This window comes from Callionymus lyra, chromosome 14 (assembly GCF_982586985.1).
Source record: "Callionymus lyra chromosome 14, fCalLyr1.hap1.1, whole genome shotgun sequence".
NCBI classification, from domain to species: domain Eukaryota; kingdom Metazoa; phylum Chordata; class Actinopteri; order Syngnathiformes; family Callionymidae; genus Callionymus; species Callionymus lyra.
Window position 1 is genome coordinate 3,189,718 of NC_141831.1, and position 60,000 is coordinate 3,249,717.

Sequence of the window (60,000 nt, forward strand, 5' to 3'; positions counted from 1 at the left end):
TCTCCCTCTGAGAATTACTTCATCGTTTCTTCTTTCAACCATTAGTTTGTGTTAAACGTTTAAATGGTGAGACTTGTGTCTGCAGCTCATGATGCAGCGTCTCTGTCATGCTTGTATCATGATATTATGGGATGGAGTTTATTTAAATGAATCAATAACTTAAGTAGATTCATGGTGACTGATGATCAATAGTTTGTGTCTCCAGCTTCTTATGAGACCAGGAAGTGAAGTTTAGTGACGTTTATTCAGAACAAATGTGAAGCTAGATTTCTTATCATCAGTTTCTGTTCAATACAATTCAGTTTTTAATCAGTAAAAGTTGATTAAACTTAAAAAATAAATGTCTTTATTTGATTCAGCACATAATGTAAAGATGGAACCTATTGACGGTGGAATAAGAGAAGCAGATTAAATCGTGTTATCATCCCATTAGTCGAGTAATAGAAATGATTCTTGCTTCTAAGGCTCGACTTAAAGGAATGTCAAGCTTCCAAAACATGTTAGTTTTCCTTTGTGCAGCTAAAAATACAGACTCTAAATACCACAGAGATAAAAAAAAAAGCACTAAAACTACTGTCGTTTCTTCCTTCATTTATTTATTATCAACTCATATTTGACCAGAAACCAGGTTTTTCTTTGCTCTCTGGACTTTATTTTGTCCAATTTAAGTTAGTTAGAACTTTATTGATCCCTCAGTTTTTATTCTTAAGCTATAATTTGTTATTCACGTCCTGTTTATTTACACGTGTCTCGTTCTGTCAGAAACATAAACCCCTGCAAACCAAATCAATCAAGAGAAAGTTACCAGGGTTGTCCTTGTCGACATCCGAGTCCAGCTCCTGACACGAGACACAATAGTTTTTCTGCTGGCGGTCCTGGAGGAGGATGGTCTGAGGACACAAAACAAAAATATATCATCAAGATGAGACGATTAGAAACATAACGATTCACTGACAGGATTGAAATGATTCTCACAAAAGTAACTTCATAGTAAAACATCTTTGTTTTGTCACAATCGACCTGAGAAAGGACTTTTAGAATCACAAATAAAGTGGATTTACGGTCGATGACAACACAAAGCTACACACGCCTGTCGTCACTTTTGTCAAGAGTTTGATTCGAATCACATCTGGAGTGTTTTGACGGGAGTAAAATGACGTCACCAACCCCGCACACGTCACAACAGTCGCCCAGCATCTTGTATCCTTTCAGCAGGTAGCCTCCCATCAGTTTACTGATCTTGTCCTGCCTCTCCCTGCGAGCCTGGATCACCTTCATCTCGGACTCCGTGGGGGGTTCCCACTCGAAGTCTTCATCATCTGAGAGGGTCAAAGTTCAAGGGTCACAGTTTAGTCAAAGGTAAACACATGGACTGGTCCGGTGACACCTTCACGATTAAAACAGCTTAAATCGCCACCAGCGCGAGAACAACAGCTTCGTGCAGCGAAAACATGACATTATGAGGTTAATGTGCAGAAGATAGTCGCTCAAAAATCTTTCTATTTCCCCGTTTGGCATGTTTTGAAAGTAGCTAGCCAGGAAATGATGACAAGCTAACGCGAGCATGCTAACGTCACCTCGCACTAGACGCTCAAATACAACATATTCACGTCACTCTGACGCCAAACAAGATGACGCCAAACTTGAACACGTCAGATGAGTTTCCTTCCGTGACGTGAACGTGTCGCAACGTGACGCGAGAAAGTTGGAAACATGGATAATAAGTCCACAAACCTCCATTCATAGCCATGTTGCTTCAGCGCGACTACACGTTGTACGCGATGACGTCGTGCTCGGCGTCTTCTTCGTAAGGCAGAGAATAAGCCTGTAGGAAATCTTACCGCCCCCTGCTGGTGATGTTAGTTATGTCAATAATACGCGCTGTCACTATTTTTGATTGATTGATTGATTGATTGATTGATTGATGTACGTTATTAACGCGTTTATTCTTCCCACACTGGGGTCATTTGAGTTCACAACAGTTCACAAAAACGATTAAAACAATAATAAAATAATAATTACGTACTGAATATACAAAAGAATAATATTAAGTTATTTTTTAAAACAATAATAAATACAATAATAAAATGTATAACAACACAGACTACAGGAGTACACAAGTGTGTGTGTGTATTCGTGAGGTGTAGGGGGTCCAAATTAAACATTCAATTTAAATATAAATCTTTCTACTAAGCGCTTCGTGACCCTGGTCTGGAAAAGCCCTCTTAAAATACAAATCACCTACTTACTTACTAAATAATCTGACAGCAGATACTTAAGTGTTTATTAAATCTGCAACTTATGATTTATTTTTTCTTCTCAGTGGTTGTCAAAGCCTTGATCGTCCTCTTTAGTCGCACCTTCATGTAGTCATTAACCAAACGTCCAAGAAGGTCATTGGTTCTCTTCCTTTGAAAAATAAATAAAAGGTTTCAATGAATTTTCCTACATAATCATATGTATATCCAATGGTTTTCAACATAAAATAAATACTTCACCACTAAACAACAACAAGTAATATGATATTAATAATAAAACATTAAGTCAATTATTAAAGAATTGAGGAAATACCAGGTTTACAGCAGCCACAAAGAATACAAAAGAAGATGAAAACAGTTAAACATAGTTGATACATTTTTATTAAAGTAGTCAATTTACTCCCCTTTAAATTCCTCCATAATTGTGACAAAACACGTTATTTTTACTGGTATCTTTATTTATTCGTCATTTTAAAATACACTGAACTGAATATTCATGTATCACATGTTGAACTATGTATTCTCTTAATGTAGACTGTGCTTACATGTATATTACTATATAAATATAATAAATACACTATTTATTTGCCAAGTTACACACTGATGCAATCGATATTTTTGATGTTCAAGGCTGTATGTTTGACTCAAAACGTGCCACAAACACATGTTTAAACCCGAGGCCTTCAGTCGCTTCAGAGCTGGCCTTGCCCATTGAAGTCAACGGCAGCCGAAGGATTGTGTGAACCAATCAGATTCCAGTTAACGACACAACGTCAACGCTTAGGAAGCTACACGCGTCACTGCTTCCACGACGCTGGACGCGTTGAACAGGTGACACGTTCATGTCCTCTGATTGGATAGCACTGAGACTCGTCTTTTCAAGAAAAGCTGGAAGTTGTTAAGAAAGTTATGCTAACTCCGAGACGAGTCTTTCACAAGTTTAAAAGGATTTATTTATTTCCTCCATGAACTACGTGAGTAAATGCATTTTTTTTCTTAATAATGTTGCGCTGTATGAGATCAATAGTGGTGCTTGTGTGTGTGTGTGTGTGTGTGTCGCTTTAGCGTATGTGTGTTTGTGTGTATGTTGTGTATAAAGAACCTTAAAGTAGTTATTGAGAGGTGGATTCATTCAAATGTGCGCCACTGAAGGCCTATGTGTGAAATGCACGGCCCGTCACTGTTTAAAACTGACCAGATAAAATACTCCGAACCATTGAAATGTTTTTTATTTGTTGTGCAGTATGTCGGGCAGAAACATATTTCACGATCAACGACACGATCAGGACACACTCGTCAAGAGTCAACACATTAAAATACATTAAAGCAGTGACGGATGAGTCCAGATCAGTGCAGCTACTTCAGTGCCGACTGTCGCACACTGAGCTCAACACTTCCTACGACTGACACTAGTTTGATACGCCTGCACACAAACATGGACGACAACCGCGTGAGGTCACAGGTGTCTTTTCCCTCCATCGCCGCCTCCGACCACCACGACTCCGCCGCCATCTTTGTTCCTTCACTTCCCCACAACGTCTTCCACTCTTCCTCTCTTCTCTACTTCCAGAGTGACGTCCTCGCTGGACAGAGAGCAGAATCTTCAGAACAAAACTCTTGTCGAGGATGAAATGACTTCACACTCACATCGATGCACTTCCTTTATTCTAGGAAGCAACGGATGACGGAGGACGAGGGAGAAGAAAAGATCAGTTATTTCTACAGAACGTCGGGATTTGTCGGCAGATGTCGAACGTCAGGGATTAAAACTCACCTTCTGGTTTTGGGTGCATGAGCATCAGCGGGAGTTCCACGGTGACATCACTGCAAGAACACACAAGTGTCAAACACCAAATCAGCTGTTTTGATTGACAGCTGACTCATCCAATGGAATATTTCATACTCAATGGGGCGGAGCTTATGACGAGGAAAGCGACCCATTGGTCGACTTTCTCATGGTTTTCTGTGAGTGTGTAGTGTCGATAAAGTTGTAAATGTACTTGTATTAATAGAATAAAATAATGTTATACTCATGGAAGTATTATAGTACACTGGGAGTATATCAGTACCATTGAAGTATAATAGTACACTGGGAGTATATCAGTACCATGGAAGTATAATAGTACACTGGGAGTATATCAGTACCATGGAAGTATTATAGTACACTTGGAGTATAACAGTACCATTGAAGTATTATAGTATACTGGGAGGGTATCAGTACTATGGAAGTATTATAGTACAATGGGAGTATATCAGTACCGTTGAAGTATTATAGTATACTGAGAGTATATCAGTATCATGGAAGTATAATAGTATACTGGGAGTATATCAGTACCATGGAAGTATAATAGTACACTGGGAGTATATCAGTACTATGGAATTATTATAGTACACTGGGAGTATATCAGTACCATGGAAGTATTAAAGTACACTGGGAGTATATCAGTACCATAGAAGTATTATAGTACACTGGGAGTATATCAGTACCATGGAAGTATTATAGTACACTGGGAGTATATCAGTATCATGGAAGTATTATAGTACACTGGGAGTATATCAGTAATGTTGTATTAGACAAGAGTCATGTGACCTGTGACATATTTGAGTCTGAGGCGAGTGTTTGATAAAGTCAGATGTCACGTGATTGGCTGCCCTGCGTGTCAATCAAGCGCCAGGATAGACGATTGGTCGATCATCTACACTCGATGATGGTCACGACACTCACCTGGCAGTGAGTCCTCCCAGCAGCCTGAGGGATGGAAACACATGTGGAGTGACGTTTGTAAACAATGTTGACATGTAATCCTGCGAGCGCTCACCCTCCTCCTGCCACGATCAGGTTGATTTTAATCTTGTACGACACTAAGATTCCCAGCACCTCTTTATCCACATTTTGCCGCAGACTGCAGAGGAATCAGGTAGATTAAAGGATTAGTGGATTTGATTTTGTTGTGGAACTTTATTTTTAAAGCCACTGATGACATAAGTTGGACACGCGACTGAAAGAGTGGATACATGTTGTATCCGTGTACGACTAGATTTTGTTTTTGTGAATTAGTCTTTTCAATATAACCTGTAATATAATCTTATAATAATCTTGATTATGTTTCTTTTAAATGCCATTTCAACTTCAAGTTATTCAACCAACTAACTAGCTGTCATGATATGAGAGGTTCTTCTAGCTGGCTAACTTTCAAACGAGTTAGCATAGTTAGTAGAATTGCAAGATTTTGATCTAGCTTCTCATAATTCTAACCTGCTACTGTTGCTAATCTAACTTAGAAATTCTTATTAAGATGCTAATGTGTGAACTAGTTGTTATAGAGCTGAACCAGTTAGTTGTTGACATGATGCTTGTTAGCTGGCTAACTTTCAAACTAGTTAGCAAGGTGATTTATTTTACCTGTTGACATTATAAGTGGTTATGAAGCTTTCAAACTAGCTTCTCATAACGCTAACTAGTTGTCGTGAAGCTGGCACCATGCTAGCTTTAAAACCTGATGCTAACTTCACTAGCTTACTTACAATGCCAGCTTTAAACCTGATGCTAACTTCTCTAGCTAACTTACAATGCTAGCTTTAAAACCTGATGGTAACCTCTCTAGCTAACTTATAATGCTAGTTATAAAATCTGATGGTAACTTTACTTACTTACTTACAATGCTAGCTTTAAACCTGATGCTAACTTCACTAGCTAACTCACAATGCTATCTTTAAAACCCTTATGCTAACCTCACAAGCTAACTTACAATGCTAGCTTTACACCTGATGCTAAGTTCACTAGCTAAGTAACAATGCTAGCTTTAAAACCTGATGCTAACTTACAATGCTAGCTTTAAAACCTGATGCTAACTTCACTAGCTAACTTACAATGCTAGCTTTAAAACCTGATGGTAACTCCACTAACTAACTTACAATGCTAGCTTTACACCTGATGCTAACTTAAAATGCTAGCTTTAAAAGCTGATGCTAACTTCACTAGCTAACTTACAATGCTAGCTTGCCAACTAGCTTACATGCGCTTCAGGCATTTTTTTTTCTCTAATGTCCGTCTTTTGTGCTCAAGGTCAAGTCAAGGACGTACAGGGTGGACGAGGCCAGGTTGGTGTCCTCGTCCTTCAGTCGTCCGTCCAGCGCCAGTCCTCTCTTCTCCTTGTTGTCAGCTAGCAGTGGAGTGATGTTGAGGGTCTTCTCGAAAGTGCTGCTGGCCTCCACGGTCTCTCTGGAGACCACAGACATCTTGATATTTATGTCTTTCTAGATGATTTTGTCTCTGACTTACGAGAACTCCTTAATGAGGACGCTCTTGGTGTATTTGTCAGCCGAGTAGAGCACGATGTCGGTGGTTTGATCCACTGATGGAGACACGTTTGAATGAGTTCAGGTGGTTGAAGAGGCTTGTGGAAAACTCACCGGTGATCTTGATATTCTTGATGGTCTTGTTGCTCTCGTTGTTGACTTTGAGCTTGATGGGGATCTGCTCTCCGTGGAAGTAGAGCTGTGGAAACACAAGGATTACGTATCCGCGGCGAAGAGAAGTGGAATCCTTTCGAAGCCTTACGTCTTTTTCCATCGATGCCTCGATGTGAACCGGCTTGTCCGACATCATGAAGCTTTTGCAGAGCTCGGCTTTGGGCCCGGCCCCGATCTGGGACGGCGCGTACTGGATCTTACGGATGATGAGGCGAGCGGTGTCCCTGCACCAGAGACCAGGATGAGTTCAGGAATAAAAATACTTTTACGTTAAAGTCCATTTACTTCTTACTGATCTTCTCATCTGGGTCGCACTTTTCCATGGCCAGAAACGCCTTCACCTCGTAGTCCACGCCGCAAGACTGAGGGTTGAAGAAGAGGATGAGGGTTTGAAGGTGTGATGTGGACTTTGAGAGGTACCTTCCCCTTGTCGTCGGGCCCAGGCTGCAGGGAGACCGAGCACGGTAGGTTGTTCGGAATCTACGGCGAGGAAGAGAGAACGTGAACCCATGATAACGTGGAAACATCACAACATTCTTCCCGAGAAGACGAACGAGACATACCATGAAACTGAAAGGGAGGGCGTCGTCCCCGGCCTTCTTCAGCAGCGTGTCGTGGATGGGCGTGAGTGTCGGCTTGTGGTCCTCGGGATAGATCTGGACGTGTGTGATCCAGATGTCCTTCCTGAAGCACAGGCCCATCACGTCCAGGTCATCGCTGCCGTAGCGGAAGGCACAGGCCAGCTGCACGAACACTGTGAGGACATGAACACTGTAAGTAAGTCAGTAAGTAAGTTATTTGTATATATATAGTGCTTTTCCAGACCAGGGTCACAAAGCGCTTAAACAATCAAAACAATACTCAATAAAGTATATACTTTAAAGATCAAGATAAAACTGATAACACAACAGGAGTTCCAGAAAATCAAGGAAAAGCCTGAAAAAATAAAAATGTCTTAAGATGTTTCTTAAAGGAGTCAGTAGATCATCAAGCGCAAAGAGAGAGGAAGATGGTTCCAAAGCTTCCAACAGTCTGGAAGGCTTTCTCTCTTCTGGTCCTGAACCGTGTACGAGGAACCATTAGTAGATTCTGATCCACAGACCTCAGAGCCCGAGCTGGGGTGTAAGGCTGGATCAGATCAGTGATGGAAGGTCTGACCATGAATAGCTCTGAAAGTAATAACCAGAATTTTAAAGTTGATCCTGAAAGAAACTGGAAGCCAGTGAAGAGTTTTAAGGATCGGAGAAATGTGAGTTCTTCTACTAGAGCGGCTCAGAATTCTGGCTGCAGAGTTTTGTATGAACTGCAGACGAGACGATCCTTCTTGTTAAGACATGAAAACAAACTGTTACAATAGTCCAGACGAGAAGAAACAAACGCATGGATTATAAGATCCAGATCATGTTGTGACAACATTTTCCTAAGTTTAGAGATTTTCCTCAGTTGAAGGAAACAGTTTCTGGTCAGTTTTCTTCAGTGTTGAACAAGAGACATGTCTTTATCAAATACAACACCCAGGTTTCTCAGGCTCAGTTTGTTAGACTGACCTAAGTCACCCAAGTACTGACTCAACCCTGGAATCTTATCATCAGGAGCAATCACCAGTTTTGAGTTTCAGTTTTGTCCACATTTAGCTGTAGAGTGTTTTCACTCATTGTTTGATTTCTAGCAAACAATTGACTAAGTTCAGCCTCTGGGGCTCAGTTGGATCAACAGAGCAGTAGAGCTGGATGTCATCAGCAAAAATGTGATAAGAAACATCAGGAAATCTCTGAATGATTTTACCGAGGGGAATCAAGTACAGCAAAAACAATAAAGGACCCAGAACCTTGAGGGACTCCACACAACAGATCTGCCGATTCAGACCTCATTGGATTGACAGATACACTGAAACTGTCCCCAGAAAGGTAAGATGAGAACCATTCTAACACAGACCCAGACAGTCTTCATCCCTCAGTCTTCTCAGCAGGATCTGGTGATCAACTGTGTCAAAGGCTGAGGACAAATCCAAGAGAACCAGAACAGTGGATTTACCAGAGTCAGCCGACATCATGATGTCACTGGACACTTTCAGTAAAGCTGTCTCAGTAGAGTGATGTTTACGAAGCCAGACTGAAACTTCTCATGGATGTCGCTCTGATCCAGGAACAAAGACAGCTGCTCAGACACCACCTTCTTCAAGATCTTGGACAAAAGGGAGCTAAGAAATAGGCCTGAAATGACTGAGGTCAGTTGGGTCTAAGCCTGGCTTTTTGAGCAGAGGCTCTACAATGGCATGTTTAAATGCATTGGGAAAAACCCCTGTGGAAAGGGAGAGGTTCACCATATTGGTAACCCAGGGGCCAATTACACCAAATACTTTGATCAAAAGCCTACAAGGAAGAACGTCATCTGAGCAAGAGGAGGGTTTCATCTTGTTCACTGGTGATGAAATATCACCCAATGATACAGCAGTGAAGGAAGACCAAGAGGAGGAGAGGGGCTCAGAGATTTTGTCTTTGATCAATTTAATTTTGTCAATGAAAAATCTCAACAATGCATTGCTGTCAGCTTCACAGAAGACAGGCGTGATTTGAGGAGCAGGAGAATTAATCGTGTCAAACAACACTTTCTTTGTTTTTTCTCATTTGCTGCTACCAGTTTTCTGATGTAATCAGATCTAGCAGTTTCCACCATCTCATTGTAAGAAGACATCAGATCCCTGAGATGAAGTCTGTGCACCTCAAGTATAGTGGACTTCCAGAGACGCTCAGTCTTTTGACAAAGTCTCTTCAGACTCAGGAGATCTTCATTTGTCCAAGGGCACCGTTTTTTCTGAATTTTCAAGTTCGATTTAACAGGTGCCACTTGATCCAGTATTTCAACACAATGACCAGTGAAACAGTGAATCAAACTGTCCACGTCTGGGCAGTCATCAAAGGAAAGAGGGTCAAACATAGCAGAAAAACTGCAGTATCAGTGTGTGTGTTGTTGTGATGTGTGACTCTATTGTATCATCAGTGTGTGTGTTGTTGTGATGTGTGACTCTATTGTCACAGCGCATCATCAGTGGCCTCCACCTCGAAGGGACTTTGTATAAACAAAGCTTGATTACAGCTTAGAGCAACTTTATAAAGTAATAAAGTGTAAAACATGGTCATGATGAGAAGTTACTGCGTCTTGAAGAACATTCACGACATGACACCAGAGTTGTTGGTGTCATGTCGTGAATGTTCTTCGAATGTGTTCAAAATGGGACTTTTATGGATAATTGTGTATGTTTTTTCTGTTAATACCATGAGGTCAAATGTCACCTTTTCTGCCGGCAAAGTTCGACTTGTCCAGCTTTATCACGCCATCTGCAAAAGAATCGACAAGTCACACACGTGTGGTCCTGACTCGAGGTCCACGTCACGGACTCACCGATCTGGTCCACGGAGCTCATGTGATCCACGTAGTCTCTCTTGCCGAGGAAGAGCGTCAGCTGTAACACACGTCCGTGAGCAACACAACCTTTTTTGAAAGCACAACCACACGGCGGGTTCGACTCACCCCTTCGTTTTTACACGTCTTCTTGAAAACCCTGCGTGAGAAACGGGTGTTGAGTGATTGACAGTCGCACTATGATGACATATGATGACATCATCCTCTCAACACTGTCATCAGTGAGCAGAGAAGCAGGTGAAGCACGAATGCTCCTTCCCAGGTGCAACACTAATAGACTCAGGGACTCATTAATTCCTCGGGCTATTAAATTGTACAATTCTGAGTTCGGGGGCAGGAGTGGAGTGAAAGTATCTGGATGTTCTGTTCTATGTTAGTCTTTGTTATTTTTCTTTGATCTATGTTCTTTATCTTTGGACGTAGATTGTATCATCTTCTTTATTTCTCTTTCTTCTTGGATAATTTGGAGAAAAAAAAAAAAAAAATCCCGAAGGAGACCTCCTGAGGATCAATAAAGTTCTACCTAACTAACCTAACTAAAGATCGCTCAGGTGAATGGAACAGGTTTGATCAAACACATGTTTGAGGGTTTGGATCCAGGGAGCAGCAGGTGGAGACTAATCTCTTTGGCTCTTTCATCCATTTAGGATTAAGCTGCAGATAGAGCGGCTGATGTATCTTATTTTAAGATTCGGTCCAGGTAAGTGTGCGCTACACATGGGGTCATGGACACAAGCCAACTAGTTACCTGGTCACCTGTTGACCAATCATCGTCACACACACGGAAGATGTTACTCTTGTTCAACTGTAAACGTGTTCAAACTTACTTGGACATGTTTCCTGGATCTTCGGCTGGTCAACCTGGGAACAGAAGACGTGTCAGTGAAGGATGTTCTCAGCATCTTGACTCGAGTCCTGCTCCATCATGTTGTGGCCCGGACCAGCTCAGGTTAAATCCCTCAAATAAGATTACAAAGTGGTTGTTCTCGCCGCTGACGGGTCTCGATCCAACAACCAAACATGAGGCCGATTTACACACGCACACACACACACACACACACACACACACACACACACACACACACACACACACACACACACACACACACACACACACACACACACACACACACACACACACACACACACACACACACACACACACACACACACACACGAACACACACACACGTGTTGTGTCACAACAATGCCGTCTTCGTCGGACTCTTCGAAGGGTCTTAGAAGGACTTAATTCCACTTTAAGACCAAACGCTGGACTTTTATAGCTTCTCGACCTGGACTGAGTCGGCAGAAGAAAGAGTGAAACACACTCTTTAAACAGTCGCACATGAATCCACCGTCTGTCATGTTTCGTTCCCAACTGTCCTGCTCAAAGTTCTCGCTCAGCATCGAAAGGAAAAGGTTAGCTTTGGTGGCAGGAGCGAAGTGAAGCAGTGATGTTACTCTATGTTCATCTTTGTATCCCTTTCTTCGATCTGTGTTCTTTTTATATGCACTTTGTCATTCTTTGCACCTTGTTCTTTTTATCTGCACTTTGTCATTCTTTGCACCTTGTTCTTTTTATTTGCAACTTGTCATTCTTTGCACCTTGTTCTTTTTATTTGCAACTTGTCATTCTTTGCACCTTGTTCTTTTTATTTGCAACTTGTCATTCTTTGCACCTTGTTCTTTTTATTTGCAACTTGTCATTCTCTGCACCTTGTTCTTTTTATTTGCACTTTGTCATTCTTTGCAACTTGTTCTTGTTCTTTGCGTTTACATCAAGAAACATCTTAAGATGTTTCTATTTGTTCAGGCTTTTCCTTGATTTTCTGGAACTCCTGTTGTGTTATCAGTTTTATCTTGATCTTTAAAGTATATACTTTATTGAATATTGTTTTGATTGTTTTGCGCTTTGTGACCCTGGTCTGGAAAAGCGCTATATAAATAAAAATTACTTACTTACTTACTTTTTATTTGCACTTTGTTCTTGTGTTTATGAAAGTTGCTGTATCGAACCGGAAACCTAACTCCCTGAAGGAATTCTCCTCTATTGTTTCTCACAGAAGTAAGAAGACGTTTAGTACTTTTTAAACGTTACATACCAAGTTTATAACAGTTTTAGTTGTTGAGTGACTGACGGACGTCTTCACTAGTTACAGTTACAGTTACAGACAGTTACCGACGATTAATGACGAAAGCTCAACAAAGCTGCTAATCTCTGGTCATCAAACGCTAATATACTTCATTGTCCTGCGTCAGAATTACTTTTATATTATTATATTCTTTACGAACGACCATCGCCAAAGACGCATCTTATGATTTGTATTATTTGAACATTTGCATCCGAGTCGAACCAGTTTAAAACAGAAAGACTGTGTCGTGATCAGCAAGGAATCATAAAAGAAAGTGTGATAAAATATCATTTGATTCTTTAGTAACAAACCTGGATCACAAAAGTGTTTTTATTAGTGGTTGAGAATAAATGAATCCTGTATTTAAGATAAGATTTCTGACATGAAGGACAATAACAAATATATATAAATGACATTATTACTTGATACCAAAGTGGACAACAAATACTTAAAACATTACAATTAAACAATTTGTTTAAATGTCAACTATAGATTCATATTGTCAATTAAAACAACGTTAATTATGATAAATACACGACGATTAAAGTTTTATCCTCCAGAACCAAACGAAAAACTCAAGTATCATCAAGTGTCAAAATGTAACACAACACTCCACACTCACTGCTTCTACACAAGAGTTTCGACTCACCTGCTCTGAGCGCGCTGTGGTCCGTGTGAGTGACAGGTGTCGTGGGTTCCGTCCACTCGTCACTCTGTCTTTTATAGCGGAGGATCCCGGAGCAACAGTAATGCTTCGCCTGCGTCTTAATCCAGTTAAGAAATCAGGGATTGGATTTTTTTTTTTAGACTACAAAGGGTTTAAAAATAACAGGAGGAACACTTACGAGCATCTACCTGGCTCGGCTTCGGTTGTAGACGACCTTCGACCTCTGTCATCTGCCGCAGCGCTGGCGTATAAACGGAGGTCGTGAACTTTCCTCAAACGGTGTTTATCTCTATTTAAAGAATGATTAGAAGTCGAGTGGCTAAAGTCGCGTTGATGCCACGTAAGACCGGCTATTATTAAACTTCTGAGAACGAATTAACGTTATTTAACGCGTTCAAACGTTGTGAAACAACAACATCTGAGAAACGACGGTTCCAGGAAACACTTTTTAAAATGTCCGTTGGACGTAAAACACACAATGACTTTCTTGAATCAAATGATCACAATAATTAAAAATTCTGGTTTGTTTTTAAATGGGATTCTGAAGGTTTTTCACACTATTCTGTGGGCAACAGATTTTCTGAGACTCCTGTGTTTGTCTCTGTGTTATCTTGACCTTTAAAGTATATATTTTAGTGAATATTGTTTTGATTGTTTAAGCGCTTTGTGACCCTGGTCTAGAAAAGCTCTATAAATACAAATGACTTACTTACTTACTGCAGCTCCGGCAGTAACAATACTAATCTTCTTTATTCAACAATAGCTCCGTAACGTGCAGGAGATTATTCCGATCAGGGATTCACCTTTTGACCTTTTGACCTCCTTGATGCTATAAATCCGTCCACATTCTCCACGTCCTGACAGTGTGTCGGATTGAATCGCATTTACATTGACCAGGTGTGACACGGGAGGAGTTTATCGAAATGAAAGTAAGTTACTCTTGTTTAAATATTGTATTAAAATTAATAATAATCTCATTAAATTATATTTAGTAACACACGAGTACAAGATATTTGATCATTTATGTTGTACTAGCTTAGCATGCTAACTATAGCTTGTGGTGTGTTAGCATTCATCAGTAAAACATAATAAATTAAATATAATCTCATTAAATTATATTTAATAACACATGGTTAAAAGATATTAAATCATTTATGTTGCTCTAGCTTAGCATGCTAACTATAGCTTGTGGTGTGTTAGCATTCATCAGTAAAACATAATAAAAATCTCTTTAAATCACACACAAAAATGGCAATAAATGTTTCTTATCACTATTTATTCATTTTCATTATCGTCGCTAGCTACTGTAGCTCTCAGATGCTAAAGGTGTTCAGCCAGTTTAGCTAGCGATGTTAGCGGTGTACTTGTGATGGCGACTGTTCCCAGCGCGTTAAACTCTAGAACTTCATTTATAAATATATACTGTTAGATTAAAAATTATTATACACTATACGTATACGCCATACTTAAATTAATGCTAAAAGATAATAAAAATATAAAGTATAAATGACTCGCTTCATCTAAGAGCTTAAACGTTTGAATACACATTCACAATCAACATTTCACTCAGACTGACACACTGTTTTCAAGACAAGCTTGGAACAGAATTAGAGAAATGACACCGGTTATTTAAATATCTGTTTGTCTGCCTTTTCACACCTGGGGTCGTGGAACAAAGAGTGAAGCGCGACACATCCAGGAGGGGGAGCTGGAAGACGGAAGCTTCCACCCGAGCAAGAGGACAATTTAGGAAGTTTCTCAGCGGGTGATCAAGACACAAGAACCATGAAAGAGCCATTTGCCCCGGAAGAGACGACCCCCGGGGCGGGAAATTTGCCTTAAATATAGCGATGTTTCTACAGTTCGAGACCGTTTATCCCGAAGCTATTGAACTATAGAGCTGCCGGCAGAAAGTGCGCCCGATCGATCGTAAAGCTTGTATTTTGTTTGACTTGAAGCGGCGAATAAACGACCCGTGACACTCTGCATTGACCTTTTCTTTCCATAAAGCGAAGTATAAGAACCAGGAAGTGACGGCGTGTCGGAGCGACCGGAACGAACTCCTTCTTTTTCCTTTTTAATACTTTTGAAGATTTCATTCTTGTGTTTAAATTAATTTTACATCTATTATCGTCGACTTCTATATTGTTTTCATTCTTTTGACCAAAGGCAGACGTTGCTGCTCAACAGGTTGATGTGAATGTTTGTAAAACAAGGGGATTTAAGGCATGACGTTAGGAAAACAAACCATTTTTAGCTTCAAAATATTAAGGTTAACATATGTGTACGAACAGGATTAATGAGGTTTTAGGTGCAAAACCTTCGACACTAATCAAGTGGATTCTGGGAATTCACTGTCTTACGACAGATCAATGTGTTCACAGAGCGACGGCTCCGAGTTACACAAGTATTTGTCAGAGTCACAAATACATGAAACCAAGTCTGTTTAAACGCTTCAGTTTTCAAGATTTCTAATGACATTTATTTAATATAAAACCAGGAATCAACCATTATAATCTTGTGAGGATGAACCAAAGATAGGAGACGTAGAAAATATTTTTATTTCTCGATTCCAAACATTATTGACCCGACATTTACACTTTTTTAATCTTTATTAAGAAAGTCTTCAAAGTCACTCGTAACTAATGTTGAATGTCATGATTTGCTTGGAAACAGTAATTCTTTCATTATCAGGTTTATGTTGATAAAATATTGACATTTCTAAATAAATGTCGTTTCTTTAAATAGTCAGAAGTAGATGATTCCGATGTTTGGAGCGACTTGCGAACACAAGATGGAAAAATTCAATGAAAGATACACAAATATATAATAAATATTGTTATATTCAAATTATTATACACTATACATATACGCCATACTTAAATTAATGTTAAAAGATAATCAAAATATAAAGTTTAAATTACTCGCTTCATCTAAGAGCTTAAACGTTTGACTACACATTCACAATAACATCCACTCAGACTGATTCACTGGTTCGAGCCAAGCTTAGATCAGGATTAGATACGACACCAGTTATTTAAAACATCTGTTTATCTGCAAATCACACCTTAAATCGTAGATAAAAGAATGAAGTAACACACCCGGGAAAGTGGGGCTAAAAGAAGAAAACCCTCTGCCGAGAACATTTGAATGATTAGATTACAAGAAAACAAATTAGGATGTCTCTCAATGGGGGATCGTGGCACAGGGAACTTGAAAGGACCATTTGGCCGGAAAGAGACGGGAGATTTGCCTTAAATATAGCGACGTTTCTACAGATCAGGACCTTTTCTGCCGGGACTATTGACCGGGAGAAAGTGTTTCCGGTCGCGATCGTAAAGCTTGTATTTTGCTTGACTTGAAGCGGCGAATAAACGACCCGTGATTCACTCTGGATTGTTCGTCTTTCTCCACGAAGCGAAGTATAAGAACCGGAAGTGACGTCGTGTTGGAGCGACGGAACGGTGTTTTGACCGTTTTAATATATAAATAATAAAATGTATTGAGTATTGTTTTAATTGTTTAAGCGCTTTGTGACCCTGGTCTGGAAAAGCTCTATAAATATAAATAACTTACTTACAAAGAGATGAACAGCTCAAAATAAACATGTGAAGGATTTAATGACAAAAAATATATAATTAAGCCTGAAATCCCACGATAAATGAATGAATAAATAATAAAATATAATGGTTCAATGATGTGTAAACGGTTCTTTATGTTGAGGACAAGTAGATCTGAAAATGACCCGATCAGTAAAAAGTAAAAAGTAAAAAAAATGATTTAAATACAAAAACACAGAGTAAAATAAAGTTCTGCTGCTAATGACTGATGATGTCGAACGTTCCTCAGTATTTAACTTTAATTTTAACCTTTTTTAATTAATGTATATCTGCTACAATAAACGTGTTTTTATCATTCTTTATTATTATTTAATTGTACATAAATCTGTTCATATCTCTGTTAATCTCTCAGCGAAAAAAGGGTTTATTTATAAACGAATCTGTTGGTTTAAATACAATTAAAAGAATCCGATATTTTTAAGTTTTAGCGACACCTGGTGGTTTCACCGCACTATGTCAGTTTAAAGACGAATTTAGATAATATAAGTACTAAAAATACTCGGTAAAAACTAATGCAAGATTTTTCAGAGAGTTTTAAACCTATTAAAATAAATATATTTTTAAATGAGTCTTTTTGCAGTTTTTATATCTTGCGGTTCTTTTTGATGTTGAGGTTCTGTTGAGGCAGAAGTTCACTCTGGACCAGGAGAACACACACACACACACACACACACACACGCACACGCACACACGCACTCTCTCTCACACACACGGTCACTGCAGGGCGGGTGTCCGAGGCTGCAGAGGCGCGCTCCCGACACCTCGTCCCGCCGCAAGAACACTCGTCCGGACCGGGAGCAGAACCGCGGGACCATGGCGGAGTCCAGTCCGCTGCGGGGCTTCCCTCGCCTGCGCCGGGCCGCGGTGAGTTCTAGGAGGAGAGGAGGAGGAAAGGAGGAGGAGAATGGGAGGAGGATGCAGGGCGGTGAGGAGACTGCAGCACAGATGCTCTTCTCCTCCACTGCGACATCCTCTCCTCCTCTCCTCCTCTCATCCTCTCATCCTCCTCTTCCTCTCATCCTCTCATCCTCCTCTTCCTCTCCTCCTCTCCTCCTCTCCTCCTCTCCTCCTCTCCTCCTCTCCTCCTCCATCACTTCTCTCATTCATGTCAGAACGAGTCTCGATCTGATCCATGAAGGTTTGTGTGAAGTGATGCAGATCCAGCCCGGGATGCTTCGGTACCGCAGGCTGGACTCAGAACCATCTTGACCTTCTGTGTTTGCAGATGAAACTCAATGATGAGAAAAAGAACTTTGACCCCAATAATGTCTGCTTTGATACCTGAAGTGTGACGTGAGACAGACTCACGTGAAGGTGAACCGAGAACACAAATAGTTAATGTTTGTTTCCTCGTGACGACGTGACGTCGAGCAGACGTGCAGAGAAGTTTCCCAGCAGCCTTTGTGCCTAAAGTTACACTTCCTGTCGTGCAGAGTTTTGAGAATATTGTGTGGTTGGATTTAAACATTAAAAATACGCATTTATAGTTTTTAAGAATTAAATTAAATTGTTTCTCAATTGAAAAGTTCAATTATTTTATCAGATTATTCTTAAAGCGTCAGCAGACATGACCAACAGAGCACAGAGCTACTGATCAAACTTTCAACCAATCATGTGACGACGTAAAAGCATGTGATCAAGTATCTACTTTACTCTTTTTTTTAAAACATTTTATTGACATTTTTATATTGAATTTGAAAGGTTACGAATAAAAATAGTTTTTTTTAATTATTTGAATGAAAATATTAAATTATAAGTGTTAAAAAATGTTCATTTTGAAAATATTTGAAAAATAAATTCAACCTTTTAATAAAGAAATGATAAAACTTAAATGAAACAACATTTAAATGAACAACATTTAATGTTAATTCAACCTTAAATATTCCAATGACGCTGTTTAACTTAATATTGAAGTAAGTAAGAAAGAGAAGAAATGAAGGAATTAAAAGAATAAAATCTCTGGATCTGGTGCAGGAGAGGAGAGAGAGTGAGGGATGAGGAGGAGAGAGTGAGGGATGAGGAGAGAGTGAGGGATGAGGAGAGAGAGTGAGGGATGAGGAGGAGAGAGTGAGGGATGAGGAGGAGAGAGTGAGGGATGAGGAGGAGAGAGTGAGGGATGAGGAGGAGAGAGTGAGGGATGAGGAGAGAGTGAGGGATGAGGAGAGAGTGAGGGATGATGAGGAGAGAGTGAGGGATGAGGAAGATAAAGACCCGTTGATTGACAGCACATCCATCACTCTGACACACTCCTGAAGTCTGAAGCTCTTCTTTAAAGATCCACGTCAGTGTCCAGTTATAGATCCAGTAACAGTAACAGTAACAACTAAAATAAACAGATTAAAAAACACACTCGTTTCAATTTGCAAAATGTTATTAAAACATTATTAATTGACAAGTGAAGGTTTGATTAGTTCACTGTTGTTTACACTTATTTAGCACTTTTGCATTTTTATTTCCCTTTGTAGGTGTTTTTAATAATAATAATAATAATAATAATACAGTGTTGTTCAGCTTTATTGTTATTTAACTATTTACAAACTATCCTTGTATTGTTTTTAAGCATTTAATTTAATGGTTTCTAAATTAATAAGTGTTATTTTTTGTCACCAGACATTACCAACAGAGCACAGAGCTACTGGATCTAACTTTCAACCAATCATGTGACTCACAGACGATCATGTGATGACGTAGAAGCGCGTGAAGAAGCTATGCTACTCTTTTAGCATTTTATTGACATTTTCATATTGAATTTAAGTTTTTAATTGTTTGGGACAAAATTTGTGTAAAAAAACCCCAACAACATTCAATTTTAAATGGTTGGAAAAACAAATTCAAACTTTTAGTTTAGAAATAATTGAATTAAATTATTCATAAAACTTAAATGAACCTTTAAAGTAAAGAAAATATGAATAAAAAGTATAGAAACAAGTGGTGAACTATCATCGTATGCTGATGATGTCACACTGTTGACGGTGACGTTCGTACTTCTGTTACTCGGCTGCATCATCAGAACTTCTTCCTTCGCAGACGTCGTTCCCCGGGAACCTTCACCTGGTCCTGGTGCTGCGACCCACCAACCTGTTCAACTCGCCCGCCAGCCCGTCCTCCAGCACCGACCTGGGCTTCCGCTTCAGCCAGGACGACTTCCTGCTGAAGATGCCGGTGAGAGAGACCCGACGACGGGACCTCAACACGTTTGTGTCGTTGTTGTGTTGTTGTTGTTGTGTGCAGGTGGTGATGCTGCGCTCCGTGGGCGATCTTCTGCGCTACATCGACGAAAACCATCTGGCCTCGGACTTCACGGGCAAGGCCGAGTACTGCCGCAGTGACTGGATCGTCCTCCGCTCGGTAAAGTATAGAGAGGCACTGAGGCGGCGCATACCTCTGCCAAGGACCTGATGATCAAACACTGCATACAGTCGGCAAATGAAAACAACTTTAAAGACTCACTAAGTACCAAGTGCTAAGACTTGGGGCCTGGAATTGAACCTGCAAACTAGACTCAAGCACGGAGTCACGACCACGATGATGTTTATGCTGCTACATTATTACGAGCAGCACGTCTGGACTACACAACTTTAAGTACACAACTTTAACTACACAACTTTAACTTTGTGACATCAGCATTAACACTTGTACTCACCACAGTCACGTCACACTTGGTTTGAATCATCGTGTTTCATTTCAACAGCAGTTAGAAACTGTACAAGTGAACGACAAAACCTTCAAAACCTTCTTGTATCCATGTGGTACAAATACTGTAATATTTAGACTATAATGCGCAATTTTAATGAACGAGTCTATTTTTATAAATAAGGCAGACTCCATTGTAAGGTGTGTAGTACAGATTAGTATTGTTACTACTATGGATCCTATAGGAGGAATACTACAGAGGCTCACAGAGGAGCATTATTGTGAAGCCTCACAGAGTATTATTATGAAGCCTCTCAGATCATTATTGTGAAGACTAACAGAGTATTATTGTGAAGCCTCACAGAGTATTATTATGAAGCCTCTCAGGTCATTATTGTGAAGCCTCACAGAGTATTATTGTGAAGCCTCACAGAGTATTATTATGAAGCCTCTCAGATCATTATTGTGAAGACTAACAGAGTATTATTGTGAAGCCTCACAGAGTATTATTATGAAGCCTCTCAGGTCATTATTGTGAAGCCTCACAGAGTATTATTGTGAAGCCTCTCAGATCATTATTGTGAAACCTTGCTGAGTATTATTGTGAAGCCTCACAGAGTATTATTATGAAGCCTTTCTGAGTATTATTGTGAAGACTCACAGAGTATTATTATGAAGCCTTTCTGAGTATTATTATGAAGCCTCTCAGATCATTATTGTGAAGCCTTTCTGAGTATTATTGTGAAGACTCACAGAGTATTATTATGAAGCCTCTCAGATCATTATTGTGAAGCCTCACAGAGTATTATTATGAAGCCTCTCAGATCATTATTGTGAAGCCTTTCTGAGTATTATTGTGAAGACTCACAGAGTATTATTATGAAGCCTCTCAGATCATTATTGTGAAGCCTCACAGAGTATTATTATGAAGCCTCTCAGATCATTATTGCGAAGCCTCAGATAGTATTATTGTGAAGCCTTGCTGAGTATTATTGTGAAGCCTTGCGGAGTAAAACTACTAAGCCTTGCTGAGTATTATTATGAAGCCTCTCAGAGTATTATTGTGAAGCCTCACAGAGTATTATTGTGAAGCCTCTCAGTGTATTATTGTGAAACCTTGCTGAGTATTATTGTGAAGCCTTGCGGAGTAAAACTACTAAGCCTTGCTGAGTATTATTATGAAGCCTCTCAGAGTATTATTGTGAAGCCTCACAGAGTATTATTGTGAAGCCTTGCCGAGTATTATTGTGAAGCCTCTGAGTGTATTATTGTGAAACCTTGCTGAGTATTATTGTGAAGCCTTGCGGAGTAAAACTACTAAGCCTCTCAGAGTATTATTATGAAGCCTCTCAGAGTATTATTGTGAAGCCTCACATAGTATTATTGCAAAGCCTTGCTGAGTATTATTGTGAAGCCTCTCAGAGTATTATTGTGAAACCTCTCAGCAGGACAGGTTAACACTAACAAAACACAAACACAGTAAGGATGAGGAAGATGGCGATGAAACCTTCAACAGGGTCATGATCCAGATGGTTATTCAGAAGCTTCTCTTCTCTCAGGCCATCGAGAGTTTCGCAGTGACGGTGAAAGACATCGCGCAGCTGCTGCAGGGCTTCGGCGCCGAGATCTCGGAGACGGAACTTCCGGACGAGGCGAACGCCATCGAGTTCCTGCTGCACTCGCACACACATCGCTACCGACAGATGAAGGTCAGCGCCAGCGTCCTCGTCCTCGTCTTCGCTGACGCTCTCTGCTTTCAGGACGACATCCGGAGCGTGTTGAAGGAAGGACGTCTGCTGGCCTCCAACCTGGAGACGGTCAGGAGCTCCAAGAGGGACGTGGAGGACGAGGGAGACATGCTGGCCGACATGGACACGGTCCAGAGGTGCGTCCACAAGTACATCACAGTCAGAGTATTACATCAATAATACAACTTCAAATGTTTTTTTAATAAATCAATCATTTCTATGTTCAATGGTTGGATTTGTTTATGTTTTTTACATGATGAGTTTGATACATTATAATTCAAGTAATAAAAAATATATTTTTTAATTCAATATTTTGTCATTTTAAATTCAATATGAAAATGTTTTTCTTATTTTATAAATAATTGAATAAAAACCTGTGAATATTTTGAAAACGAAAAAAACTTTTTTTAAAGATAAAATTTGATATTTTTATTTCAATAATTAAAAAGATACATTTTCCTAATTCAATATTTTTTTATTCATTGTCTTTTACATTCAATATAATAATGTTGGTATAATAGCATCACCAGACATTACCAACAGAGCACAGAGCTACTGGATCGTTTGCTTCTATATCATCACATGAACTTATGGCACATGATTGGCTGATATTTGATATTACAAGTACATATATAGTAAGTAAGTAAGTAAGTAAGTAATTATTATTTGTATAGTGCTAAACTTTAAAGTTTAGAGATGTTTCTCAGTTGAAGGAAACAGTTTCTGGTCAGTTTTCTACAGTGTTGAACAAGAGACATGTCTTTGATCATCAACAATCACCAGAGTTTCAGTTTTGTCCACATTTAGCTGCAGAGTGTTTTCACTCATTGTTTGATTTCTAGCAAACAATTGACTTAGCTGTTCAGCCGAGCTGGATGTCATCAGCAAAAATGTGATAAGAAACATCAGGAAATCTCTGAATGATTTTACAGAGGGGAATCATAGCATACAGCAAAAACAATTAAGGACCCAGGGTCAGTTGGGTCTAAGCCTGGCTTTTTGAGCAGAGGCTCCACAATGGCATGTTTAAATGCATTGGGAAAAACCCCTGTGGAAAGGGAGAGGTTCACCATATTGGTAACCCAGGGGCCAATTACATCAAATACTTTGATAAAAAGCCTACAAGGAAGGACGTCATCTGAGCAAGAGGAGGGTTTCATCTTGTTCACTAGTGCCGAAATATCACCCAGAGATACAGCATTGAAGGAAGACCAAGAGGAGGAGAGGGGCTCAGAGACAGTAGGGGTTCCAAACAAAGGGGGAGAGATTTTCTCTTTGATCAATTTAATTTTGTCAATGAAAAATCTCAACAATGCATTGCTGTCAGCTTCACAGAAGACAGGCGTGATTTGAGGAGCAGGTGTATACTGTATATATATATATTTTAAGTTTCAATATTTATTGTGTTAAATTGAATCAATATTCTGATGTCACTGCTATTCATGACGGTTTCTGCTCAAAAGTCCCAACAATGTTCCTCAACTCTCCACTTTCCCGTCTCCAGGCTCTTGGCTCAGCTCAGAGACATGGAGGAGGCGTTCGACGGCTTCTTCGAGAAGCACCACCTGAAGCTGCACCAGTACCACCAGCTGCTGCACTACGAGAGCAGCTTCCACCAGGTGAGTGACGACAGGTGAGCGAGGACAGGTGAGCGACTCCCGTCCTCTGACTGCACTGCAGATGGAGGAGGACCTGGAGAGGGTGTGGGCTCAGGAGAAGGGGATCCTGGACCTGGGGACGACCGTGGGTCAGACGGAGCAGCTGCTGAAGGAGCTGGAGCTGCTGGACCAACAAGCTCAGGTCAGTGTTTGTTCATTTGAAGTTCGTCAGCGACACCAGAGCGACTGATTCTTTTCTAATGTTGAAACTTCTTCATTGAAATGTACATTTTTAAAGCATTTATTTTTTATTGAATCATTTCTATGTAGAAAAACAAGTTGAAACATTTTCTTTTAATATAAATGAACTTTTTATTGGTTTATTGATGTTTTTGTTTTATTATTTTTAAATAGTTTAATTCAATAATCTCTAAATTGAATGATTTGATTTTTTTCTTCGTTTTTATTGATAGTTCAATCTATAAAAAAAAAGGATTCATAATGTATTACTTTATTTAAACATAGAGTTGGATATTTTAATTCCAATATATAAATATATATTTTTTTTCTAAATTCAATATTTTAAAATTAATAGTCTTTTAAATTCAATATAAATGTTGGTATAATAGAGTCTCCAGACCAAACCAACAGAGCACAGAGATACTTGATCGTCTGATTCCTCATCACGTGATCGTGTGCGTGTCACATGATTGGCTGAAAGTTTCATCCAGTAGCTCTGTGCTCTGTTAGTAATGTCTGGCGACTCTAATATACCAACATTTATACACACACAAAAAAAATTAATTAAAAAAAAATATATATATATATATTGTGTAATTACAATATCAAACTCTGGGGTTAAATAAGGTAATTTATTTAGAAAATATTTTATTTTTTAAATTCAATTATTACAAAAAAACAATGAAATCATTTAATGCCATTATTCTGATTCCACTAAAGTACTTCCATCATATTTATTTTAGTTATACTTTAAGTAATGTCGTGGAAAGTAACTATTTTCTTAGAACCCACGTTATGACTTCGTTAAAGTCGTGCACGTGAACTGATGATCATGTCAAACCCTGTGACGTCACCGGGCTCAGGACCACATGGGTCGCGCTCAGATCCTGATCCTGCACGGACACCAACTGGCCGCCAACCATCACTACGCGCTGGCGCTCATCATCCAGAGGTGCAACGAGCTGCGACACCTGTGTGACGTCATCACCAGCAGCGTGCGCGTCAAGCGAGCGTCGCTCACGCGCGCACGAGACCTGCTGCTGCGACTGGAGGAGGTGAGATTCCCGGTCTGCCCATGAGCAAGTTGACATGACCACTGGTCCTCGTGCGTGTGCGTGTGCGTGTGCGTCAGGCTCTGCGCTGGTGTGATGAAGGCGCGTACCTGCTGGCCAGTCAGATGGTGGACAGGTTCCAGACCAAAGAGGGCGCTCAGGAAGCCTTGCAGTACCTGAGCGACCACCAGGAGAGGGCGCCAAGTGCCGTGAAAAACAGCCATGACACGTTAAGCCTTGATTTTGAAGCCATTGTGACGCCACAGCTGCAGGTGACGCGTCATCACCTGAACACACAACTATTTTGACTATAATCAATTAATTTTCAACTATAATCAAACAATTTTCAACTATAATCAAACAATTTTCAACTATAATCAAACAATTTTCAACTGTAATCAATTAATTTTCAACTGTAATCAAACAATTTTCAACTAAAATCAAACAATTGTGTTGCTACAGTCCCAGATCGCCGTGGTAACAGATAAGCTGAGGTCCATGCAGACCATGATCAGGAACAGGGAACAGTGCCTCAGGAAGTTGGCAGACGTTCAGGTCAGACCTATTCAACTGGTGGCCCCCAGACCTGAACCCGACGCCTGCTCGCAGCGTAACAAGTCTCCGCTGTTCTCGCCCAAACACGGTGAAGCTCCTCCCACCGTCAGAACATCCTCAAAATCCATCATTTCATAGTTTCTTTCTTGATCTTCAGTCGACTTCAATGTGCTGAACTCCAAGTTCTCCTTCGATCTGCTTCCTGGGAAGCGAGCGGCGAGAAGGACCAGCAGTCAACCCAAGGTGTGCGTCGTCGTCCACATGAACGACCTTGATCGTGACCTCTACTCTGAGTCTCTCCTGGATGTTCTCGTAGATCGAGGTGATGCACGACTACCAGGGGAACCTCAGCTGCCTGTACGGACCTCTCTCCGAGACCGACTCCGAGGCAGAAGACAACCCGGAGCAAGTCACTCGGTATCGAACTTTCGACCTCAGACCAGACTGTGTTTGCTGATGAAATGTTTCTCAACGCAGACACATCATGAAGGAGCTGATAGTGACTGAGAGAATCTACGTGGAGGAGCTTCTGTCAGTGCTGCTGGTGAGTACTTTAGTATTTAGTACTTTAACTGTAATCAAACAATATTTAACTGTAATCAAACAAATCAGTTGTCAAAGCTGCTAGAACCAGTTCAGCCCCCGGTCCTAGTGAAGTGCCATATGTTGTCTACAAAAGATGCCCCAGACTCTTGAAGCGACTGTGGACAATCCTCAAAGTCACCTGGAGAAGAGGGAAGGTAGCACATCAGTGGAGACATGCAGACGGGTCTGGATTCCAAAGGAGGAGAGCTCAAGTACCATTGAGCAGTTTAGGGTCTTCTCACTCCTCAGTGTTGAGGGCAAGATATGCCTCAGTATCGTTGCCAAGTGCATGACAGAGTTCCTCCTGCGGAACAACTACATTGATACCTCTGTGCAGAAGGGTGGGATCCCAAAGGTTCCAGGATGCATCGAGCATACAGGAGTTGTCACTCAGCTGATCCCGGAGGCACGTGAAGGCAAAGGAAACCTGGCAGTCCTTTGGCTAGATCTTGCCAACACCTATGGGTCTATGCCACACAAACTGGTGGAAACCTCACTACAACGACACTACGTTCCAGGCAAGATCAGGGACATCATACTGGATTACTACAGCTGCTTCAGCTTGAGAGTCAACTCTGGAACAGTAACGTCGACATGTCATCGGGTTGAGAAGGGCATTATCACCGGATGCAATATTTCAGTGATATTGTTTGCCTTGGCCATGAATATGGTGGTGAAGTCAACAGAAGTGGAGTGCAGAGGCCCACTTACAAACTGCGTCATGCGGCAGCCCCCCATCAGAGCATTCATGGATGACCTGACAGTGACTACAACATCAGTCCCCGGGCTGTAGATGGATCCTGCAAGGCCTTGAACGTCTTATCAGCTGGGCATGGATGGACTTCAAGCCAGCCAAGTCCAGGTCCCTGGTGGTGATGAGGGCAAAGGTAACAGACAAGTTCCCCGTTGTGATAGAAGGCATCCGGATCCCAACTGTGAAAGAGAAGCCAGTAAAGAGCCTGGGCAAGATTTACTACTGCACCTTAAAGGACACAGCAGCACTCCGATCAACAACATAGGAGTTGGGAACCTGGCTCACAGCAGTGGATAAGTCTGGGCTTCCAGCAGTATGACGTGCCAATGACCACCGTCAAGTGCTTACCACAAAGCCTCAGCAGCAAGTGGAAGGCTCAGGATGCAGTCAACCAAGACCTCGCTACAAAAAGTCCCAGGGAAAGGAGAGGTGACAGCTGATCCAGGAGGAGATCCAAGCAGGGGTGAAGGAAGCCCGATGTAGTAGGAAAGTAGGGATGCGGCAGTAGGGCGCATGGACCTGATGGGAAAAGGCAGTCGTTCCTTATACAGTCAGTGTATGATGTACTCCTAAGCCCATCCAACATCTTTCGCTGGGGCTTAGCCAAGACCCCACTGTGCTCTCTCTGCCAGAAAGCCGGATCGTTGGAGCACATCCTAAGCTGCTGCCCACGTGCACTTGGAGATGGGCGTTACCGTGTGCGCCATGACCAGGTGCTACGGTAAACAATTTTCTAACCTACATGTCATTGCAGAGGTAATCAGCACCGGCATCTCCACCAGCAAACATTAACAACCAACAAGGCAGTCCATTGCTTTGTTAGAGCTGGGGAAAAGCCACAGCAGCGTAGGACTCAAGTAGGGGGGCTGCTGGCACCCACTCGGGACTGGCAGCTGAAGGTGGACCTAGGAAGACAGCTCAAGTTCCCTGATAACATCGCGTTGACCAAATACCAGGCCAGACATAGTCCTGGTGTCTGAAAAAACAAAGCAAGTGGTCCTGCTGGAGCCAACTGTCCACTGGGAAGACCGGATGGAAGAGGCCTTCAAAAGGAAGAGGGCCAAGTATGAGGAGCTTGCAGGCGAATGCCGTAGCAGGGGATGGAGGACACGATGCAACCCCATCGATGTCAGGTGCAGAGGGTTTGTCTGCGAGTCTCTCATCAGGGCACAAGCGGGGGATCCGTGGGCTAAACAACCTACTAAGACACAAGCCGGGGCCTCATCAACCCTGGCTGGGTCACCTGGGTGAGGGTGTCTGTTGTGAGACCCGAAACACCCTATAAACCCAGGACACAACACTGATGATGTGTCTAAGTTGAACCAAGAGTGTTTGCAGTAACAAACAGTTTTCAACTGTGGTGTCTTCAGGGCTACAGAGCTGAGATGGAAGACCCCTCCATGTTGGATCTTCTTCCTCCTGCGCTCCACAGTCAGAAGGACGTCCTCTTTGGGAACATGCCAGAGATCTATCAGTTCCACAGCAGGTACAGGTCCAGATCCAGGCCTTGTAATCGAGCACAGAGTCGTCCATCTGAGTGTGATGTTTGTCCAGGATCTTCCTCCAGGACCTGCAGGCGTGTCTGGAGACTCCGGAGAGAGTTGGCGCCTGTTTCCTGAGACGGGTGAGAAAGAGAGGGTGAGAGTAGAACTGAAGGTCCGTGTTACGACGCTCTGACTCGTAACACCTGTGTGTGTGTGTGTGTGTGTATGTCCATGTGTGTGTTTGTGCGTGTGTGTGTGTATGTGTGTGTATGTGTGTGTGTGTGTGTGTGTGTGTGTGTGTGTGTGTGTGTGTGTGTGAGGCAGAAGGAGAAGTTCCAGGTGTATGAACGTTACTGCCAGAACAAGCCGAGCTCGGAGCTTCTGTGGAGACGATGCAGTGACTCTCAGTTCTTTCAGGTGCATTATTAACTGTTAATTAACTTGAATTAATAAAACAACATTAATTAAATTAAATATAGAGTTTACTAAATGAATAAGAAGTTCACTAACTGTCCTACAGGAGTGTCAGAAGAAGCTGGATCACAAACTGGGTCTGGACTCGTATCTGCTCAAACCAGTGCAGAGACTCACCAAGTACCAGCTGCTGCTCAAGGTTGTTGTGTTTCTTCATACGAGCAGAAAATACTCATGTTTACACTGATGTTTACACTGATCAACAATGGTACATGAAACACACAAATACTTAGTGCTTAATAACAGTTGTGTGTGTCGACTAAAGTAGTTCATTAAAGTGTTTGTTTATTAATATTACATTTTGGACGGTGAATCATATTGAAGCTAATATTATTTAACATTGTAGCTAGCAATGCTAGCTTTAGCATAGTCAATAACAACAGAAAACTATAGCTTAAGATTTTGTAGCTAACCAAGCTAGCTTTAGCATAGTCAATAACAACAGAAAACTATAGTTTAGGATTTTGTAGCTAACCAAGCTAGCTTTAGCATAGTCAATAAAAACAGAAAACTATAGCTTAAGATTTTGTAGCTAACCAAGCTAGCTTTAGCATAGTCAATAACAACAGAAAACTATAGTTTGGGATTTTGTAGCTAACCAAGCTAGCTTTAGCATAGTCAATAACAACAGAAAACTATAGCTTAAGATTTTGTAGCTAACCAAGCTAGCTTTAGCTTAGTCAATAACAACAGAAAACTATAGCTTAAGATGTTGTTGCTAACCAAGCTAGCTTTAGCTTAGTCAATAACAACAGAAAACTATAGCTTAAGATGTTGTAGCTAACCAAGCTAGCTTTAGCTTAGTCAATAACAACAGAAAACTATAGCTTAAGATTTTGTAGCTAACCAAGCTAGCTTTAGCATAGTCAATAACAACAGAAAACTATAGCTTAAGTTTTTGTAGCTAACCAAGCTAGCTTTAGCATAGTCAATAACAAAATAAATCTATAGTTTAAGATTTTGTAGCTTACCAAGCTAGCTTCAGCATATAAAATAACAAGTGTAGCTAAACTTTGTAGCTGCTCATGCTAGCTTTATCATCTTCTATTACAACAGACAACAGAGGCTAAATTTTGAAGCTAGCCAAGCTAGCTTTAGCATTCTCTATAACAACGGGCAACTGTAGCTAAAATTTGTATCTAGCCAAGCTAGCTTTAGCATTTTCTATTACAACAAACAAATGTAGCTCAAGTGTGTACTGTAGCACTCTAAGACAACATATTTAAATGACCCCTTTTTTTAAATTTATTAATTAATTAACATCTTAAAGTACCAACTATAATGTGATATACATTGAACGCTGTTCATTAAATATATATATATATATATATATATATATATATATATATATACTGTATATATATTTAATGATATATATATATATATCTATAGATATATGTAATATAAATTGATCTTCATCTCCTGTGAGCAGGAGCTGCTGAGACGCTGTCCAGAGACGCAGTACCACAGTGAACTGCAGGAGGCGCTAGACTCTATGCTGGAGTTACTCAAGTCCGTCAACGACTCCATGCATCAGATCGCGATCACTGGGTACCAGGTGCGTCTGTACTGCAGTACTGACTAAAAGATTTAATTTTACTATTTTTTAATAATTACATTTTTAAACAATAATCAAATATTTTCAAATTATATAAAAACAATTTTACACATAGAGTTCGATATTCTTATTCCAATAATAATAATAAAAAAAGTCCGAAATTCAATAATATTTTTAAATTCAATATATAAATGTTGGTATAATAGAGTCACCAGACCAAACCAAACGAGCACCGGGCTACTGATTAAACTTTGAACCAATCATACGACACTTTTATACCTCGAGAAATGTATGGTATATATTGAATTTATTAGGCGATAAAATTCTATTTGTACATATTTTTTTTTATTAATTATTGGATTTAGAATATCAAACTCTATTTGAAAATATTTTAATTTGATTTAATTAAATTATTAATATAAAACTAATTCAATCATTGAATAAAGAAATTATTATATTAAATGATGATAAAAAAAAAAAAACGTTTGAAAGGTTCTATCAATATTCTGTTGACCGTCATGCTCTTCTTCTCGCGGGTCTGACCCAGGGTGACCTCGGCCAGCTGGGGCGCGTTCTGATGCAGGGGGGCTTCAGCGTGTGGATCAGCCACAAGAGGGCAGCAGTGAGGATGAAGGAGCTGGCGCGCTTCAAGCCCATGCAGAGACACCTGTTCCTCTACGAGCTGGCGCTGCTCTTCTGCAAGCGCAGGGACGAGGACCACCACGAGGGGGCGCCCTTCTACAGCTTCAAGTCCTGCCTGCGGGTCAGAGTTCAGATCTGAGATCCTCTCGTGAACGTGGTGACGTCATTGACTCTGTGTGTGTGTGTGCGTGTGTGTGTGTGTGTGTGTGTGTAGATGAGTTCAGCAGGCGTCACTGAGAACGTGAAGGGAGACGTGAAGAAGTTCGAGGTCTGGTACAGCAGCAGGGAGGTGGTCTACGTCGTGCAGGTATGACGTCACACCTGGATCAACGAGTGAATCAGCGCCAGAATATTCGTTAGAACTTTTTTTTTTTTATTGGAGAATTTAATACATTTTTGGTTATTGGTTTCATTTGTTCAAAACTTTTCTTTATTAAAGATTCACTTTATTTTATTTTTTTTAATAATTGATACAAAAATATGAATATTTTCACACAGAGTTTGGTATTTTTATTCCAATAATTCGAAAATACATGTTAATAATTAAAAAAATGTTTTTAATTTGTAGTCTTTTAAATTCAATATATAAATGTTGGTATAATAGAGTCTCCAGACCAAACCAACAGAGCACAGAGATACTTGATCGAGCGATTCTATGTCGTCATGTGATCGTCTTTAGCCTCATGATTGGCTGAGAGTTTGATCAGTAGATCTGTGCTCTGTTTGTAATGTCTGGAGACTCTATTATACCAACATTTATATATTGAATTTAAAAGACTATGAATTTAAAAATATTGAAAAGTATTAAAAAAGATAATTTTGAAAATATATAAACTTCTGAATTATTTTCCAATTTATTTTTGAGTAGATATTGTTTTATTTACTTATTTTTTGTTCAATATTTACGTCCGTTTCAGTTTCTTTCTCATAAAATTGCAGATCAGACACTATAACAAGTGACATTTGTAGCTTAACATCGTAGCTAACCAAGCTAATTTTAGCATAGTCAATAACAACAGACAAATATAGCAAAACATTGTATCCAGCCAAGCTAGCTTTAGCATTCTCGACAACAACAGGCAACTGTAGCTTAAAGGTGAGGCTAGCCATGCTAGCTTTAGGATAGTCAATAACAACAGACAACTACACAATAGCTTAACATTGTAGCTAGCCAAGTTAGCTTTAGCATCTTCTACAACAACACACAACTGTAGCTAAACTTTGTATCTAGCCAAGCTAGCTTTGCCATCTTCTACAACAACAGACCACTGTAGCTAAACTTTGTATCTAGCCAAACTAGCTTTAGCATCTTCTACAACAACACACAACTGTAGCTAAACTTTGTATCTAGCCAAGCTAGCTTTAGCATCTTCTACAACAACAGACCACTGTAGCTAAACTTTGTATCTAGCCAAGCTAGCTTTAGCATCTTCTATAACAACACACAGCTGTAGCTAAACTTTGTATCTAGCTAAACTAGCTTAGCATCTTCTATAACAACCCACAACTGTAGCTAAACTTTGTATCTAACCAAGCTAGCTTTAGCATCTTCTACAACAACAGACCACTGTAGCTAAACTTTATATCTAACCAAACTAGCTTTAGCATCTTCTACAACAACAGACCACTGTAGCTAAACTTTATATCTAACCAAACTAGCTTTAGCATCTTCTACAACAACAGACCACTGTAGCTAAACTTTATATCTAACCAAACTAGCTTTAGCATAGTCAATAACAACAGACAAATATAGCAAAACATTGTATCCAGCCAAGCTAGCTTTAGCATTCTCGACAACAACAGGCAACTGTAGCTTAAAGGTGTGGCTAGCCATGCTAGCTTTAGGATAGTCAATAACAACAGACAACTACACAATAGCTTAACATAGTAGCTAGCCAAGTTAGCTTTAGCATCTTCTACAACAACACACAACTGTAGCTAAACTTTGTATCTAACCAAACTAGCTTTAGCATCTTCTACAACAACACACAACTGTAGCTAAACTTTGTATCTAGCCAAGCTAGCTTTAGCATCTTCTATAACAACACACAACTATAGCTAAACTTTGTATCTAGCCAAACTAGCTTTAGTATATTCTACAAAAACACACAACTGTAGCTAAACTTTGTATCTAGCCAAGCTAGCTTTGCCATCTTCTACAACAACAGACCACTGTAGCTAAACTTTGTATCTAGCCAAGCTAGCTTTGCCATCTTCTACAACAACAGACCACTGTAGCTAAACTTTGTATCTAGCCAAACTAGCTTTAGCATCTTCTACAACAACACACAACCGTAGCTAAACTTTGTATCTAGCCAAGCTAGCTTTAGCATCTTCTACAACAACAGACCACTGTAGCTAAACTTTGTATCTAGCCAAGCTAGCTTTAGCATCTTCTACAACAACAGACCACTGTAGCTAAACTTTGTATCTAGCCAAGCTAGCTTTAGCATCTTCTATAACAACACACAGCTGTAGCTAAACTTTGTATCTAGCCAAGCTAGCTTTAGCATCTTCTACAACAACAGACCACTGTAGCTAAACTTTGTATCTAACCAAACTAGCTTTAGCATCTTCTACAACAACACACAACTGTAGCTAAACTTTGTATCTAGCCAAGCTAGCTTTAGCATCTTCTATAACAACACACAACTATAGCTAAACTTTGTATCTAGCCAAACTAGCTTTAGTATATTCTACAACAACACACAACTGTAGCTAAACTTTGTATCTAGCCAAGCTAGCTTTGCCATCTTCTACAACAACAGACCACTGTAGCTAAACTTTGTATCTAGCCAAGCTAGCTTTGCCATCTTCTACAACAACAGACCACTGTAGCTAAACTTTGTATCTAGCCAAACTAGCTTTAGCATCTTCTACAACAACACACAACCGTAGCTAAACTTTGTATCTAGCCAAGCTAGCTTTAGCATCTTCTACAACAACAGACCACTGTAGCTAAACTTTGTATCTAGCCAAGCTAGCTTTAGCATCTTCTACAACAACAGACCACTGTAGCTAAACTTTGTATCTAGCCAAGCTAGCTTTAGCATCTTCTATAACAACACACAGCTGTAGCTAAACTTTGTATCTAGCCAAGCTAGCTTTAGCATCTTCTACAACAACAGACCACTGTAGCTAAACTTTATATCTAACCAAACTAGCTTTAGCATCTTCTACAACAACAGACCACTGTAGCTAAACTTTATATCTAACCAAACTAGCTTTAGCATCTTCTACAACAATAGTACATTTTTAAAGTTCAATTTATTCAGAAAAACAATTCAAAGCATAAACATTTCACTGAGAACATGATGAACCTCCTGCTGCTCTTCAGGCTCCGTCCGTGGAGGTGAAGGACGCCTGGTTGTCGGGGATCAAGAAGGTCATCAACAACCTTCAGAATCATCCTCCAGGTTCGTCCTTCACTCGCCTCGTGTCATGAACGTGTTTTGATGATGGTGTCGCTTCCAGATGAAGCTGCTGCTCTCCAGCGCTCCGACAGGTGAGTCTCTGCACGACATGATGGTTCTAGTGTTTGAAGACGGTGTTTGTTTCTGCACGAGGTGATGCTGGTCCACGCACTTCACTCATCTTTACGTCATGTGTCAGAGAAACTAACCTTTCAAACCTCTGTCACTTCGTTTGAACCACATTTAAACACGTCGATAGAACTTCCATGATCGTTAGCTCAGTTGCTAACAGCTAGCTTAGCATTAGCTAGCAAGAGATTGTGTCTCTCGTGGAAGTGGATCAGTGTTTTATGAAGTCAATGTTTCTGTTAAAATGTTCTTTAATTGATTAAAATCCATGCAAGTGCTTGTGTGAACCTTCAAAACTGTTGGGGGTCCAGATGGAAACACTGACCTTTTGTTCCTAATGAGCCATATTTCATTATTTTTTACTTTCTTTAAATCTACTCAAGTCTTTAATGAAAGACACGTCAATACGAAGGTCACGTGACCTTCAGAGGTTCATGTCAGATTCTACTAGAGTACTACTTTTAAATACTGTAAGTAGTACTGCATGAAAGTATGTTAGAGATGTAGTCGAGCAGATATACAATAATATAAACAATAAACAATAAACAATACAATATTATAAACAATAAACAATACAATATTATAAACAATAAACAATACAATATTATAAACAATAAACAATGAAATATTATAAACAATAAACAATACAATATTATAAACAATAAACAATACAATATTATAAACAATAAATAATAAACAATACTAATAACAATCATTTCATTGTTTTTAGACGCGATCAGACGAGAATTCTGTGTAAAAGTTATGTTTGACAGACGCTCATCACGTATGAAGGTAGTTTTTATTCTATATCATCGAATCAATTATACATTTTTTATTCAAACACAATTTTTTTAAAAACATGTTTTGTTTGAATTGCGGCAAATTATTATTTGATTGAATTTTTTTCATGGAAGAATTTTTGTTCAATTGAAAATGTTTTGATTAAAGAAATGTTGGTTTTAATTAAATGTTTTTGTGATTGAAATTATTTGAAGCAATTTTTACTTTTTTACTTAATTTGTTTATTGTAAGATTTTTTTTTTATTGAAAATACTTTTTGATTTAAACAATTTTGTTTTTAATTAAAGTTTTTTTCATTTTATTGAAATAACTTTTTGTTGAATTTTTTTTTGAATTCTTTATTTTGATTGAAAACTTTTTTTTTGGTATTTATTTTTTCAAATAAAGAATTCGGAATTTTTAATAAAGCAATTTTGTTTTGATTGTAAATATTTTTGATTTGTTAAAAATGTAAGCTTATTTTTTAGGCAGTTTTTTATTTAAGAAACTATTCGTTGAAACACTTTTTTGATTGAAAATATTGTTTTTTGATTGAAAAAACTTTATTTGTGGATTATTATCTTCATTTCTATCAACAAGAATTCAAATGTATTTAAATCAACAAAAAACTCCCTCCATGCGTCATAAGTGGTTGATTTGTTTGATTTTGCTGGTCTGCGGGTCAAAGGTCATATGCTAACGCGTCATATATTCGGCTCCAGAGTCTGAACTATATGTGAGGATGAAGAACGTGGATGATCTTGTTGTGCTCGTGTCTGGTTCTTGTGGTTCTTCTGCTCGTGACATCAGTGCGTCGGGGGTGTGTGTGTCGTGGGGTGCGGCGCCGTCGGGGGCCTGCTCAGCGTGTCTCCCTGTCACTCACAGCTCCATGACGACAAGCCACGCCCACTCGTCCAGGGAGGAGGAGTCAACACACAGCAGCCCCGCCCACTCCGAGCCCGTGGTCCAGTCGCCGCCTCGCAGTGAGTCCGGTATCTCTTATCTTATCTTGTCTTATCTTATCTTATCTTATCTTATCTTATCTTATCTTAAACTTATCTCATCTTATCTTATCTTATCTTGTCTTGTCTTGTCTTGTCTTGTCTTATCTTGTCTTATCGTATGTTATCTTATGTTATCTTGTCTTATTTTATCTTGTCTTGTCTTGTCTTGTTTTATCTTATCTTATCTTGTCTTGTCTTGTCTTGTCTTGTTTTATCTTATCTTATCTTATCTTATTTTATCTTGTCTTATCTTATCTTATCTTGTCTTGTCTTTTCTTGTCTTGTCTAATGTTATCTTATCTTGTCTTGTCTTGTTTTATCTTATCTTATCTTATCTTGTCTTGTCTTATGTTATCTTGTCTTATGTAATCTAATGTTATCTTATCTTATCTTTTCTTATCTTGTCTTGTCTTGTCTTATCTTATCTTATCTTATCTTATCTTGTCTTGTCTTGTCTTGTTTTATCTTATCTTATCTTATTTTATCTTGTCTTATCTTATCTTATCTTGTCTTGTCTTTTCTTGTCTTGTCTAATGTTATCTTATCTTGTCTTGTCTTGTTTTATCTTATCTTATCTTATTTTATCTTTTCTTGTCTTATGTAATCTAATGTTATCTTATCTTGTCTTATCTTATCTTGTCTTGTCTTGTCTTGTCTAATGTTATCTTATCTTATCTTATCTCATCTTATCTCAGGCTGGCCCGTCTCTCCTCACACCGTGGCCGTCTGCGAGGGTCTGGAGGACTGGGGGGCCACTGATCTGTCCACCCTGTCGGACTCAGACGACGAGGACCTGCTCACTCCCCTGGTGAGGGTCTTGCTTTGGTTTCTTTAAGATTAAAATAATCTATGCACAAATGTGTCTTAACTTTAGAAAAGCTTTAAGTTGAATAACAGGGAAATAAAAATACTGAATAAAATACAATACATGTATTACTAAATATAATAATAATAATACTATTCAAAATGGGGTTGAAGTTCTATTTAATCAAAAAGTTCTTTTTTATAAAAAACAACAACATATTCTTGCTTTAATGATGCGTTTTCTCACAATATTCCATTTTTAATTTTACTCTATGATAGGTAGCTGTAGCTTTAGCTTTAACTTTAACTTTAGCTGTAGCTTTAGCTGTAGCTGTAGCTGTAGCTTTAGCTTTAGCACTTGTATTTTCTCTCTGTCGTTTTTGTCTCCTCGTCCACATCAAATCTTCTGAATATTTCAAAAATGATTATTATTAACACGTCTTAAGAAATTGTACCTGAAACTAACTATTATTATTATATTATTAATCCTAATTAAAACTACTGTATATGTGAGGGACAGTGTTAGCTTTGCACCGTTAGCATTCCGTGAGCTACTGTGGCTAACTCCCTTTTTCTCTCTGAGATTTTAACTGTTTCCTTGTGTATAATAAACACTACAGATTTGTGTGTAAAACATGTTTTTAAAATGTTTATTCAGAGTAAGAGATGCTAACTGGTCCAAAGCTAGTATTAGCATTAAAAGCTAAACTTGTGTTTATTAGGAAATTCCTAATGTGACTAATTTAATAGTTTCTCGTTTCCTTGAACTGTTTTTAAATAAACAATATTACAGTGAGTTTATATTATAGTTTATCGAAGAAGAAGGTTTTATTAAACAGTAAACGTTAAACTGGATGATTTATTTATAGATAAATTCACTTTAATTGTGTTTTTTAAAATTGAAAACAAGAAAAAGTTAATTTCAAAATAATATATTTGAAAAACCAATGGTTCCTGGACACACACACACACACACACACACACACACACACACACACACACACACACACACACACACTGTGTTAACTACACAATGGTTGTGCGACAGGTGGCAGGAAGGTACCGGGTGCTGGTGGAGAGCAGCATGGCGAGCACTGATGACATCATCTTCAACTGCGGCGACATCATCCAGCTGCTGCACGAGGACTCGTCGGGGTTTTGGTAAAAATCACGACAGTCGTTTATATTTATAGTCGTTTAATAAATATATTTATTGATCGCGTCTCAGGAACGTGAGGAACATCAGCCGCGAGGAGGAAGGACGAGTTCTCCCCGAGGACCTGCACAGGATTCTGGGACAGACTTGCTGAGAACTTTGATTCTACACACACACACACACACACACACACACACACACTCACACTAACACACACACACACATTCCAGCTTAGTCTCCATCAGCCGTCCTTGACCAGGTCATGTGACACGTGTCCATCAATCAAGCTGAAGCACAACATTATTTCTGGCGTCGGATCGAAGACACTTTTTATTTTTCTATTCTCCAGATGTTAGATTTAGCGACGTTAGCGTTTAGCTTTTCTCCGTCACACACTCATCTCTGTGCCAAACCGCCGATCATGAGTTCGAATCCCTTCGCGTTCGTCGTCACGGATCAAGAACGCGTCGCACGATTCGTTCCGACGTGACATTTTTACGACGTCGACCCTGACCTTGACCCCGGACGAACCTCTGGCTCCGCCTCCTCCGAGCAATAACTGTGTGTTTAGTCCTTGACGGACGATCATGTATCAACTCGTTTGTCATTTTAATCTCATCTGGAAGAAATAAGCAAATTGAAAAACCAAGGAATAAACCAACACCTGATACTTGAAAGAATGAAAGATTTACATTCGAAAAATATTTAGTTAAAAATAATAAATAAAACTTGGTCCTTCAATGAATCAGGGAAGTACTCAGAGCTTCACTTTGTGTTTATGTTACACACACTTCTACACAACAAGACCCAACAATAACATTTTGAAAGCTTTCTTTGAGTTTTTGAAAATGTATTAAAAAAAATACTTGATGTGAGGATCTTTCTTCCTCTAACATCTGACGCTCATAACAACTTAAATAACAATAAACAATAAATGGATCTTAGAGACTTTTTAATGTTCAGTATTGATTTCATTTTTTAATAATTTCTTCAAAGTTTATAGTGTTTCTTTTGGGCTTTTTTTAACACTTACTTTGGATCTATTTAGTTATTTTTTTCAGCTGAGGACGAGAGGATACATGTGTCCAGCAGCTTTTGATTTGGAAAAAAACACAACAATTAAAAGAAACATTTATTTACACTGCCCTTATCGGAATCATGTTTTTTGAGTCTTTAACATGAGAGAAGTACTGTGAATACTTTCCTGATGCGCTGTATTTATAAAAGTTTCTTAACGTATATTAAAAACACACAAAGTGAGTAAATTGGTTTGTGTTGCCGCAATAAAAACTCATATTTACAGGCAATTTTTGGACGATAGATTCCAACGATAACTGTAATATATTTAAAAGAAGCGTGTTTTGAATGTAGCTACAAACTACACTGGTGGTGTAATCGTGCACGTATGGCTGCAGTGACTGCAGTGACAACGTCAAACAAAAAGACAATATAAAAAGAGATTTATTTTGTTTTTAATATATATTTTTGGCAGCTAACGCCGTCCATGTGTGGCTGATGTTTTGCCACATGGACAAATGTTACGGTGAGGATGAGTGACGCGTCAAGACATTAGAAGATACGAAGAGCATTTATCTTTCCTTCAAAACACTCGACCTCTCGTTAGTTTGAATGTTTTTCTGCACACCATCGAATAGAAAAGACGTATTTTGCGGTGAAAGAACCTCCTGACGTTTCCATCGTGTCGTCGTGAAAAGCGAGGGTTCAATCGACGACGATGCAGTTGAATCCATAACGGCGTCTGATCGATGTTGTTTCTCCTGCAGCAGTTTGAGCGTCGCAGTAGTAAAAACGCTGCTGCGTGGACATTTATTTTTCCGCTGACTCGGCACTTTCGGCGCCACCGGGGGAAATATTAGCAGGAGTGTGTTTGTAGCAGCGAGTGTGCGATTGTTCAGTCTGTTCACGACAACATCATCCATCACAGGAGCAACAACGAGCTTCGCTTCGCTAAAGGTCACTTGTTCGCACCTTCGGTCGCGGATGTTGTTGTTTTGAGGATAATTATTTTCTTTCAAAGGTGTATATTTTATCAGGTTTCACTTGCCGTGACCACTTTTGTCTTGCTCGTCCAGTTCCCTTTTCACGACCAGCAACGGACGACGTCTCGATCGACACGAACGAATCTCTATAGTTTTCATTTTAGCTTCATCTGTTAGCACAAAACTAGCCACTTAGCTCGGACGGTAAAAAAGGGTTCAATCCCAGCTCCGGATTAGATCGTCGTGTCCCTGAGCAGGACGCTTGACTCCTGCGTCGCGGCCTACTGCCATCGGTGTGTGAGCTGCTCAGGAGAAAATGCTAAACGCTTGAATGTAAAACATGTTTGATCATGATTTAAATCTAAAACCGGTTCCATTTATTTTAAATCTAACAATGTTGAATATCTTGACAGAGCGTCGCCCCCTCATGGTCGTCGTAGACACTACATCAGTCATGTCTGGTGACGATGAGACGCTCTTAAGACGTTGTTTGTACTTGAAGGAAGTGTCGACGGATGATCGTCCACCGCTCGCCTCTTACGTTCACATCAAGAGCTTCTTTGCACACGACCTTCGCTGCTTTTGCTCATTTTGCACTTTTATATGTTGATCGACTGAAAACGCTTGTGACGAACATTAGACCAAATAAAAGCACATTTGATTTCAACTTGTGTGATTCTTCCTGTGAGAAAACATGGATTCACTTTGATACCGTGAAGTTTTTATCCACAATGACGTATAGACGTTCTAAGGAGCCTCTGAAGGGACAAACTGAGCCTGAGAAACCTGGGTGTTGTTTTTGATAAAGACATGTCTCTAGTTCAACACTGAAGAAAACTGACCAGAAACTGAGAAAAATCTCTAAACTTAGGAAAATTTTGTCACAACATGATCTGGATCTTATAATCCATGTGTTTATGTCGTTTGGACTATTGTAACAGTTTGTTTTCATGTCTTAACAAGAAGGATGTGTCTCGTCTGCTGTTGATTCAAAACTCTGCAGCCAGAATTCTGAGCCGCTCTAGTAGAAGAACTCACATTTCTCCTTCAAACTCTTCACTGGCTGCCAGTTTCTTTCAGGATCATTTTAAAATTCTGGTTCTTACTTTCAGATCTATTCATGGTCAGACCTTCCATCCGTGATCTGATCCAGACTTACACCCCAGCTCGGGCTCTGAGGTCTGTGGATCAGAATCTACTGATGGTTCCTGAACTTCAGGACCAGAGGAGAGAAATCCTTCCAGACTGTTGCTCCTAAGCTTTGGAACGATCTTCTCTCTCTTTGTGTTTGATGATCTACTGACTCCTTTAAGAAACATCTTAAGACGTTTCTATTTGTTCAGGCTTTTCCTTGATTTTCTGGAACTCCTGTGTGGTTCTCAGTTTTATCTTGATCTTTAAAGTATGTACTTTATTGAATATTGTTTTGATTGTTTAAGCGCTTTGTGACCCTGGTCTGGAAAAGCGCTATATAAATACAAATTACTTACTTACTTACATGTTTACTTGTTACTACACTATCACTATATATCATTGTATTGTGATACATATCAACACACTCCTGACAAACACACACCTGTAGTCATAAACACGAACACACACATGTATTCTTAGTTTATTTGTACTCCAGTCGTTTGGCTGATCCAGTCGTAGTAACGCGCCACATGCGTGTAGACTCCGTACCTTCCATCTTTGGCACATTCGTCGCCCCAGCTCACGATGCCGGTCAGGAACCAGGTGCCCTGGAAGTTGGTGGCGTGGGGGCCCCCGCTGTCGCCCTGGCAGGCGTCCTTGTGTTTGTTCAGGAACCCGGCGCAGAACATGAAGCGTGTGACGAGGCTGCTGCTGCGCTGCTTGCACGAGGCCCGGTCCACGAACGGCACCTCGAGCTTCTGCAGCCGGCTGGCCTCGGGGCCCCGCGCCGCCAGGCGGCCCCAGCCGCTCACCAGCGAGGACGGGGCCGAGCGCAGCAGGGTATCGGTGAAGTCTCGGGGCCCCAGACAGATGGGCCGGCGCTGGGGCGACAGCTCCACGGGGCTGGAGAGCTTGACCAGAGCGATGTCGTGGTTGAAGGACAGCTTCTTGCCGTAACTGCGGTGGATGTGATGTTCTGCCACCTGATGGTCGCGCTCCGGACCCTCTTGGCTCATGATGTCGTGTTCGCCTGGAACATGTTGGATCAGTTTGAGCCCATGGTTCTCATCAGAGAATCAAAGGGAAGGAATAAACATCAAGAGATAAAGCAGCAACTCTTTGACTTTATATGTGTTTCTGTTTGTATGTTTATTTGTTTCTGTGTTTGTATGTTTATTTGTTTATGCTTTTGAATATTTATTAGTATTTGTGTTTTCTGTGTTTGTATGTTTATTAGTTTCTGTGTGTTTCTGTGTATGTTTATTCGTTTTTGTGTGTTTCTGTGTATGTTTATTAGTTTTTGTGTGTTTCTGTGTTTGTATGTTTATTCGTTTTTGTGTGTTTCTGTGTTTGTATGTTTATTAGTTTTTATGTGTTTCTTTGTTTGTATGTTTATTTGTTTCTGTGTGTGTATGTTTATAAGTTTTTGTGTTTTTCTGTGTTTGTATGTTAATTTGTTTTTGTGTGTTTCTGTTTTTGTATGTTTATTTGTTTTTGTGTTTTTATGTGTTTGCATGTTTATTTGTTTTCATTTGTTTCTGTGTTTTAATGATTATTTGTTTTTGTGTGTTTCCGTCTTCGTATGTTTATTAGTTTTTGTGTGTTTCTGTGTTTGTGTGTTATTAGCTTTTATGTTATATCTTCTTTTTGTATGTATCTCTCTGTGTGTTTATTTTTGTGGGTGTTGTGTTTTTGTAGGTTCATTTGTTTTGTGTGTTTCTGTGTTTGTATGTGCAAATGTTTTTGTGTGTCTCTCTGTTTGTATTTTTGTTTTTGTACGTTTCTGTCTCTGTGTATGTTTTTCTGTGTGTGTGCTTATTTTTCTATGTTGCTGCGTTTGCTTGTTTGTGTGTGTTTTTGTTTATGTATCTGTGTGCATTCCTGTGTTTGTTTGCATTTCTGTTTTTGTTTGTGGGTGTGTTTTGTGTCTATCTGTGTTTCTGTGTGTGTGTGTGTATCGGTGTGTGTGTGTATATGTATCGGTGTGTGTGTGTATCCGTGTGTGTGTGTGTGTGTGTATCCGTGTGTGTGTGTGTTTGCGTGTGTGCGAGTGTGTGTGTGTGTGTATCCGTGTGTGTGTGTGTGTATCCGTGTGTGTTTGCGTGTGTGCGAGTGTGTGTGTGTGTGTGTGGGGGGGTGTGTGGGGGGGTGTGTGTGTGTGTGTGTGTTTGCGTGTGTCGAGTGTGTGTGTGTGTGTGTGGGGGGGTGTGTGTGTGTGTGTGTATCCGTGTGTGTGTGTGTGTGTGTGTGCGTGTGTGTTTGTGTGTGTGTGTGTGTGTGGGGGGGGGGTGTGTGTGTGCGTGTGTGTGTGTGTGTGTGTGTGTTTGGGTGTGTGTGTGTGTGTGTGTGTGTGTGTGTGTGTGTGTGAGTGTGTGTGTGTGTGTGTGTGTTTGGGTGTGTGTGTGTGTGTGTGTGTGTGTGTGTGTGTGTGTGTGTGTGTGTGTGTGTGTGTGAGTGTGTGTGTGTGTATCCGTGTGTGTGTGTGTGTACCCAGTCGGACGAAGAAGTGTGTCTTTAACTTCAAGACGTTGACCAGACAATGAGCTGCAGTGATGATCCAGTATTCACTGATCAAAGATCCTCCACAGAAAGGTTTGTCCTTCCCGAGAGACTCGGAGTACGACATCAGAGCCACCTGCCGACACACACACACACACAAACACACACCCACACACACACACTCGCACACACGCAAACACACACACACACGGATACACACACGCACACACACACACACACACACACACACACACACACACACACACACACACACACACACACACACACACACACACACACACACACACACACACACACACACACACACACACACACACACACACAGAGAGAGAGATGAAGACAACATAAAGACAAGATGAAGACAAAAATGAAGACAAAGTAAGTAAGTAAGTAATTTGTATTTATATAGCGCTTTTCCAGACCAGGGTCACAAAGCGCTTAAACAATCAAAACAATATTCAATAAAGTACATACTTTAAAGATCAAGATAATACTGAGAACAACACAGGAGTTCCAGAAAATCAAGGAAAAGCCTGAACAAATAAAAAGTCTTAAGATGTTTCTTAAAGGAGTCAGTAGATCATCAAGCGCAAAGAGAGAGAAGATTGTTCCAAAGCTTAGGAGCAACAGTCTGAAAAGATTTCTCTCCTCTGGTCCTGAACCGTGTGCGAGGAACCATAAGTAGATTCTGATCCACAGACCTCAGAGCCCGAGCTGGGGTGTAAGTCTGGATCAGATCACTGATGGAAGGTCTGACCATGAATAGATCTGAAAGTAAGAACCAGAATTTTAAAATGATCCTGAAAGAAACTGGAAGCCAGTGAAGAGTTTGAAGGAGAAAGGACAGATCCAAGAGAACCAGAACAGTGAATTTACCCAAGTTAGCCGACTTCATGATGTCACTGGACACTTTCAGTAAAGCTGTCTCCGTAGAGTTATGTTTACAGAAGCCAGACTGAAACTTCTCATGGATGTCGCTCTGATCCAGGAACAGCTGCTCAGACACCACCTTCTCCAAGATCTTGGACAAGAAAGGGAGCTTAGAAATAGGTCTGAAATGACTGAGGTCAGTTGGGTCGAAGCCTGGCTTTTTGAGCAGAGGCTCCACAATGGCATGTTTAAATGCATTGGGAAAAAACCCTGTGGAAAGGGAGGGGGTTCACCATATTGGTAACCCAGGGGCCAATTACATCAAATACTTTGATAAAAAGCCTACAGGAAAGGTTATCTGAGCAAGAGGAGGGTTTCATCTTGTTCACTAGTGCCGAAATATCACCCAGAGATACAGCAGTGAAGGAAGACCAAGAGGAGGAGAGGGGCTCAGAGACAGTAGGGGTTCCAAACAAACGGGGAGAGATTTTCTCTTTGATCAATTTAATTTTGTCAATGAAAAATCTCAACAATGCATTGCTGTCAGCTTCACAGAAGACAGGCGTGATTTGAGGAGCAGGAGACACGAGAGAATTAATCGTGTCAAACAACACTTTGGGGTTTTTCTTATTTGCTGCTACCAGTTTTTTGATGTAATCAGATCTAGCAGTTTCCACCATCTCATTGTAAGAAGACATCAGACATCAGGTCCCTGAGAAACATGAAGACAACAATGAAGACAACGATGAAGACAACGATAAAGACAACGATAAAGACAAGATGAAGACAATGATGAAGACAAAGATGAAGACAAAGATGAAGACAATGATGAAGACAAAGATGAAGACAACGATAAAGACAAGATGAAGACAAGATGAAGACAAAAATGAAGACAACGATAAAGACAAGATGAAGACAAAGATGAAGACAATGATGAAGACAAGATGAAGACAAAGATGAAGACAAAGATGAAGACAAAGATGAAGACAACGATAAGGACAAAGATGAAGACAAAGATGAAGACAATGATGAAGACAAAGATGAAGACAACGATAAAGACAAGATGAAGACAAGATGAAGACAAAAATGAAGACAACGATAAAGACAAGATGAAGACAAAGATGAAGACAATGATGAAGACAAGATGAAGACAAAGATGAAGACAAAGATGAAGACAAAGATGAAGACAAAGATAAGGACAAAGATGAAGACAGAGATGAAGATGAAGACATTTGCCGAGGACACAGCAGCACCTGCCAGGGGATCTCTCCAGGAATGGCCTCGTCTCCTCCTACGACCCTGGTGTCCGTGTTCTTCTCGGCCGCGACTGGACGGACGGTCGGGTAGAATGCTCCTCCTGGTCCTGCCTCCTTCACCTCCGTCACGTTCCCGTCCTCGTCCCAGTAGACGACCTTGGTGGCCTCCGTGGCCTCCAGCGACCTCCGGGTTCGCGTCTGGTTGAGCACATCCAGGTCGTAGTCGTCGTAGAACTGCGAGATGTTGAAGTCGTAGTTGTCGTCGGTGGAGTTGGACCCGTGGAAGGATCGCGGGCTCAGCGAAGACCTGGTGTCTGTCGTGGTCACGACTCCACAGCTGAAGGTCTCTGAGGAGCACAAGGAACCGGTGACAAGATGTTCCTTCAACGCTCCGGCGTCGGCGCCACCTGTTGGCTCGCAGCTGACCCTGTCGTCCGCCAGCTTGTAACCCGCCGCACACAGACACACCGCACGGAAGTCCTTCATCTCGCAGAAGTGAGAACACCCGCCGTTGTCCACCTTGCACTGCTTGGCCACCTCTGGACATGTGAAGCAACATGATGGTGGTGAAGGTCAAGATAAAGACAACGATGAAGACATTGATGAAGACAAAGATGAAGACAACGATGAAGACAAAGATGAAGACAGCGATGAAGACAAAGATGAAGACAGGTTGAAGACAACGATACGTGAAGCAACATGATGGTCGTGAAGGTCTCGCTCAAGGGCGTCGTCGTCTCTCACCGATCTCGCAGTTCTTGCCGTCGAAGTTGGGCAGACACCAGCAGACGTACGAACCCACGCCGTCCTGACAACTGACAGCGTTCTGACAAGGCTGGGACGCGCACTGATCCCCGTCTGAACACACACACACACACACAGACACACACACCCACACAGAAACACACACATGCAAGCACACACACGCACACACACACACACACACACAAACACACACACACAGAAACACACACACACTCACACACACACACAGACACACACACCCACACAGAAACAAACACATGCAAGCACACACACGCACACACACACACACAAACACACACACACAGAAACACACACACACACGCACACACACACACACACAGAAACACACACACGCACACACACAAACACACACACACAGAAACACACACACACAGAAACACACACACACACGCACACACACGCACACACACACACAGAAACACACACACGCACACACACACACACACACAGAAACACACACACACAGAAACACACACACAAATGCACACACACACACGCACACACACACACAGAAACACACACACGCACACACACACACACACACACACACACAGAAACACACACATGCACGCACACACACGCACACACACACACACACACACACACACAGAAACACACACATGCACGCACACACACGCACACACACACACACACAGAAACACACACATGCACGCACACACACGCACACACACACACACACACAGAAACACACACACACACGCACACACAGAAACACACACACACACACACACACACACACACACACACACACACACAGAAACACACACACACAGAAACACACACACGCACGCACACACACGCACACACAGAAACACACACACACACACACACACACACACACACACACACACACACACATACACACACACAAGTCTAAGACACAACGTTCACACTCGTAACTTTCCTGCGACGGATCTCACCGACGTATCTGATCCAGAATTCCATCTGAAACAAAGTAAGATAAAAGTTAATCAGGATGATAATGAATTTAATATTTCAGATGTTTTATTGAAATGTTTCTGTTTTTTAAACATAAAATCATTTATATATTGAAAGTTTTAATTTGTGTTTTTTTATCATTGAATAGAAAATATGAATTAATTATTTTTCTTACACACAGAGTTTGATTTTCTCATTCTAATAATAAAAATAAATTTTATAAATTCCCCTTTTTTCATTTATAGTCTTTTAAATTCAATATATAATTGTTGGTATAATAGAGTCAGACATGACCAACAGAGCACAGAGCTACTGGATCATGTGCTTCTGCCTTGTCACATGATCGTCTGTGCGTCACATGATCGTCTGTGCGTCGCATGATTGGTTGAAAGTTTGATCCAGTAGCTCGGAGCTCTGTTGGTTTAGTCTGGAGACTCTATTATACCAACATTTATATTGAATTAAAAAGACTATAAATAAAAAAATATTGAATTTAAAACATTTATTTTTGGAAATATTTATTTTAAAATATCAAACTCTATGTGTGATAAAAAATAAAATGTCAAATCAATTTTTCAGGAAACAAATTAAAACTTTCAATATAGAAATAATAGAATGAACTTATAACCCTTGTGTTACCTCTGGGTCAAGAAGACCCGAATACAAATGTGTTTGTGGTATCCCTTGTGTTAAGGGTTAAGGAGTTTGTTATGCTTAATAAAACAACAACATTCCGATAAAAAGAAGATTAAAGTTGCAACATGTTCACTATAGTCCACACAGATACTCACAGTTTTCTCGCTGTCCTCGAACCACTCGCGAGCCTCCTCCATCACACAGATCTCCTCTCTACACTCACGCTCCAGGTTGTCCTTCTTCAGCTCCTCCAGACCGCCGCTGTTGTAGCGACGCATGCGGCGCAGGACGGCGTGAGCGGTCTGCTGGGACACGAACACGGAACCTGGAGACGATGAGAACCTTGAGGGTGAAGAACATCTTCTCTGGACGTCGACTCCATCTTTCTAGGTTCGACACAAACTGTTGTTTTTATAAATAACGCAGGATTTACTTGAAGACATGATCTATGGACGGCTCTGTCTTTTGTTCAAGATGAAGACGACGACGAAGACGACGACGAAGACGACGACGAAGACGACGATGAAGACGACGATAAAGACAACGATGAAGACGACGACGAAGACGACGATGAAGAAAACGATTAAGACAACGATAAAGACAAGATGAAGACGACGATGAAGACAAGATGAAGACAAGATGAAGACGACGATGAAGACAAGATGAAGACAAAGATAAAGACAACGATGAAGACAACAATGAAGACGATGATGAAGACAACGAGGAAGACAATGGTAAAGACAACAACAAAGACAAGATGAAGACAACAATGAAGACAACAGTAAAGACAAAGACAACGATGAAGACAACGATAAAGACAATGATAAAGACAAGATGAAGACGACAATGAAGACAAGATGAAGACAACGATAAAGATAACGATAAAGACAAGATGAAGACAACGATGAAGACAACTATAAAGATAACGATAAAGCCAAGATGAAGAAGACGATGAAGAAAAGATGAAGACGACGATGAAGACGACGATGAAGACAAGATGAAGACAAGATGAAGACGACGATGAAGACAAGATGAAGACAAAGATAAAGACAACGATGAAGACGACGATGAAGACAAGATGAAGACAAGATGAAGACGACGATGAAGACAAGATGAAGACAAAGATAAAGACAACGATGAAGACAACAATGAAGACGATGATGAAGACAACGAGGAAGACAATGGTAAAGACAACAACAAAGACAAGATGAAGACAACAATGAAGACAACAGTAAAGACAAAGACAACGATGAAGACAACGATAAAGACAATGATAAAGACAAGATGAAGACGACAATGAAGACAAGATGAAGACAACGATAAAGATAACGATAAAGACAAGATGAAGACAACGATGAAGACAACTATAAAGATAACGATAAAGCCAAGATGAAGAAGACGATGAAGAAAAGATGAAGACGACGATGAAGACGACGATGAAGACAATGATAAAAACAAGATAAAAACAAGATAAAGACAAGATGAAGACAAGATGAAGACAACGATAAAGACAAGATGAAGACGACGATGAAGACAACGATGAAGACAAGATGAAGACAAGATGAAGACAACGATAAAAACAAGATGAAGACAATGATGAAGACGACGATAAAAACAAGATAAACTGAAGACGACGATGAAGACGACGATAAAAACAAGATAAAAACAAGATAAAAACAAGATGAAGTAGACGATGAAGATGACGATGAAGACGACGATGAAGACAAATATGAAGACAAAATGAAGACAACAATAGAGACAACGATAAAGACAACGATAAAGACAACGATAAAGACAACGATGAAGACAACGATAAAGACAAGATGAAGACAAAGATGAAGACGACGATGAAGACCACGATGAAGATGACAATGAAGAAAAGATGAAGACAACGATGAAGACGACGATGAAGACGACGATGAAGACGACGATGAAGACGACGATGAAGACAATGATAAAAACAAGATAAAAACAAGATAAAGACAAGATGAAGACAAGGATGAAGACAACGATAAAGACAAGATGAAGACGACGATGAAGACAACGATGAAGACAACGATGAAGACAAGATGAAGACAACGATAAAGACAAGATGAAGACAACGATAAAACAAGATGAAGACGATGATGAAGACGACAATAAAAACAAACTGAAGACGACGATGAAGACGACGATAAAAACTAGATGAAGTAGACGATGAAGACGACGATGAAGATGACGATGAAGACGACGATGAAGACGACGATGAAGACAAATATGAAGACAAAATGAAGACAACAATAGAGACAACGATAAAGACAACGATGAAGACAACGATGAAGACAACGATGAAGACAACGATAAAGACAAGATGAAGACAAAGATGAAGACGACGATGAAGACAAAGATGAAGACCACGATGAAGACCACGATGAAGACAACGATGAAGACAACGATGAAGACAACGATGAAGACAACGATAAAGACAAGATGAAGACAAAGATGAAGACGACGATGAAGACAAAGATGAAGACCACGATAAAGACAACGATGAAGACAACGATGAAGACAACGATGAAGACAACGATAAAGACAAGATGAAGACAAAGATGAAGACGACGATGAAGACAAAGATGAAGACCACGATGAAGACCACGATGAAGACAACGATGAAGACAACGATGAAGACAACGATGAAGACAACGTTAAAGACAAGATGAAGACAAAGATGAAGACGACGATGAAGACAAAGATGAAGACCACGATAAAGACAAGATGAAGACAAAGATAAAGACAACGATGAAGACAAAGATGAAGACAACGATGAAGACAAAGATGAAGACAAAGATGAAGACCACGATGAAGACCACGATGAAGACAACGATGAAGACAAAGATGAAGACAAAGATGAAGACCACGATGAAGACCACGATGAAGACAACGATGAAGACGACGATGAACATTCATCGTCAGAGGAAAGGTTTGTGGAGGAGGAAGGTATTTGGCACTCGTATGGCCTCTAACTGCTGCTGCTCACTCGCCAGCTACGTTAAGAATTGGCAACGAAAGACAAAATCTTGACTAAAAAACACAAAAATATAGTTAAACCTCAACAATAAATCAACCGTAGTAACAAAATGTGTTTTTATTGTCATAAGAAAGATTGAGTCGCAAGGAATGTAGCGACGCCAGCGTCACGACTGATGAACTTTCACCTCAGACCGTGTGTTTTCTATCAAGTCCAGCTCCTTGGAGGAGGTTTGCCACCCCTCGGTGCTCGCGGTCAACATGTCTCACCTCCACTGGGCTCTTGGGCGACAGAAAAACTCCATGTCAGCGTCAAGTCCAGGACCAGCAGCAACAAACACACTCCTGCCATATCCTCGACTCACTGTCATTACAGAAAAACTGCTGGAATCCAAAGTACAAGCGGCGAGTGTTGACTCGTGAGGTCATGCTGTGTTTGGTCTACGTGTGGACAGACCAGTGAGCAAGGCAGCGTCCAGCGTTCAACGCACAACACTCGGCGAAACTATCGATTCACAATGAGAGTGTGTAGATCAGGTGTGTACACACTGTGCTGCGTCAACACACTGGTGACGCATGGTCAGGAAAATGACTGAAGTTGTCACTTAAAGAACAGAAATCAGAGCTGGTTTAAAGTTTTACTTGTACGAGTGAGAAAAACACAGAGTTTCATTATTTCAGAAGCTCAGAGCTGGTTTAAAGTCACAGGTTTTACTTGTACAAGTGAGAAAAACACAGAGTTTCATTATTTCAGAAGCTCAGAGCTGGTTTAAAGTCACAGGTTTTACTTGTACGAGTGAGAAAAACACAGAGTTTCATTATTTCAGAAGCTCAGAGCTGGTTTAAAGTCACAGGTTTTACTTGTACGAGTGAGAAAAACACAGAGTTTAATTATTTCAGAAGCTCAGAGCTGGTTTAAAGTCACAAGTTCTACTTTTACAAGTGAGAAAAACACAGAGTTTAATTATTTCAGAAGCTCAGAGCTGGTTTAAAGTCACACGTTTTACTTGTACGAGTGAGAAAAACACAGAGTTTCATTATTTCAGAAGCTCAGAGCTGGTTTAAAGTCACACGTTTTACTTGTACGAGTGAGAAAAACACAGAGTTTAATTATTTCAGAAGCTCAGAGCTGGTTTAAAGTCACAGGTTTTACTTGTACGAGTGAGAAAAACACAGAGTTTCATTATTTCAGAAGCTCAGAGCTGGTTTAAAGTCACAAGTTCTACTTTTACAAGTGAGAAAAACACAGTTTCATTATTTCAGAAGCTCAGAGCTGGTTTAAAGTCACAAGTTTTACTTGTACGAGTGAGAAAAACACAGAGTTTAATTATTTCAGAAGCTCAGAGCTGGTTTAAAGTCACAGGTTTTACTTGTACGAGTGAGAAAAACACAGAGTTTAATTATTTCAGAAGCTCAGAGCTGGTTTAAAGTCACAAGTTTTACTTGTACGAGTGAGAAAAACACAGAGTTTCATTATTTCAGAAGCTCAGAGCTGGTTTAAAGTCACAGGTTTTACTTGTACGAGTGAGAAAAACACAGAGTTTAATTATTTCAGAAGCTCAGAGCTGGTTTAAAGTCACAAGTTCTACTTTTACAAGTGAGAAAAACACAGAGTTTAATTATTTCAGAAGCTCAGAGCTGGTTTAAAGTCACACGTTTTACTTGTACGAGTGAGAAAAACACAGTTTCATTATTTCAGAAGCTCAGAGCTGGTTTAAAGTCACACGTTTTACTTGTACGAGTGAGAAAAACACAGAGTTTCATTATTTCAGAAGTTCAGAGCTGGTTTAAAGTCACAGGTTTTACTTGTACAAGTGAGAAAAACACAGAGTTTCATTATTTCAGAAGCTCAGAGCTGGTTTAAAGTCACAGGTTTTACTTGTACAAGTGAGAAAAACACAGAGTTTCATTATTTCAGAAGCTCAAAGCTGGTTTAAAGTCACAAGTTTTACTTGTACGAGTGAGAAAAACACAGAGTTTAATTATTTCAGAAGCTCATAGCTGGTTTAAAGTCACACGTTTTACTTGTACGATTGAGAAAAACACAGAGTTTAATTATTTCAGAAGCTCAAAGCTGGTTTAAAGTCACATGTTTTACTTGTACAAGTGAGAAAAACACAGAGTTTCATTATTTCAGAAGTTCAGAGCTGGTTTAAAGTCACAAGTTTTACTTGTACGAGTGAGAAAAACACAGAGTTTCATTATTTCAGAAGCTCAGAGCTGGTTTAAAGCCACAAGTTCTACTTTTACAAGTGAGAAAAACACAGAGTTTCATTATTTCAGAAGCTCAGAGCTGGTTTAAAGTCACAGGTTTTACTTGTACGAGTGAGAAAAACACAGAGTTTAATTATTTCAGAAGCTCAGAGCTGGTTTAAAGTCACAAGTTCTACTTTTACAAGTGAGAAAAACACAGAGTTTAATTATTTCAGAAGCTCAGAGCTGGTTTAAAGTCACACGTTTTACTTGTACGAGTGAGAAAAACACAGTTTCATTATTTCAGAAGCTCAGAGCTGGTTTAAAGTCACACGTTTTACTTGTACGAGTGAGAAAAACACAGAGTTTCATTATTTCAGAAGTTCAGAGCTGGTTTAAAGTCACAGGTTTTACTTGTACAAGTGAGAAAAACACAGAGTTTCATTATTTCAGAAGCTCAGAGCTGGTTTAAAGTCACAGGTTTTACTTGTACAAGTGAGAAAAACACAGAGTTTCATTATTTCAGAAGCTCAAAGCTGGTTTAAAGTCACAAGTTTTACTTGTACGAGTGAGAAAAACACAGAGTTTAATTATTTCAGAAGCTCATAGCTGGTTTAAAGTCACACGTTTTACTTGTACGATTGAGAAAAACACAGAGTTTAATTATTTCAGAAGCTCAAAGCTGGTTTAAAGTCACATGTTTTACTTGTACAAGTGAGAAAAACACAGAGTTTCATTATTTCAGAAGTTCAGAGCTGGTTTAAAGTCACAAGTTTTACTTGTACGAGTGAGAAAAACACAGAGTTTCATTATTTCAGAAGCTCAGAGCTGGTTTAAAGCCACAAGTTCTACTTTTACAAGTGAGAAAAACACAGAGTTTAATTATTTCAGAAGCTCAAAGCTGGTTTAAAGTCACAGGTTCTACTTTTACAAGTGAGAAAAACACAGAGTTTCATTATTTCAGAAGCTCAGAGCTGGTTTAAAGTCACAAGTTTTACTTGTACGAGTGAGAAAAACACAGAGTTTCATTATTTCAGAAGCTCAGAGCTGGTTTAAAGTCACAAGTTTTACTTGTACGAGTGAGAAAAACACAGAGTTAATTATTTCAGAAGCTCAGAGCTGGTTTAAAGTCACAAGTTTTACTTGTACGAGTGAGAAAAACACAGAGTTTAATTATTTCAGAAGCTCAGAGCTGGTTTAAAGTCACAAGTTTTACTTGTACGAGTGAGAAAAACACATAGTTTAATTATTTCAGAAGCTCAGAGCTGGTTTAAAGTCACAAGTTTTACTTGTACGAGTGAGAAAAACACAGAGTTTAATTATTTCAGAAGCTCAGAGCTGGTTTAAAGTCACAAGTTTTACTTGTACGAGTGAGAAAAACACAGAGTTTAATTATTTCAGAAGCTCAGAGCTGGTTTAAAGTCACAGGTTTTACTTGTACAAGTGAGAAAAACACAGAGTTTCATTATTTCAGAAGCTCAGAGCTGGTTTAAAGTCACAGGTTTTACTTGTACGAGTGAGAAAAACACAGAGTTTAATTATTTCAGAAGCTCAGAGCTGGTTTATAGTCACAAGTTTTACTTGTACGAGTGAGAAAAACACAGTTTCATTATTTCAGAAGCTCAGAGCTGGTTTAAAGTCACAAGTTCTACTTTTACAAGTGAGAAAAACACAGTTTCATTATTTCAGAAGCTCAGAGCTGGTTTAAAGTCACAGGTTTTACTTGTACAAGTGAGAAAAACACAGAGTTTAATTATTTCAGAAGCTCAAAGCTGGTTTAAAGTCACAGGTTTTACTTGTACAAGTGAGAAAAACACAGAGTTTAATTATTTCAGAAGCTCAAAGCTGGTTTAAAGTCACAGGTTTTACTTGTACAAGTGAGAAAAACACAGAGTTTAATTATTTCAGAAGCTCAGAGCTGGTTTAAAGTCACAAGTTCTACTTTTACAAGTGAGAAAAACACAGAGTTTAATTATTTCAGAAGCTCAGAGCTGGTTTAAAGTCACAAGTTCTACTTTTACAAGTGAGAAAAACACAGAGTTTAATTATTTCAGAAGCTCAAAGCTGGTTTAAAGTCACAGGTTTTACTTGTACAAGTGAGAAAAACATAGAGTTTAATTATTTCAGAAGCTCAGAGCTGGTTTAAAGTCACAAGTTCTACTTTTACAAGTGAGAAAAACACAGAGTTTAATTATTTCAGAAGCTCAAAGCTGGTTTAAAGTCACAGGTTTTACTTGTACAAGTGAGAAAAACATAGAGTTTAATTATTTCAGAAGCTCAGAGCTGGTTTAAAGTCACAGGTTTTACTTGTACGAGTGAGAAAAACACAGAGTGTAATTATTTCAGAAGCTCAGAGCTGGTTTAAAGTCACAAGTTTTACTTGTACAAGTGAGAAAAACACAGAGTTTAATTATTTCAGAAGCTCAGAGCTGGTTTAAAGTCACAGGTTTTACTTGTACAAGTGAGAAAAACAAAGAGTTTAATTATTTCAGAAGCTCAGAGCTGGTTTAAAGTCACAAGTTTTACTTGTACGAGTGAGAAAAACACAGGGTTTAATTATTTCAGAAGCTCAGAGCTGGTTTAAAGTCACATGTTTTACTTGTACGAGTGAGAAAAACACAGAGTTTAATTATTTCAGAAGCTCAGAGCTGGTTTAAAGTCACAAGTTTTACTTGTACGAGTGAGAAAAACACAGAGTTTCATTATTTCAGAAGCTCAGAGCTGGTTTAAAGTCACAAGTTTTACTTGTACGAGTGAGAAAAACACAGAGTTTCATTATTTCAGAAGCTCAGAGCTGGTTTAAAGTCACAAGTTTTACTTGTACGAGTGAGAAAAACACAGAGTTTCATATTTCAGAAGCTCAGAGCTGGTTTAAAGCCACAAGTTCTACTTTTACAAGTGAGAAAAACACAGAGTTTCATTATTTCAGAAGCTCAGAGCTGGTTTAAAGTCACAAGTTTTACTTGTACGAGTGAGAAAAACACAGAGTTTCATTATTTCAGAAGCTCAGAGCTGGTTTAAAGTCACAAGTTTTACTTGTACGAGTGAGAAAAACACAGAGTTTCATTATTTCAGAAGCTCAGAGCTGGTTTAAAGTCACAGGTTTTACTTGTACGAGTGAGAAAAACACAGAGTTTCATTATTTCAGAAGTTCAGAGCTGGTTTAAAGTCACAAGTTTTACTTGTACGAGTGAGAAAAACACAGATTTTAATTATTTCAGAAGCTCAGAGCTGGTTTAAAGTCACAAGTTTTACTTGTACAAGTGAGAAAAACACAGAGTTTCATTATTTCAGAAGCTCAGAGCTGGTTTAAAGTCACAGGTTTTACTTGTACGAGTGAGAAAAACACAGAGTTTCATTATTTCAGAAGTTCAGAGCTGGTTTAAAGTCACAAGTTTTACTTGTACGAGTGAGAAAAACACAGAGTTTAATTATTTCAGAAGCTCAAAGCTGGTTTAAAGTCACAGGTTTTACTTGTACAAGTGAGAAAATCACAGAGTTTAATTAATTAATAAGCTCGGAGCTGGTGGTTCCGTTATCTTTGATCGTCATTGATTGTAACTCGGAATGATTATTGACTCATAGCGTCGTCGTCATCTTTGACAAGGACATGACTCATCGCTCAAATATTGACTTTTGATCAATTCTGATCAAATTCTTTGAAAATTCTACCTTCAAATGTAATGAAATGGTTTTATTTGATTAATACTATATTATATTATTCAATTCAATTCACCATAACAAAGTTATTGAAATATCAAAACCTTTTAAAAACTTCAATTTTTAAATTATTCAAAAACCTATTTATTGGGTGAAAATCTTAATTCGTTTAAACAATCAACAAAATGTGGTTAAAATAAATGAACAACAAACATTTCAGAGAAGACAGTTGGACTGATGCTCTTAATTTGAAAGCTTCTGGACGACGATCAAAATAAAAGTACGGCTCATTATTGAAGAAACAACAACTGATTGATTGACAGCAGTTTGATTTTACGACGACCTGTTGTTTCTGTGCGAGTAGATTTTTATTGTGAAGTCAATAAATGTGTTTATTTTTACGTCTAAACGTGATTTGTTTGTTTTCAATTTGAAGGTGTTTTGTTATTATTTGATTAGCTTAGCATGTTAGCATGTTAGCTTGCTGACTGAGATTTTATCGTTGTTGTATTTTGACGTCCGTTCTGACCCGAGCAGCTACAAATACTTTTCTCCTCATGATTCAAAAACATCTCAAAACCACTTTGACTCTCATGACAGTTGTCGTCGCTCAGCTGTCAATCATCCGGCTTAAGCTTCTCTCGCATCCATGTCGGCGCCGTGTTCTGGTCCTCGTTACGTAACCGGATCAGAGACACTCGTCATGATGGCGTCTGGGCCGGAGCCAGATCCTGCCCTGAAGGATCATGGGAGTTATGAGCAGCTGGTCGAGCTGTTTTCTCTCGTCGCCACAATCTGCCGCGGGAACAACCCACGGATCCAGGTTTAGACACAAACTCTTCAGATGAGTCGTCAGAACTCCTTTCACTTGAAGAGGAAAAAATCAAGGATTGAAAGTTTAAGTGTTAAATTAAGACAAAAATAATCATTTTTATCTCATTATAAAATATTTTTCCCCAAAAATATTCTTTTACATTCTCTTGAATTACAGAAATTAAAAACTATTAATCTAGAAAATATCAATGAACAATAAAATCGTTTCTACATGACCTTTGACTTCTTGAGGAATATAGTATATTGTTTATTTTCTGATCCTTTTACACACGTATTTTATTATGTTTTGTCTTTTACTTCAGAAGCTCTGATTTCCTCCCACAGTCCAAACACAAGGACATCCATAGTGTGTGTGTGTGTGTGTGTCATCGTTCAGGCTGCTTCTCGACCCCATTTTGTTTGCAAAGATACTTTTCAGGATTAAACGTTTGTTTGGACGAGTTTGTTGGTCGCACGAGTCTCGACTCACAGGAAGTGAAGACTTGATTGACAGGAAGTGGAGTCTTGACTGACAGGAAGTGAAGTTTTTAGTGACAGGAAGTGGAGTCTTGATTGACAGGAAGTGGACTCTTGACTGACAGGAAGTGGAGTCTTTATTGACAGGAAGTGGAGTCTTGACTGACAAGTGTGGAGTCTTGATTGACAGGAAATGTAGTCTCAAGTCACAGGAACTGGAGTCTTGATTGACAGGAAGTGGAGTCTTGACTGACAGGAAGTGGAGTCTTTATTGACAGGAAGTGGAGTCTTGACTGACAAGTGTGGAGTCTTGATTGACAGGAAATGTAGTCTCGAGTCACAGGAAGTGGAGTCTTGATTGACAGGAAGTGTAGTCTCGAATCACAGGAAGTGGAGTCTTGATTAACAGGAAATGTAGTCTCAAGTCACAGGAAGTGGAGTCTTGATTGACAGGAAGTGTAGTCTCGAGTCACAGGAAGTGGAGTCTTAATTGACAGGAAGTCTAGTCTTGACTCAAAGTAAATGTATTCTTGATTGACAAGAGGTAGAGTCTTGATTGAATGGAAGTGGAGTCTTGACTGACAGGAAGTGGAGTCTTTATTAACAGGAAGTTGAGTCTTGACTGACAAGTGTGGAGTCTTGATTGACAGGAAATGTAGTCTCAAGTCATAGGAACTGGAGTCTTGATTGACAGGAAGTGGAGTCTTGACTGACAGGAAGTGGAGTCTTTATTGACAGGAAGTGGAGTCTTGACTGACAAGTGTGGAGTCTTAATTGACAGGAAGTGGAGTCTTGATTGACAGGAAGTTGAGTCTTTATTGACAGGAAGTGGAGTCTCGATTGACAGGAAGTGGAGACTCGAGTCAAAGGAAGAGGAGTCTTGATTGACAGGAAGTGGAGACTCGAGTCAAAGGAAGTGTAGTCTTAATTGACAGGAAGTGGAGAGTGGAGTCAAAGGAAGTGGAGTCTTGATTGACAAGAAGTGTAGTCTCGAGTCACAGGAAGTGGAGTCTTAATTGACAGGAAGTGGAGACTCAAGTAAAAAGAAGTAGAGTCTCAATTGACAGGAAGTGTAGTCTTGAGCCACAGGAAGTGGAGTCTTGATTGACAAGAAGTGGAGACTCGAGTCAAAGGAAGTGTAGTCTTGTCTGTCAGGAAGTGGAGACTCGAGTGAAAGCAAGTGTAGTCTTAATTGACAGGAAGTGTAGTCTTGTCTGACAGGAAGTGGAGTCTTGATTGTCAGGAAGTGGAGACTCGAGTGAAAGCAAGTGTAGTCTTAATTGACAGGAAGTGTAGTCTTAATTGACAGGAAGTGTAGTCTTGTCTGACGGGAAGTGGAGACTCAGGTAAAAGTAAGTGTAGTCTTGTCTGACAGGAAGTGGAGACTCAGGTAAAAGTAAGTGTAGTCTTGTCTGACAGGAAGTGGAGACTCAGGTAAAAGTAAGTGTAGTCTTGTCTGACAGGAAGTGGAGACTCAGGTAAAAGTAAGTGTAGTCTTGTCTGA

The 60,000-nt window shown here is 39.8% G+C and overlaps 4 protein-coding genes across 4 annotated transcripts in view; 1 reads left to right on the forward strand and 3 right to left on the reverse strand.

The window, feature by feature from the left end:
* The window catches only part of znrd2 (zinc ribbon domain containing 2), a 4,373-nt gene extending 2,562 nt beyond the window's left edge, over positions 1-1,811 (reverse strand). The window contains exons 1-3 of the mRNA XM_087807306.1: positions 1,735-1,811; positions 1,168-1,319; positions 806-890 (exon numbers count right to left, since the gene is read on the reverse strand). Of these exons, the coding sequence (XP_087663432.1) occupies positions 806-890; positions 1,168-1,319; positions 1,735-1,750 (253 nt within the window). The 5' untranslated portion in view covers positions 1,751-1,811. The remainder of the gene's footprint in view (positions 1-805; positions 891-1,167; positions 1,320-1,734) is intronic.
* A 2,195-nt stretch (positions 1,812-4,006) lies between these two features.
* On the reverse strand, positions 4,007-10,989 carry arr3a (arrestin 3a, retinal (X-arrestin)). The gene is made up of 14 exons (XM_087808042.1): positions 10,982-10,989; positions 10,263-10,293; positions 10,134-10,194; positions 10,025-10,069; positions 7,295-7,485; positions 7,152-7,211; positions 7,017-7,093; positions 6,820-6,955; positions 6,672-6,756; positions 6,541-6,613; positions 6,343-6,480; positions 5,078-5,161; positions 4,984-5,007; positions 4,007-4,082 (listed from the first exon to the last, which is right to left on the reverse strand). Exons 1-14 carry the CDS (start codon positions 10,987-10,989, stop codon positions 4,022-4,024), a joined length of 1,074 nt encoding a protein of 357 aa, XP_087664168.1. The 3' UTR covers positions 4,007-4,021.
* A 6,369-nt stretch (positions 10,990-17,358) lies between these two features.
* On the forward strand, positions 17,359-40,803 carry mcf2b (MCF.2 cell line derived transforming sequence b). The gene is made up of 26 exons (XM_087807410.1): positions 17,359-17,440; positions 19,604-19,738; positions 19,808-19,924; positions 21,769-21,918; positions 21,970-22,094; positions 23,462-23,576; positions 23,638-23,757; positions 24,659-24,850; positions 24,928-25,119; positions 25,310-25,490; positions 25,560-25,645; positions 25,719-25,819; positions 25,880-25,946; positions 28,112-28,227; positions 28,296-28,365; positions 28,550-28,642; positions 28,746-28,838; positions 30,132-30,257; positions 30,805-31,020; positions 31,114-31,206; positions 34,237-34,315; positions 34,374-34,404; positions 36,032-36,204; positions 36,921-37,033; positions 38,078-38,190; positions 38,258-40,803. Exons 1-26 carry the CDS (start codon positions 17,390-17,392, stop codon positions 38,337-38,339), a joined length of 3,030 nt encoding a protein of 1,009 aa, XP_087663536.1. The 5' UTR covers positions 17,359-17,389; the 3' UTR covers positions 38,340-40,803.
* A 981-nt stretch (positions 40,804-41,784) lies between these two features.
* Positions 41,785-51,706, reverse strand: f9b (coagulation factor IXb). Its single transcript, XM_087808236.1, has 8 exons — positions 51,624-51,706; positions 48,503-48,672; positions 47,693-47,717; positions 46,710-46,823; positions 46,373-46,504; positions 45,963-46,312; positions 43,810-43,954; positions 41,785-42,349 (listed from the first exon to the last, which is right to left on the reverse strand). Exons 1-8 carry the CDS (start codon positions 51,703-51,705, stop codon positions 41,796-41,798), a joined length of 1,572 nt encoding a protein of 523 aa, XP_087664362.1. The 5' UTR covers position 51,706; the 3' UTR covers positions 41,785-41,795.
* Positions 51,707-60,000: the final 8,294 nt, after the last annotated feature.

What these genes read in the sequence shown, in the direction of transcription:
- arr3a (XM_087808042.1), bottom strand. An exon ending in AGGCATCGATGGAAAAAGAC is followed by an intron (nt 6,757 to 6,819) that starts GTAAGGCTTCGA and finishes GTGTTTCCACAG; the next exon opens with CTCTACTTCCACGGAGAGCA. An exon ending in CTGGGAGGACTCACTGCCAG is followed by an intron (nt 4,083 to 4,983) that starts GTGAGTGTCGTG and finishes GTGTTCTTGCAG; the next exon opens with TGATGTCACCGTGGAACTCC.
- mcf2b (XM_087807410.1), top strand. Translation starts at nt 17,390, where the DNA reads ATGGCGGAGTCCAGTCCGCTGCGGGGCTTCCCTCGCCTGCGCCGGGCC. An exon ending in ACTGGATCGTCCTCCGCTCG is followed by an intron (nt 19,925 to 21,768) that starts GTAAAGTATAGA and finishes CTCTTCTCTCAG; the next exon opens with GCCATCGAGAGTTTCGCAGT. An exon ending in GGTCCAGTCGCCGCCTCGCA is followed by an intron (nt 36,205 to 36,920) that starts GTGAGTCCGGTA and finishes ATCTTATCTCAG; the next exon opens with GCTGGCCCGTCTCTCCTCAC.
- f9b (XM_087808236.1), bottom strand. Translation starts at nt 51,705, where the DNA reads ATGGCAGGAGTGTGTTTGTTGCTGCTGGTCCTGGACTTGACGCTGACA. An exon ending in CGCCCAAGAGCCCAGTGGAG is followed by an intron (nt 48,673 to 51,623) that starts GTGAGACATGTT and finishes CATCGTCTCCAG; the next exon opens with GTTCCGTGTTCGTGTCCCAG. An exon ending in TCGAGGACAGCGAGAAAACT is followed by an intron (nt 47,718 to 48,502) that starts GTGAGTATCTGT and finishes ACTTTGTTTCAG; the next exon opens with ATGGAATTCTGGATCAGATA.